This window comes from Pristis pectinata, chromosome 12 (assembly GCF_009764475.1).
Source record: "Pristis pectinata isolate sPriPec2 chromosome 12, sPriPec2.1.pri, whole genome shotgun sequence".
In the NCBI taxonomy this organism is placed as follows: Eukaryota; Metazoa; Chordata; class Chondrichthyes; order Rhinopristiformes; family Pristidae; genus Pristis; species Pristis pectinata.
The window spans coordinates 54,876,072-54,948,160 of record NC_067416.1 but is presented as its reverse complement, the minus strand read 5'-3'; the positions used below and the strand labels follow the sequence as shown (position 1 = coordinate 54,948,160).

At 44.1% G+C, this 72,089-nt stretch overlaps 2 protein-coding genes across 2 annotated transcripts; both read left to right on the top strand.

Moving 5' to 3' along the window:
• The first annotated feature begins 35,295 nt into the window (after positions 1–35,295).
• Positions 35,296–46,724, top strand: LOC127576474 (T cell receptor alpha chain MC.7.G5-like). Its single transcript, XM_052026961.1, has 4 exons — positions 35,296–35,326; positions 43,852–44,146; positions 44,955–45,001; positions 46,414–46,724. Exons 1-4 carry the CDS (start codon positions 35,296–35,298, stop codon positions 46,722–46,724), a joined length of 684 nt encoding a protein of 227 aa, XP_051882921.1.
• Positions 46,725–52,598: 5,874 nt separating this feature from the next.
• Positions 52,599–58,526, top strand: LOC127576473 (immunoglobulin kappa light chain-like). Its single transcript, XM_052026960.1, has 5 exons — positions 52,599–52,608; positions 55,646–55,928; positions 56,557–56,572; positions 56,751–56,802; positions 58,216–58,526. Exons 1-5 carry the CDS (start codon positions 52,599–52,601, stop codon positions 58,524–58,526), a joined length of 672 nt encoding a protein of 223 aa, XP_051882920.1.
• Positions 58,527–72,089: the final 13,563 nt, after the last annotated feature.

The following is a 72,089-nucleotide window of genomic DNA, read 5'->3' as shown; positions in this document are numbered from 1 at the left end:
ATATTTACAGTTAGTTGTATTAACGTATGCTGTTTGTTTTAATTCTATGTTTCATGATGCTACATTCCCATATTTCTTTCGTTACTTTTAATTACGTTGATTTTTTCACTCCATTAATATTAGGCTCCTCTCGCATATAACAACGTAATGAAAAGAAAACGTGTGTGAAAAGACGAGCTGATCCTTGTTTTCTGAGGATGACTCTGCTTCACCGCAATGGCATGGTGCAGACACTTACAGAGCTAGTACTTGGATTGGATTTGCAGAACATGAAATATGGTACCAAGTATCATTTCAGGATCCGGGGCTGTTCAGTTGCACAGAGAAGTGCAAAGCTCTGGCCGTTCGCTGAGCCGGAGTGACAGAAATTGACACTTATTTCTATGCCGGTGAAGGCACAGTGCAACAAATCTCAGACCAGAACATGGAGAAAATACTTGACAGAAGGCTGGGAGCTGACAGACTCTCCTCTTTTTGTGGGAAATGCCTTTCAATTTTTCACTAAGGACCTTTCCCTGCGTTCCGTTCATTACCAAAGCGGAAACCATCATCAGTCCTTCTTCTTCGAATCAGAAATCATCGTCAAATATTACACTTGATCGATAATAGATATCATTTTATCACTGATGATGTTCTTTATCGGCTGTGTGACTGGTGTCCGCGGATCAATTGTCGGATGTACGTTCTCACAGGAGTCTGAAATGACTGGTCCCGGTAAATCGGCGATCACGTCATCTCTCCGATCATATTCACAGTGAGCTGAAGCCAGTTTTCCTCTGGACCCAAACGGAGATGAATCAGTCATACGGTTTTTAAGAAAGATTGGATTTCATCGATTGCTTTCTGATGGACTTATGGTTATCAGAACGCTTCAGCGTGATAGCTCAGTTTCTGAAATACATCAATTCTGTTACTTGTTATGGGGCTGCCATTATTACATGTTTTTCATTCATCCTCTGCAGGATGTGACATCAAGATAGCATCAGCAGTTCCTTCCAGTTCTGCCTGACGTAACAGGTTTCTGAGATGCGCAGAGTTCTTGCAGACAGGGACATTGAACATGCGAGTCCCTGTGCACGCTGCAGCATGGGCGACATTCATTATCCGTAAGAAGATTAATTGTTCGAAATAGTTGCATTTTCAATGAGATGGAATTGTTATCAAAAATAGAATGGTTCAATTGAAATTATGCAGCTTATTTATTGCACCAGACTTGCATTCTCTATGAAGAAAAGGAAATATTATTTTTAATTTAGTGTGAACAGACTATTCCAAGAAAATGACTGAGTTTTTTATTCCTAGGGAAGGGAAGCCTGAAAGGCCCATGCCTAACAGAAACTATTTTCTAGAATTAACACCGAAAGCGTTTACAGCTGCGTGGCATCAAAAAAATCTTGTTATAAATGTTGTAATTGATCCCAGATAAAATCGTTCCGAAAATTTAAAAAAAAAGGTTTTATTCAGAGGACACGCAACAATTAGTCGCACGAAAAACTATTATGAAGACAATACAACACCTTGCAGAACAGAACACCAGAGAGAGGGGAATATGGCATTTTTCGATGAACCGAGATGTAAAAAAGGATGTGGATATGTGGCTAAATGTGGAAGCTTGAGAGGGATATGCAGACTGACAATGTCCATTTGCTCCAAAGGGCTGGTTCTCTGCCGTAACTTGAAGTTAACTTTGTGAAGTATTCGGTCCGTTCTGTCACAGTCAGTTTGCTTCAGCGTGAACATTAAAATCGATTCAGCGATCTCCTTAACGTTTTCCAGTTCTGGACTACGCAGTTTGTGGTACCCAGGAGGATTCCTCGCTCACACCGTAAGAGGGAGAAGCCGTCACTTTGATCTGCATGTACACCAATCATGATTATTAATTATTCTGGCACCGTCAGTACCCCGCCGGATAGCCCCAGTTCGTAGTCGAGATATACGCTAATAGCCCACTGATCATAAGGCGGAATTTGCACGAAACCGGTTTTCTGACGCCGTCCTGCAATGGGAGAAGCAATATCGATTGCCCGTTTCAGGTATGCGGCTCTCTGACACAGCGGTGTACCACTCTGCTGTGAGACTTAAGTGCTGGGAGGGGTGTAGAAACTCGTACAACAGCTGTATGTTTTTCCTGGGGCAGAGCTGCTGTCTGTTCAGGGACGTAGATCACTCTGCCTCAGGCAACGGCACCGGAAATCACTCACCGTACGTGAAGAGCACGAGTGAACGGAACATGTTTCACGTGGTATCATGAATCCTTCTGTTACCGGCAGCATCTGCCTTGTTCGGTAGTATGTTCATTTGAAATAAATTGACCCACAAACTGCTGATTTACAGAAGAGTGCCTGCTTATGAAACACCTCACGCATAATGAAATGATGAAGATCAGTTTAAATGTCAAGCTGCAAGACAGCAGAGCGAGAGCTGGTGGTGAAACGCCGTGCTGAATATACTTGGAGCAATTTCTGTTCAACATGTTAATTGCTTTGCTATCAAATTGAGCAATTGTTCGACCACCACGGCTTGATCTTGTCAAGGTGCATTCGTTGATCCACGCACATGACGGTTTTCAAAACCATAATCAGGCCAGAGCAGAAAAGCGGCAAATATTTATTCTTCAAATGAAATCATATAAGCCAAATGGCTGTTTATAATAATCTGCATTTGTCTCATTATGTTTCTTCAATTTATGCTTTTACTTCGTTGTTATTTAATTATTTTGCTAATTTCCCACTAAACAGGGTGGGGCTCTGCACTCATCTTTGTAATTTTAGTTCAAATTTCCAAATTATTATTGCAGTAATATTGTGACAGCGATATAAAAACAGGGAAATATTATTTTGCTCAATATTAAACAAAAATACACATTAAAGTCATAAAAGAGTAACTGAAGCAGTCCTGAGGGTGATATTCGAGATTCGACAAGGAACTGACGAAGGAAGATTAACAGATCATGTCAGGAATGCAAAGTGTGTTCCGGCATCGGACTAGATGCTCCACAGTAAGGCACTATCCGAAAGTACATCAGCGGAGTTGCAAGCAGATGAAGAAATGTCGGGGAAAAGACCATGGTAAATGGGATGGTTCACATTCGAAAAGGTGCCGCCCGGAAAAGACTATTATTTAATCGAAAGGGTGATCGAATTGGTTGACTGAAGGTAAATTGTGTACTTTCTCTGCGTACTTTGTCCTGGACTAAATAATTGTTTTTAAGACAACTCAGGTGGAACACACACAATATCAGGACAGTACATTACCTCGTACTGCAGGAAATACAGACGTAAAGTGTCAATGGTGTTCCCAATTCAAATGGCTATTTTCAGTTCAAAATTTATTTCCTGAGCTGTTGAGGTATGCGCTATCTGTCGTGCTGAGAGCTCTAAGTGTAGCATTGAAAATATATATTTCAGTACTCCAATCGTTCTGACATGATATTCATCTAAATATCTAAAGCAACAGCTTCGAAATATCACTCTCCTGGATTTAACCTGCAATGTGACGGCGGGGATGTTCCAAGTTTCCTCCGCTAGTTGGCACCAAAACCCCAGGAATAACTCCTATCCACCCACCAAGGTCATTCAGCCAAGATCTAAATGTTACCTCAAGCAGGTCTGGTAATCTTACGCCAGGCATTTTAAAGCTCATCCATCTACTCCCCATGCAGAGTTCGACAGATGTTGGCGAGACAAACAAACATTTGCAGATGTCGTAAATTCTAAATGAAGAATATATGAAATACATAGTCGGCCGTTCTCCCTGCCACCCCGCGCACTTTGCGATCTCACCGGCGTTCCACTCTCTTTGCGCATCCCATAGATGTTTGCGAAGGTTAATTATCTGTTGTAAAATGTACCAAAGGGATCTTGATGAACACGTGAACAGATATACATTGTAAGGGTACAGAGGAAAAGGGAAAGGATGTTGTAGGATTGTTCCGCTTGGAGCTGGCATGGACTTTACTTTATCTATTACTTCACTTTTCTATTACTTATTTCCTCGCACTCCGTTTTTCTCTTTCTCTATTCCCTCCGTCTCTCTCCCTTCCTATTTCACCACATGAGAAGCAAAAAGAAAGCAACATAAATTCTCCTGAATGTTACATCTTATTCTTTCTGATAAAGCAAGGGAAAAGTTTACGCAGTGCTAATTGTCGATCAAAAAGTGATTCCACAACGGTGTCCTCCCTAATTACTCCCTCTCCAGTGATACCTTTTGAATGACAGAGTGAGGGCGCAAAAAGAGACAGCTTCCGGCGTGTCATTACTCCTGTTAAACAGATGCCTCCCAGTCACTGTAACTGATGATCTTACCAGGCAGTAAATTTCAAGACATACTGTCCCAGCGTTGGTTCTACGCAAACTTTTACGTTATCTTACTCGACCTCGTACTGCGGATTACTGCCGGCAACAGAGCTGGCATTGCTGCGGGTGGCTGGTGAGAAGCACGAAGCTGCAAACCATTGTGTCGTTCGGTACAACCGCAAGTGGGCTAAAATGCAATAAAATAAGTGCACGTGCATCAGATGTGTTGAAGTCCGTTCGACTTGAGGATCTGTTATTTCGATCTTTCCTCCTTCAGCTCTGCTGACATGCATTGTGGGTAGATGTGCCAATATATTTGAGAGTCCAAAATATAAAGAAATACACATGCTGGAAATCTGAAATAATACAAAGTGCACCCACAGGTCAGAAAGCTTCCTAACTACTCCGGACTCGTTTCTGTGTAAAGATATATCATGTATATCGCCGAGCCCTCGAAGCCCCGCCCGTTGCTGTGCCTGTTCCCATTTCCTACTTTTCTATGAAACCCACATCCGTTCATTTCCTACCTCTGAACTGCACTGTTGCGAAGTTGCCCTGTCCTACGGCAAGCTGAATTCTTCCGAAATGCTTCCCGAGTACGATTCATCCACCATCCCAGGTGACCAATGTTGGCTCCTGTGTGAGCGATGCATCACTTGAAACGAAACAGTCTCCTTTCTTTACAAAGTTATCTCTGCGATTTCCCTCTTTAGACCGCTGATATCTCTCCGCTCCTGTAATCCAGGCATCTCCAGAACACCCGAATTGAATATCTTTCGTATTCTCACTCCATTCCGTTGCAACCATAGAACATAGAAGCACAGTACAGGGCCTTCCGCCCATGATATTGTGCTAACATTTCATCCTGCTCTAATATTTATCTAACTATTCCCTCCCACTTAGCCCTACGTTTCTCTATCATTCATGTGACTACCCAAGAGTCTTTGATGTGTCTGCCCCTTAATGTATCTGCTCCGACAAACTCTGCCGGCAGGACATTCTAAGCACCCATCACTCTAAATTGAGAAAAATAACTCTGACATGTCCCTTACGCATTCCTCCAATCACTTTAAAATAGTGCGCCCTCATTTTCGCCCTGGGACAAAAGTCTGTGATTGTCCACTCCATCTATGCCTCATATCATGCCTCTGTGTTCCTCCCCTCTGCAAGCTGCTCCAACTCTGCAACCTCCGAAATCTCTGCTCCTCTGCAGTCCTGGAGCCGTGTTTCTCCCGGTTGATTTTCATTCCGCATTTTCGAATCCTGCTAACGATGTTCTACAATAGATTTCACAAGCATTCATCCAAGTATTGCTGTTTCATATCAGTTGAATGAAAAATCGACCTCAGATATTCGTTTTTATTTTTCTTCATCTGCGAACTGTTCCCAAAAGTTTCGTACTGAAATAAAACAAAAGTCAAATAAAATTTGCCACAGTTGGTTTGTATTTCATTTGTATAATTAAATGAATTTATTGGTCACAGTTCTCTCTGTCACTCACGCACGAACACAAAATATCCCAACTACCGCACCCAGACACACACACAAAAACACACATACAATCTCTTATTTTCTTTCCTGTTATATATTTAAGTGGGACGGAAGAATTCGTCTGGCTATCTCCAGACCGCTAATACTGCCATCCACCCTGCGTAGGGCAAACCGTCTGTTGTTACCGCTTTCAATAGTCTGGTCTGTTCCTGTCACAGACAGTATTTGTTCAATGAATTAATTCACCAGCATGGAATCTGCTCATTAAAGCAAAATCATAAACGCGCACTGCCCTGAAATCCATTTCTTTTCACTAAACATTACTCTGCGATGAACCACAGGACATTTATTTTTCAAATTAGAATGATCCCTCTTTCTTGCCCTGAAAGAGAGACGCTGCATTGTGGCTAAGAAAATGAGAAAACAGACACGGACATTGCACAAGATCTTGCTGATCAGATTTTGGCTTCAGAACCCCCATCTTGCCCTATCTCCCTCGACACGTGACGTTCATTTAGTCGAAACATACAGCTACATTAATCGATCATCCGATGACTTGGTCTCTATGAAATTCTGGTGTGGTCCTTCGCTTGTCTTGGAGGCAGTAGAAATTTGCGCCGCTCTGCCTTATTCCAACAACTGTACTCTAAATGAGTGAGCTCTTCTGCCTCAACCTCCAGCGCACCTTCTTTGTCTAATCCATCATCCAAGGCAGAAATCGCAATTAATTATTGAAATTTGCATCTAATCAGCTCCATTTCGTTGAAGAAATATCCTATCTCGAAGAAAGCGATAGGTTGTTAGTAGGAAATGGATGATCTCCTCCTCAAAGTGCCGACTGCTGCCAGGTTCCCTGGACAAGAAGCTGAACCCCGCAGATTACCGCAAAACGTGGCAAATTTCCGTGCTCAAATATCCAACAAACAAAAAGAGTTCCACCCGCCATTTAAAAGCTGGTGTTTTCGGATATGCGGAACTGATTGGAATGACTGCTGTTTGCGTCTGGACCGTTTCTGAAAATCAGCTGCCACCTGGTGGATACTATCAGACTTTCTCCACCATGGTGTCAACTTCAATGAAGTGCAGCGATTTCCTCCATTAAAAAAGTGGAACGTTCGGAGACAGACGCAGCTACCCTGAGAAACAAGCACAGGAATTTTTTTAACGAGTGCACTGTACTGTTTTAAGGTTTCGGGATTCATTTTTGGGAGTGTACTGAGTGTTATTACTCCTGACAATGCACAATAATTTGAACTTATTCTCACTTTTTCTGTTCTCAGTTGTTTGCGCTGTTTGATCAATGATTTCTATTCATCACCCATCTCGCTTTTCCTTCTGCATAGATTTGGTGCTGATTGGCTAATCAGTTCAATAGGAACGCAGTCAGTGTTAACCTGTCACGTGATCGGCTTTTAATGCTTTAGTTGGAGAGATTCTGCTCGCTCATCCCCAACTGACTTGGAAAGAATGTGGCGACGTTGGACATTTTTGTGCTCCTGCAGAGGTCACGTTAGGGGAAAAAGTTCAGTGGAATGTGGCCAGGTGAAAACTGTACACTTAAATCTCGCATTGGCTACTGAAACATGACCTCCTAAAATTGCGACCCCTTCCACTGAGAGGGACAAGTGCGGAAGACGCAGGATCCTCCTCTAAGTTGCAAACCATCTTGACCCGGAAATAACTCGCGGGCTGTTTAGTGACTATATCTAAATCCGGAGACTCCGTCGCCAACGGTACTACGGGAGAAATAAACGTGGCAGTTGAACTGAGCGGCTTATGTCCACCCGTTGAAACCTAATAAGGCATGGTCAGTAAATGTCACGACACACACATCTGAGACAATGTATCAGGAAACCGAAGCCTTGCGCTGTTATAGTTTCAAATATGGGTTTCAAAAGAAGGTCGGCTTTCTGTCGGTCCCACCGCATGGAGTAAATCTCTGGTTCACTGGACACGGACATGTGAGTTTGAGTACCGCTGGCCGGGTGAGCCACGACACGCAACTGCATTCCTCACGTCACAGAGGTACAAACGAACTTGAACAGCCAATCCAAAAGGAGTGTCAAGAGACATCCGCGGCGCTTCCGTTCACCGACTGTCCAGTTCCTTCACTGAGAAAGTTTCCTCTGAAGCGCACAGTGCTCAGTCTTCTCCTGATTGTTAATTGCCAGCATGATTTCTATGTTGCAGCTGATTGTATGTCCCCTCTGCCTGGCGTTGCTGATATGTAAATTCAGAAGTGTAGGAAAGTCTGCTTAAAACCCACGATCGTTTCATTTGTTCCCGTCGGTTCAATGTCACCTCATCAAACATTTTCGTTTTCCTTTCAGACAGATGTCCCTCGGACTGCGTACTGCAGTTTCCATCGGTCGTAACTGCTCAGAGTGGGGAATATGTGCAGATAAACTGCACCTATTACTCTTCCAGCATTAACTCCATGCAGTGGTACAGACAGAAAGCCGAGCTGGGCCTGGAGTGGGAAACAACGCGAGCAGTGTCTGGAGAGAGGACAAAGTTTGTTTTTAACTAGATCTGTCCATTCCGGATAGACACGTCTACTGTATCATCAACAGCTCTGAAGGCGAGGATACGCGATGTATTACTTAGTGACACAGCCTCACACTCATGGGGAACACCTCAATCCCCGCACAAACATCTCAGTCCTGCTCACAGCTGCAGCCGGTTTTGACAGCGCAGAGTTTTTGTACAATATCGGCCCCGCTCCGTGTCTCTGTGGGTCTCAGGGCGCAGTAATACATGGCCGAGTCTCCCAGTTGGGTATCAGACACGGTCAGCGGGACTACTTGCATGTTGTGATCGAGTGTGGCTGAGAATCGGTCTCCCGGATTTATCTTTTGGTTGCCGCCAAATTTGCTTCTGTGCAGCAGAAACTTCATGGATCCCCGTGAATACTGACGGTACCAGAATAGGTTGTGATTGTTTACGCTTGTAGCTGTATAATTACAGTGCAAGTGCACATCGTCCCCTTCGTTCACTGTGACTGCTGCCGGTGTCTGTGAAACGGAATATCCTCGAGTATGTCCTGCAAGAACCGAGGGAGATTAAATCAAATAATTTTATATAATAGTGTCCATCCATTAGAATCTGCCTGTCACATTCCAATGGTCCATAAACTGACCGATGAACTATAACGTTTGATGCAATTGTGAAGAGCCTTGTTGTGCACCTGGTGAACTCACCGGTTAAGAGACCTACCGCGGTGAGTAAGGAATAAAGAGCTAGCATGTTCGAATAGAGCTGATGGCGAATTTCAAGAGAACTGTCTGGGCACTATGTCGACTTCGGCAGGATGTTGTTTGACACCCGGCCTCTCTGCAGATTGAATTTTCTCCGACACAGTGAACAGGAGACATCGAATCATATGACTGGTCCTTTGTTCTCCAATGTGCCCAATCATCTCACAACTCCTTTGTTACAAGATTAATGACGTCAGAATGGGGACGGGCCGAGTTGACTTGTTCCAGTTGCAAACAGGAACATTGCATTAAAACGAAATATATCTGATTCGAAATGGCAATTACCTTTAAGCAAATTCGGCGCCGGGCACGCCAAAACACGTGAAATGAAAGATAGGCACAAGCTGCTGCCGACCCTGTTTCCTATCTCTCCCAGAACCCTCAACAAGGCAACTGCCGAAAAGTCTGCAAGTTATCACAGTGTCGCCAGCAGTGAAATTAAGCTTTTGCGCACCCAAAATATTCCACCAATTAGGATTGACTAAAACCCCAATACTGTTGTGTAATATGTAGCGAAGTTATCAATGCAATATCCAAAGTTGCTGCAAATATTTGAATTGCCCTTGCAGCAGAGTCCAGGATAAAAGGCTCTGCCACAATCGTTCGAATCGATATTGATAGTATCGAAGGCAGCAGATCATATCCAGCGGACTTTACTGTTCCACGGATTTTCACTTATGACATCGTGTGTCTGTAACCAGCTGAGGTTTCTCGTTGAATTTCAATTACTCTAATGCTGAAAGAAAGTAATATTGCGTGTGTGGAAACATAAATCAGCAGAGGAGGCAGGATCTGTGGAAAGAGAAACTATTAAATTTTCAGGTCTGAAACCTTCATCAGAAGCAATGAAGAGAGGGGCGAGTTCGTCTTGGTCGCAGAGAAGGTTAGGACAAAGGGAATTTCCTTGAAAGGGTGAATTTCTGTGTTCGTTTATAGGCAGTTCAGCTCCTTTGTATGATGCACTACGAAGGATGTAACGTCATTCCAATATTTAACCGCTAAACAACACCTCATCTTCCGACTGGGCATATTGCATCCTGCAGGACTCAACAGTGAATTATCCAACTTTTGGTAACACCCCCCACACTTCATTCTCTCTGTATTAGAACTGTCGACCTGTATTTTTTTAAATCATTTATACTGTGGATGTGTGAGTTTAATCTTCAGAGCTTATCTGTGTGTGTGTGTGTGTGTGTGTGTGTGTGTGTGTGTGTGTGTGTGTGTGTGTGTTGTGTGTGTGTGTGTGTGTGTCTGTCTGTCTGTCTGTGTGCGCGTGTATGTGTGTGCGATCGCGCGTGCACTCCGGCGCGCGTTTGTATTTCGCGTCTCTTCTCCAGACACAAGCAGGAGTGGGGAAATTGTCGTGCCGACAGATGCTTGGTATTTGCTGCCATCTGGAGGATTTTATCGGAATTTCTCCACAGAAATTTGACCTGCAATGCTTCAATTCAGTGATGCTTCCCGGATCATGGTTCAGACCTTCGGAAGGAAACGATGCAAAAACGACTGGAGTAATACAAAATGGTTTTATTCAATGTAGATGACTGATAACGTCATCAGCCAGGTTCTTGGATGTTATTAACCCAATGATTCGGGCCTGTTTGGACAGAGGTTGATATCGTGTTCATGAAATTGCCGCTTCCGACAGTTTTCAGCAGTTTACACTGTAGCTGTGAAGAGTCTCAACAACATCTTACGAGACAGACCGATTCTCGGCTCCAAATGTTTGCCAGAAAGAGAAAAATTGTGCTGTCAGAACAAGGTTCCATCATCCATCAGTTCATGAAAGAGCAGTGCAGGCACAGCGAGTGAAATAGGCACCGCCGCAAGTCTCTCTTACGATATCAGAACAAGCCAGCACTTGCTGGAACTTCTTTCATTATTAATGCGCCACGTGTTAATATATATTAAAATTGCACTGTTAAAATTGTGACTGAGTGAGTCTGACCGGTTATCCGATTTTGTATCGTATGCTTCCATTGATACTTCCTCACCACCACCAACAGTGCAACCTTCTGAGGCCTTCGCTATTGACTAGTTGCATACTGCTCGTCGGCTAACTGTCCGTATCGCCAAACAGGGGACATGCTCATGACTTTATATGCGATGAAGCCATTCATCTTTTCACACCAAACACGAATCTTATTCAGAGTATTGCGGGCAACAAGTCGGTCATAATAAGGATTTGCAAATTCATCCCTGATATTCAATCTCCCATTTACTCACTTACTGTATCGCAGCATGTGTATTCACATGCGGATGGGTGGACTCACAGACAGACACAGAGACAAGACAAGAAATGAGGTTGTGCCATGCATATAGACAGTGAGCACAGCTCACATCATTGTTTCGCTCATGCAAATTTTGTGAGACCGATCGTAACACCAGGATCGCCTTCAATCAGCTGAAAATGTGAACCCTTCTTCTTAATCAACTTACTTTTTTAAATACCCGGAAAGGAAGTTTGAACATATTTTAGACATATCACTGTACTTCTTCTCACTCTAAGCAGACAACATGTGCTCCCCTTGTTCTTTACTGCTAATAATATCTATACATCACGGTGTGTCGATATTCAGCTGGACTGCATGTGTCCCCAGGATTATTATCACGCTCAAACTGTTCACAAGTTCCACGGTTTTGTTTTGCAGGAAAAACGGTTGGAGTGGAATTGTAGCAGCATCAGCCTGAATTACCGGCTCCCAAGGATAAATACGCTGCCCAAATCTCTTCTGGTACATCAAGTAACCCATGGAAGCTCCCAGATTTTTTCAGAAGAGAATTAGTAAGGACGGGGGCTGTCGGTCCCCAGATTTTCCTCCCCGTTTCTTTGCTAATTTAGATCAATAAAAGACGATGGTGCATCCAATAGTTTCAGTGGCTCTTCTCTGCGACCTGCCGTGTATCATTGTGGTCTGCGTCCTACATCGCGACAGGTCCGTAGTGAGTCCAGACAAAACCTGCAAATGGCTCTCAACATCTTCCATTGAATTCTATCTGGTAAATTGATTGGGATCACAGAGCGGGAACTAAATATTAATGGAGAATTTGGGCGAATAGACAGTTTCAGTGTTTCAACCACTGTGATATTGTGGCTGCTACATCCATTTTATCCCGCATTAGGACAGTCATGTTCAATGCACTGCCAGTGTCTCATGGCACAACCGTTGATGTCTTCTTTGAACAACTCAATTATGGCGATCCTGAACACTCCGGGCTCGAAAATTCCAAAGATTTAATACCTCTGTGTGAAGAAATGTCTCCTATTCTCAGCCCTGGATGTCCTGCCCCTTATTCTGAGACTGCACCCCTTAGCCCCACGGACCTCAGCCAGGAGAAGCAAGTTGCTGCATTCACACTGTTGAGCCCTTCAATAATTTTCAGGTATCATTGAGATCTCCTATCCTTCTCCTAAAATGAATCCGAGGTCTATTCATGTTTCCTTCAATCAGCAAGGTCACAACCCGTTGAACCAACAAAGCGAACCTCAAGTTCTAATCTTTTGTTGCTGCAGCAAGACTTTACTTCTGCAATCTAATACTCCTGCAATAAAGGCCAACATGACATTTTCCTTCCTACTTTTGCGCCTGTATTTGGCGGTTAGACATGTCGTTCCGAGAAACGTCCATGTTTCATCTTCATGAGTCACAAAGCACAAAAAGCTTCAGATATTTGAATTAATACGGAAACAAACAAGACGGGATCTGATTGTAGAAACCAACAACAATTGAGCTGACACTTGTTTGGAAGAAATGGAGGACATGAGAGCAGTGAACTGAAGAGAGACGATTTTCTCTGCCGGCAGTGAGATCGGATATTACGCAACGTCCTCTCTGCCTTTGACAAAACCAATCACGATGTCTACTACCCATTCTCCTGAAACCACCGAGCGCTTTCTGAAAACATTTTGGAGATTCGTGTTTGGTCTCTGAACCAGTAAATTGCTGAGTGATACAGACAGACCTGCAATTGACACCATCTTCTTTATTTCTAGTACATTCTCTCGTTCTGCAGAATCATATTGAGGTTACCAGCTACAAGGAAATGATGATGAAACACCTTTTTATGTCTTATGAAATTCTTTACATGTTAGTAAATGCAGACGCGGCCACTCAGGAGCTCTTACAGCAATATTGGCTCAGTCGGCACGAATTGAGCTCCACGAGCTCCTGCCGAAAGGACTGTGGTGTTACGTAAGGGTTAAAACTCCTACATTCTTTATTTCCCTCCTCTCCTGCCAAGATAATATTTGATCAATACTTGCGTGGAAAACGCATTGCCGCTTCCGGCAGTACTGGATAGAAATGCGGAGAATTTTGCACTCGGCGATCTCTCGGCGCGGAGTTTCACTTTGTGTCGGGTTACTTGTCTGGTACACTGATTCTGCCAGAGCATAGTTGAAGCAAGAAAGATTGCTTCGAACATCTACGTTAAGGTGGCGTTAATTTCGTTTTTAACTGAGGTGTCAAGGAGAATCTGCTTTCAGAGAAAAATGCAGGGGAATGCATGTTCAGTAAACAATGACCAGTCCAGAATAGCGTAAAATTAATATAGTAAAGGTAATTGCAAAAACTCTTTTGCAACCGGAGAGTTATAAATATGCAGAGGGACGGTTTGGCTGAGAATGCATTCTTTGGTAAAGTCAAAATTTAAGGATAACTGATGCGAGGTTCAAACAATTATGGCGGAAAAAATTAGGAAGGGTGAATAAGTACGGCCTGCTTCTATTAACAAAGACTGAGGTCATGAGACGACATACATTCGTATTAAAGGTTGCAAGCAACGGGGGAGGGGGATGTTTTCCATCAACAGACTGACGAACCTATGGCAAGTCTGATGCATGTGACGGAGATTTGATGGATTTTGGCAAGCGTTTTGAAGATCCTACTCATCTGGCGTATCAAAATAGGGAGTGAATAGCAAGTATGAATTGTAATCGAGGTCGTCACAGTGGATGGAACAAATATGTAAAGGTTTGTGTGTATTATTTATAATGGAACGCATTGAATAGTGGGCTCCGCAGGGATGAGTATATTTGGTGCATCAATCCTACTGTACTAATCACCAAGAAAATAGCAAATCAATCCGTGGCTTCAACTCTTACGTCAGGTAATACGTGCGCTAGGAGAAATATAATAAAACTTTAGATGGACCATCCGACTTGAGAAACAGCTGAACAGTCGAATGAATTAATGTGTGCACATTTCAGGTGTTTCAAAGGTTTCAAACGAAGAGGGTCAAACATGAGCCGAGAGCTCCCTCTTGTGTCGCTTGGCGGCTGGAAGTCGAACGACAGAGACCCACACAGAGTGACACAAACACGGACACTCAGATTCTGGCCTCACAGAAAGACATACGCGCAGCCAGTTAGAGAGAACTACATAAACATACGCAAAAAAGACAGGTGCCATTAAGCACAGATAGACAATTAAACAGATACAGACATAAATATTGACTGGAACACAGACAAAGAAAGGACATAAATTATTCAAACACAATAAATCACCACTCCCACTGATAATTAAGTTATTCAGATGAAAACAGTATTTTTGCACGGCGAGCTATCATGCAACTGTGGAGGTTTGGTGGTTTCTGCATTTATACAATTTTTGTGCCTCTAGTGCCCGCCAGAAATCCAATTCAAATATGAGTAAAGACTTCTAATGACTATGTTGTTGGACGAACACTCCAGTTTGTGCCCACTCTCTCTGCTCGCAGTCACCTGCTCAGTGAGGAAGGTCAGTTTCTTCAGACGCCTCTTCGATAACCACTAGTTTCGATGACAGCTGAGGGTCGGCGCACTTTTCTCGCCCTTTCGCACACTCCAAGCAGTTTGTAGTAGTTCCGTCCACATCCCATCTTGCCTGCTCTCGCTCTGAGCGCTTAATATGCCCTGTTTTACTGCAGAGATGTTACAGCGGGGCGTTAATTCTGATTGGTTGGGTCAACAAGGCTCTGGAAGGGTGACGTCTCTATTTCTGCTCTGAGAGAAGGTTTCCCAGACTGCAAAGTTATAGATTCATGGAGAATCATGAAAAGCCGTTCCGTGCAGCTCCTCATCATTACGTATCTTCTTGGTAAGGATCTATCTCCCAGTAAAATTCCAAATTTCTCTTATTCTCAGTAACCCTGATGTCACTGTTTCTGGATGTTGATGATGATTGGGTTGATTGAAGTAAAAATGATAACTGGTCTGTTATTTTCTTTACAAATAGAGCCAGCAAGACTCAGTAGACGGAAGAGGAAAAAATATCACACTAAGCTGCTGTTTAAAAACCACAGGGTAAATCCGGAATGTTTTCTACTGGAACAGGTAGCACCCCGAGCATCCTCCACAGTATCTCTTTCGGATTATCGGAGCGATACTAAGTAGGGATAGGGATCTCACTGATCGATTCTATTCTGTGCTCAATAAAACCAGGAAGATTACAGAACTAACAATTCGCGAGGCCGTGATCTCCGACGCCGTCGTGTATCTCTGTGCCATGGACCCTACACTGCAGCAGAAATACAGCGGACCTGAACAAATACTCGTGTTTAGTTATCTTGCGAGCGCTCGACAGAGGGAGAACTCGGCCAACGGAACAGAAATAATTCACAAATGGAAAGGAAATTAAGACATTTCTCCGCTTAAGTACAAACCAATCGAAGTTCCGATTCAGAGAAATACTTCCAAGTCACGTTCAACCACAAAGAACTCTTCAGTCGCCAACTGCAAACAACGGCGACTTGTGAACAACTGCTGGCAAGTACTACTTATCTTGATTGAATGCATCGTACAAAATGGACTCGAATAGTATATACAATACATGTTGATGAAACCCATGCAGCTTTGGGAGTGTACCGGGCTTGAACTGTCAGAAAGAAGTGCTCTGTGGTCTGTTTATTGTAATTTTTAAAGCCAGAGTCCACAAGGGGCTGCCTGATCGTGACATCACTCAGCTTGGATCGGAATTGGATGATATGTTTTACCACGTTTTTCTAATGTCAGTCACTGATCTCGAAGCACTCTACTTGTATATTATGGAAAATGTCTTTGACATTTTTGTCATCTAAGCGCACGGAGTATAATTTAAAACAGGTGCGTCAGAAACTTTCTCTGAGAAGTCGACAGTGAAGCTAATTCCACTTGCTCTTTCTTTTCATGTGCTTGGGCGAGAAAGTAAGGCTGATTTTTTTAAAGTTTCTGGTTGGACACCATCGATGTTATTTTGACCAAGTGCACACAGAAGGTTTTATTTTAAATGCCCCAAGCTGTCAGGGATGCACTAGACGGAATCTTCAGAACGGCGACAGATGCGAGGTGCTTCAACTGTGTGACGAAGCCTGGAAAAGTGATCTGCCTGCCCCTACAGCAAAGAATACAGACAACGTGAATGGTATCGTGAATGCCCTTGAGATTGATTACAGCGAATCTCTGCGGACCAAAAGAATAGGATCCAGAGGACGAATAATGTCAACGCCAGACAGAAAATAGACAGCAGATGGTAATTTTATTTCAAAGAGGTTTACAATTGAAAACGCATTTCTGGATATGGATATCGTGTTAGATTCTGTCATAATAGTGTGACCAGGCACTAATTTACAAAATTAAAGTCTCATTGGTTGATGAGGAAGGACGCCGTGGTCTGGGTGCCAGCCAACAGACGCTGCCCAATGAACATGCGCACTAAGTTACATTTGTTTGCTGAGCTTCCTGGGTACTTCACTTCGAACCCAGTCGTTTGCACAATTAACGGGAGCAATTTTCCCACAATAAAACACTCCACCAATTTTCATACTTTCCCACTCCCGCAGCACCGTGTAAACCTGTCAACCTGAACGACCTGAAACACCTCCCCCATTTCCCACTGTATCAGCCATCTCTGATACGCTGACAGTTTTTGTACAGGCTCAGGCCCGCTTTGTGTGCCTGTGGGTCTCATGGCGCAGTAATACACCGCCGAGTCTCCCAGCTTGGTGTCAGAAAAAGACAGCGGGACGGTACCCTTCGATACGTCGAGAGTGGCTGAGAATCGCTTATCTTCTTTGCTCCCCTCCTTCTCGCTGTATTTGCTTTTATGGACCAGAAATTCCAGGGCCCCGCTGAGATATTGACGGTACCAGAACAGGTATGGATCGGCAGTGCTTGTAGCTGTAAAATTACAGTGCAACTGAACATCATCTTCTTCGCTCGCTGTGGCTGCAGACGGTATCTGTGAAACAGAGTCTCCCCGAGAGTGTCCTGAAAAAGCCGGAATGATAAAATAAAAAGAATCTCACATGACAGTGTCTACACCCTACAATTGGCTCTTCGCCCATTGTTCTTCCAATACTCGGTGAGCTATCAGCTAAAATATAACGCCTGATATGATTGCGAACCGGAATGTTTTGCAACTGGTGAACTCACCGATTAAGAAAGTTACTGCTGTGAGGAATAAATAAACAATGAACATGTTTGTACAAAGTAGATGGCGGGTTTTAACAGAACTCTCCCGGATCGAAATCGATTTCGGTCTGATACTGAGTGACGGGTAGCCTCTCTGCTATTGGTTCCTGAGGGACTGAGCAGGTGGCGTCTGATCAGCTGATTGGTTCGTTCTTCCCAATTCGTCCAATAAGATCGCATATCCTTTTTCCTTTTGGTTCCAGTCATCTCGCCACACGGCCAATCAAGTTTCAGCTGGTTTTATCAAAGATGAATGACATAGTAATGGGGTTGGGATCCCCGATGACCTCTTTCAACAAGTAAAAGGAGAGAAATTAAACCTGAAAGCGAAATCCTGTCGATGGCAGACCTCTGAAAAGGGATCACGCAATGATTCGAGTCCACGTCTTGAAAATCAAATTAAAATGTCTCATTCGATATGGGATTTTGATAGTGAGCGAAAAATAAGAACGGTTAATTTAGATCTTGTCTCGATATTCAGGCCTGCAGGAGAAGGTAACGATCTCCAGTATCCGGAACCACTAACAACCGATAAAGGGGAGGGTAATTCATGCGATTGCAGGACCAGCCAATGAAGATGAATTCAGGAGGCGAACGATGTGTTGTTTTATGACTTGAAAATTTGAGAATTCGTGTTCACACGGCAGTTGTGCGGAAAATTAATGATATCAGGTCAGGGTTATTACATGTATGACTGATCTCCCTCCCTCAGGAAGGGTAGGCGTGTGGTGTAGAAAGACGAAATATCATCAGGTTAATTCCTGGATGTATATTTTGTCATTTGAGGAAAGATACGGCGAATAAACCCACACTCCCTGAGAAAATGCGAGATGATGCCACATAAAAGTAAGGATTCTGCAAGGTCTTGTCTTGGAGAGGTCGAGTTGTTATAACGCCATCCCGCCACAGTGGTACCTCGGCCCAAGAGTCAAAGTATAAAAATATGGTTGAGTGAGCTGGGGCTTTTATCTTTGGAGAGAAGGACGATGACAGTTCACTTGACAGAGGTGTACAAAATGAGAAGAGGCAAAGATCGACTGGATAGTCAGAGACGTTTTCCCAGGGCCACAATACTAACGTGAGGGGAGATAGTTTTAAGGTGATTGGAGGAGGATAGACGGGGGATATCAGGGGTATGTTGTTTACACAGAGTGTTTGGTGCGTGGAATACACTCCTCGCAAAGGTTGTGATACATTAGGGACATTTAAGAGACTCTTATACATACAAACGAATGATAGAGAAATGGGGGGGGGGGCTATTTGGGAGGGAAAAGTTGGATAGAGCTTAGAGCACGATAAAATGTCGGCACAACATTGTGGGCCGAAGGGACTGTACTGTGTTGTAGTGTTCAATGTTCAATGGGATCGGCTCTTTCAGACTAAGTTGAGGACGAAATATTTCAGCGAGAGGGAGGTGAATGTTTGCAATTCACAGCCCCCAAGGCCGTGGAGGCTCAGTCTTTGGGGATATTCAAGACCGTCATCAATGGATGTAAAACACTCAGGATATGGGGTTAATGCCATAAAGTAGGGCTAAGCTAAATGATCATCATGTGTTCTTACATTCTTATGTGTTTGCATTTCAACGCAATGTTTGACATCCTCCATCGGTGTTTCATTAAGTCTCTCTAATGTGATCACAAACTCAGCCTCAGATCCGATCCAGTGAGCAGAGCGAAGAGCTCTGCACCGGTTTTTCTACAGACTGACTGCACACCTGGCACTGTGTGGGGCTCAGGCCGCAGGGATACACGGCAGAAGCAGAGACGTGGGTCCCGGAAACTGTCAGAGGAACCGTTTTCTTATCCAAATCCAAATCGGCAGAGAATTGGGGAGGGAAATCTGGAGACTGCTCCTTGCCATCTTGCCGAATCTCTTGAGTAAATACGTCGAAGCTTTCTCGGGATGCTGGATGTACCATAAAAGGGTTGGACAGTTACGTTATGTGGAGTTAATGCGGTTCAGTAACATGACCTTTTCCTTTCAGAACCTTCGTTCAGGTGGATACTGGGAAACCGTGCCTTCACCATTCGCTCCAGCAACAAAACTTTGAGAGTTCAAACAGTGCAGGAGTGAATGTGACACAAGGAACACCCACTGATCTTTTAAACATAGACACACCGGGCAGCAGGGCCATTGAGATCAGGAGTGAACAAGAGGAATCCATGGTTCCTGGTGGAGAGTCGACCCGGAATTAGAATGTTTTCAGTATGTTCACCCCACGGAGTGAAATATTAAAGAGGATAATTATATCAAGCAGATGCAGATGCAGTTCAATCCAGATAAGTGTGACGTGATTCATTTTGGTAGGTCAAATATGTTGGCGGAATATAGTCTTAATGGTAGGACTCTTAAAAGTGTGGAGGATCAGAGGGATCTTGGGGTCTGAGTCCATAGGACGCTCAAAGTGGTGGCGCAGGTTGACTCTGTGGTTAAGAAGGCATATGGTGTATTGTCCTTCATCAATCTTGGAATTGAATTTAGGAGCCGTGAGGTATTGTTGCAGCTATATAGGTACCTGGTCAGACCCCACTTGGAGTATTGTACTCAGTGCTGGTCGGCTCACTGCAGGAAAGATGTGGAAGCCATAGAGAGCGTACAGAGGAGATTTACAAGGTTGTTGCCTGGAATGCGGAGCATGCCTTATGAAAGCAGATTGAGAGAACTCCGCCTTTTCTCCTTCGAGCGACGGAGGATGGGGGGGGGGACCTGATTGATGTGTATAAGGTGTGAGAGGTATTGATAGGGTAGATAGTCAGAGGCTTTTCCCCAGGGCTGAATTGGTTGCCACAAGAGGACATAGGTTTAAGGTGCTGGGGAATAGATATAGAGGAGATGTCAGGGGTAAGTTTTTTACTCAGAGCGTGGTGAGTGCGTGGAATGGGCTGCCGGAAACGGTGGTGGAGGCTGAGTATATCGGTATATGGAGCTGAGTAAAATAGAGGGCTATGGGTACACCTGGTAATTTCTAAGGTAGGGACATGTTCGGCACAGCTTTGTGGGACGAAGGGCCTGAATTGTGCTGTAATTGTTCCATGTTCTATGTTCTATGTCAGGGCGGGCTTCATTGATTGCAAGAACCGCGGGAGTTGGTCAAGCGCAGGACTGGCTCATGGCCTTCAAATGCAACCAACTGCGAACCAATCAGCGGAAGCTATTTTGCACTTGCTGCCGACTCCCTTCAAACAATGCGTGCTGACTCTTCTGTGGACAGTGGATTCGCGAAGAAAGATGTCGGACTCTTTGACAAGTGTTCTAGGGTGAACAGAGGCATCAAGGTGCGATGCGTTGGAAACACTTGGAAACGGAGCCACAGTGGAATGTAGAGAAAGCAACATAAATATTAAAATGGGGGGAAAATAACTCATCAGCTCAGGAAGCATTACGGCAACGACAAACATAGTGATGGACTTTGATAGAAGATCCTCTGTCAGAAACAATTGGACAGACGCCACATTATTATACACCCATATCTCAAACGATTTAAACATGTAGCGCCTCAAACGTGCCCCGCGAGCGCCCTCTTGCGTTACTTGCTGTCTGGATGCAGAACTGCGGAGAACCGCACAGACCGAACACAAACAAGGACACTCAAATTTATGTCTCACAGAAACAAACAGACACAGTGCAAGTTACAGAGAAATGTGCAAACACAACCAGGAAAAACGAGCACCGTTAAACACAGACAAAGATTTAAGCAGATACATACATAGGGATTCTCAGGTCACACAAGGATTGGCGTTAAATATATTTGGAGTCAACAGTTGCTGATGATGAATCCAGGGGGATATTTCTTCAGCGACAAGATACCCCAATGAACAACAATTCCATCGCCAATCGTTTCAACGTATACCTGTGATGTACGTTGGTGCCAAGAGTCGTCGATAACACTCCAGCGAAAGTCCGCGGAATCTAGAAAGGAAGAACGTCATACACAATAGAAGGAATCATACACAACCCTGCTTCGGTGGTGGCTTGGGTATTGTGTATAGTTCCGCTCACAACGTAACCTGCCTATCAGATTAGATTGGAAAAGGCGCAGGGGAAATCCACAGGGATGTTGATCAATAGGGAACATTCAGGAAATAAGAAAGACTGTACAGGTGGGCCGGGTGGTCCTTCAAGCAGTGTATGCTGATAATAAAGTTATGGGAAACGGTGCCCGTTCCGACAGCCTCAGATGAAGTAAATAAGAACGATCCATTTCCCTAATCTCTGGGATTAAATGAATCCAGGGGAAAGATCAGAGGAAAGATCGGGGAAATGTACATGACCAACTACCCCTCTCTCTGGATCACTGTCTCTGTTACCATTCGGGGTTATCTGTGGTGTCAGAGGGGGCAGCGGAGATCCACACGGCGGCCATAGTTTCTAGGCGAGGGTTTCATCGGTTTTCATCAAGATGAGTCTCGGGGTGCAGAACTAGTATGCAGAGCCGCTCAGCTACATCCCAAATACAGGAAAACTGTGAACTTATATCAGCTGTCGAGTGCTGACGAAACAATATTTTTGCAATGGATTGAAGACAAAACTCTCGTGCAAAGATTCCACGAGAGGGCAGCAAAGCATCAGGAGTTGCCCGGTTTCCCCGCTCTGGGAACTCCACAGCTCAGGGAAAATTTCGACAGCTTTCATCAGACAGGAAAGTAAGCTCTTTCAGCTGTATCCCTGAAGGGCTAGTGGTCATGATTCGGCGCTTGCACGGCTGCGGCCCGGGATTGCTTCCCATTCAAGGAAACTGAGAACGTATTCCTTTTGTGGAACCAAAACTCATGTCCCGGACTGAGGTGCGCCCACCGATGAAACATCAACGCACCGCCCCGCATGCACCGTCACCAACGATCAATTCTTAAACTGATGTCGATATGCAAACACGTGGAATTAAAAACAGTGCACATTGACGATAGCTGGTAGTTCTGTTTCCCTTTCTATTAATGCTGCCTCACCTGTTGAGAGTCTTCGGTATTTTCTCCTTTTATTTCGTATTTCCTTCATCTGCAGTTTTGTTTTGCTTTCTTTTGGATATTCTTGTTCATATACTGGCATCAGACCATTTTCAGGACACATTTCACAGTTCTTTCACACAGATTACAAAAGTAAATCGGAAAAAAAACAATCCAACTCAATGAGGGACGATCAACTCTCCTGAAAAAACAAAATGGACAAAGAGGGCAGCCGGGCATCTCTTGAAATATCGGACAACGCCTGAAACCTTCCTTGCCCGAGAGCAAGAAAGTACGTTTGTTCCGCATAGCAAGGAATGGCTCACCGAAGAGAACATGGAGTTTTCTGTTTACAAATGTTATCTGGATTAAAGGACTGTATGTATGATAAAATAATGGACAGAGACAATAATTATGAATGAAAACCTGCGTATGTTTCCAGAAGGCATTCACAATGGTCAATTCGGAGGTCTTGTTCACTGTTCTCAAAATATAATTTGTTTTTTCTCCAGCCAGTTGATTTTTACATTGCCATTGACCCATTGGTAATTACGATTTAGCGGCTACCTAAACTCCACGGTTTTGAGTCCGTACATCCTGGATCAGCCCAACGCACTGAATGCCGCTACGCTTTGATCCACAGAATGCATCTAATGTCAGAACAAAATGCTAGCAGCAGCTAAGAAGTTCTCAAACTGGAGGCCAAATAATCATTGCCGCTTGGCAACGCAACATGCGTGCTGTAGAATTGGCTTCCGCTGGGTCCACGTGTCAACGCTGTTAACCAGGGTAGGCAGAAACCCTGAGCTGAACAAAGACACACACATCACACGCGCACACACACACACACACACACACACACACACACACACACACACACACACACACACACACACACACACACATGATCAATTTACAATGTTGACCTGGTTAATCATCCTGCAGGCATATTTCCGTCATGATAAAATGATGGGATGGTTTCATTCTTTTTTGTCTTTGCATTGTACCATCCACTCACATATAACACTAACACAATGTGACATAAATCCGGAATATCAGTGGAGTTGTCCTGGGCTATTAACCGGCGGAATCATCGTCTTCCACTCAAACACAATGCGCCAGGAAATATCTCCTACTGTCCACACGTTGGTCAATTGCATCAATTAATCAAGAGGCATGACAGTGCACCAGCGACACATACTAGTTGCAGTGGGGATCTCCCTGAGTTCAGTCATGGTGAGATGTCATCCATGGCATGTACCAGGGCATGAATTACACAGAAAGAGGCCAGGGTGATATCAACAGGGACAAGGAGGAGTGTAAATAGACTGAGAATAGGCTGCTGCAGAAAGAGGCGAGACAAACGTTCAGTTAGGAGAAACCATGGCTGGTGATATCACAGCCAGACAGTATAGAATATATAGAAAGTAGAGGCTATACATTTGTTATTCATAGTCTGCTCTGTGCTTCAGATGGCTGCTGATCTCCTTAAGATGGCTGCTGGCCTTCCTTCTTCTTCAGCTCGAGCGCGGGAAACTGTTAGTGCGGGAAACATATAGCTAATTAAAGAAATGGTTAGCCCAATCCTAGGGAGACACTTTTGATTTATTGTAGCTCATTAAACAGATGGCTATCCCATTCCGAGGAAGACACTATTGATCTATTGTGTAGCTAATGGTCGTTATGGCTAGTGCGACTAATGATTTTCTAGCAGTTCTGTAGCTGATAGTTTTCATAACTGATAAGCCAGGTGCAAGCGATTCTTGAACTCATAAGTAATAGAGACACATTGTAATGTTTCATAAACGTTAGCCTTGTAGTGAATAAGCCTAGTATTGTTTTATAACTGATAATTCTGTAGCCTAGTACCAGAACTCCCAATGCCCATAAATAATTGGGGCTCCCTGCGATTGAGTCAGTAAATGACTGTGGCGAAAGACAAATGGTTGTGAGCCAGGAGACAACTGTGAAAGGAGGCAAATGGTGAAGGATGAAACTGTGAAGATAAGAGAGAACATGATGGGTTGTAACAATGTAATTGAGCTAAGAAAAAATATATTAAAAATGCCGTCGAGCTTTGCTTGGGGGCAGTCAGAGAGGGCAGTAGTCAGAGGGCGGCTAGTAACTGACTGTCTGACTGTAACAACATTTCTTTGCAAATAAAACTTTAAATTCTTGAGTACTCTTCTGCTTCTCCTGGTCATCTATTTATTGCGGGTGACCACGACAACAGGTACCTAAATACATCTACAAACTAATACGGAAGGGCGATGGGAAGAAATACAGAAAGAGAGAGGCAAGCAAGGCAGAGAACAAAGCAAAACCTAGAAAAGAGATTTAAGAGTGGATACCGAAAGGTCAAATGGAAAGAACACTAAGGGAACAAGATTCTGAAAGCCCAATGAGTGTCAGGACGCAGTATTCGAAACACGGTTAATTAACCTGTGGCATAAAGCAGTATAAAGGGATAGGATTTAATGGCTATTGCAGAAACGTGGTTGCAGCGTGGAGATGATTCAGAATGAAATATCCAAAGGTAACAAGTAACACAGAAGGCCAGGCAAGAAGGTAAGGAAAGTGTGGTAGCGCTCTTAATTCAAGATGAGATCATGGTGATAAAGAGAAAAGATATACGATTTAAGGAGCAGGATCGGACTAAAGTCACGCTGCCGTTTCTGTTCCCGAAACTGTTTCCATAACCTCCTGCCTCCAGTGCAATCCTTCCCCAAAACCCGTCAAGTCCATGGCGCCTCTTGTTGCCCGCTAGCGGTGACTAACGGAACTACATACCCTAGTCCTCTTTGATCTAATTACAGATCCATAGGGAGTGATCGAAGCCATATGGTCCGTCTCGTGAGGGATCCCACATCAATATCATAATGGCTAGAAACTGTTCCTGGAGTGAGAGCACCGGATCGTATACCTCTGCTCTCTCGCAAATATCATTTCACACGCTGAACAATCTGATGATCTTCTTTGTGATTTCGCTGTATTTTATGGAAACTCCGCTGCAGTGGTTTCATCAAATATCGGGACCCTGCAGCTCCCATCCCTCCGAGAGCGTTGTGCCGCTACCCACCTCATCAAATAATCGTCGTGATGTAGAGTCGCAACAACTGGGAGACGTGCATGCGACAATTAGATGACATTGATACGGCAACGTTGAAATGATGTTTGGGCGAGCCATTGACTTTTGGAATTACATTACGCCATTTTGAGTGACGTACCCCGCTCCTAGGCCCCTTTGGTCATCGACTGCCCTTTCCGTGCCTGCTTGCAAGATGAAGCCACTTTTTATGCATGAAAATTGGAAAGATGAGAAAACATGCTGGACGTAATATCCTGAGAGGGAGGGGCGGTAGTGGTAGTGAAGGAGGCACCGATGATGTGGAGGACAAAGGTAATACACCTGATACGTCCGGTCATGTTTGTTCGGGCGACACGCATTTAACGAACCCGTTTAATTGGTGGATTAATAACGGAAAGTTTGAATGAGAGAGAAAACGAGTTTTGCTCCTGAACCTACGAAGACTTTGGCTGACAGACTAATAAGTAGAAACGTGAAACACATAGTCTGCTGAAATAAAAACTCCAGCACCCACTAAAAGTCTGTGGAATATGGGAGGGTCCTTCACATCGGGCGCAGAGACCATAAACTGTCCCTCTTCAAATTTGTAGATTCGTCGCAAGGCACACCCCCCAGTGATTCAGGAAACGTGCGGTCCTGCAGTCTCCGAGACACTGCCTCGTTAAAAACAACCAATGGCTCTGAGACACAGTCTGCCGGAGCTGTCCGGGACCGCGGGCTCCAGCTTCCCGTCAGATAAACAATCAGCACTCCGAGACTGAGGGAGGGGAATTCTCCAGATATTCATTCTGTGCATCTACTTACGCCATGAGTGCAGTTCACACACTCTGACACGGTGCGGGTTCAAATAAACCGGCCGGACCCATTCCGATTTTCAAACTGTGTCCAAATTTCAGACCCGTTGTCTTGTTTGCCTCTGCTGCTCATTCACCATTCCATTCGTTTAAATGTCCAGGCTCCTTCAGTCAGTGGTGAAGCAGACCCAGGAGAGAGTGTCAGTCTCTCATCATCAGCTGCCGTTTCCAGACTGGATCCTGGAATGATTTCCAAACTGGACTTTTCTTCAAACAGACACTGCGGGGAGGAGAACGGGATCGGATGCCCAGCTGGGTACGGTTTGTTTCCTCGACTAATGAAGCGCACAAGATCTTTACGCTGGAAATTAGGGATCTAAGAGTAGAGGGCAGCGCCACCTATTGCTGTCAAGCCGAATACTTCCATGATCGACACATTAATGGGCCTTGTCTTCCTCCGTATTAAAACCCGAAATGCAGATTGCCTCATCGAAACGTGAAGCAACGCAGTGATTCCGCCGTTGAAGCACTGGCCACCACTTTATCCCACCTGCTCAAGGTCTGGTTTACGAGAGGGTTGGATTGTCACAAGTCACACTGTGTTTGTTTCACGGCCGAGTAAGGATGGATCCTGGCGCTTATTCCCATATTGTTATCAATGACCGCCGATTGGGAATGACGTATCCTTGTTCCCGCTGCTTAAGGACAGATGTGACATTTGTCCCACAGCTGTGGCGATAAACCACTGACTTTCTCCATTGTTTTTACTTTGAGTATCTCACCTGTAGCTGTGGGGTTTTATACTGACATAAGTTACTGTATGGGATATTGGAACACAGTGTTAGATATCCGAGCAAAAACCATAGCATAAATAAAGCATAATTTTCGGATTTTAGTACCCTTAATTTCCCAATTCCTTCTGTTTACTTCACGCGTGCGCTCGCGGGCCTTCCTTTGTGTCTGTTCACCTAAAGCTCTGTGTGTTACAATGGAAAGTTTGATCCGACCAGGACTCTGAAATAGCGAATATTGTTCATTATTTTAAAATCACTGGAATGTTTGAGAATACACAGTCTCTCTGGTGAGATTTGCCCGCCATGTTGATTTAAACGCGGTTCTTTTATGGGTTAGACTGACACAGAGATCATGGTGTGCACCAGATATGTGTCGGTAAGTCACTCCATACTCAGCTGTGTCACAATATCCCCTGACTCAAGTTGACTGCCCGCTTCTTATTGCGAACTTAATTACTGGTGTTAAATTCAAAACGGGGCGCTTGCCATGGTTGTCCTAGCGTGAAGATCGGGACTTGACTCGGAATTAGTGGCACAATTTGGCGAGTCTCTTCCCTGGTTTAGATAGTCCGAATCTGAGCTCAGTTAATCGATGGGCTCCAGGAGAATCAAATCACCTGGCTCTCGTTCAAGTTATCACGTTTTCAGGAATAAAGAACTGAATCGAATGGCGGAGCCGGCTCCAGTGATTTTGTGTCCTACCTCTGCTTCCGTAGCTAATTGAAATTCGTTCCAAATGTGGGATTCACTGGATGGCAGGACCACACTTGGGCTCCAGGCCTGCTTGCAGCTAACAGTCCTCGCTTGCAAAATAATTCTAACAACAATTTCTCTCCTCGCACCGCCGCACCGACACACACCAATTTGGAAATAAGGATCAGCTGGGTCTCTCTGTCTGGAAAGGGAAGGCAGCGAGTGGACAGAGGTTATTGAAATTGTGATGTTTCACGACGCGGTAAATATGGGGAGATTGTTTTCCATTGGCTGTGAGTCAAGAGCAATGGGTGGTCGATAAACGATAGTTAGCAACAGAACAACACGTTTCTTACAGAGGTTATGGACTAATGTACTTTAGAACATGAACATGCCTGCCAACTGGAGTGGATGGAACAGAGCCCAAAAGGTCGTGGAAAGGTTTGGGTAGGGCAGGTCCCTGGTAGAGCCAGAAAGGAGCGGAGGCCGCTGCTGGGGGATGGAGCACTAGGCTACAATGAAAACAGAGTCGAATAGATTGGAAACACCAGCAGGGAACAGTTGCACTCTTCCTGATTTGCAGATTCTCAAAATTGTGAAGCTCAGTGGAATTACACCCGTGGAATACGAAGGAGAATCGAACAATGAGCTGAAATCACGGGCATTGTCAGGACGTCGGAGGAGCGATTCCCAGTGAGGAGCAGTTAAATCAATGAAGACACCGCGCAGTCTGGTGCCAACCGTCAAGTGCGGAATTTTGGGAAAGTTTCTCTCTCTGGTTAAGGAAAACAACGGTCATCAGCACAAAATAAAGCACAGATAATGTAACGAGTGAGTTCTCTTTCAAACTGAAGTGAAGTGGAGCAAATGGGCCCCCGGGAACATGAAGATATAGCTGGAAAATTAGAGGGTGTCCAAAGTTAGGATTGTATTGATCACAGATATTCAAAGATAGTTTGCCGAAGTTAAACAGTCCGTGGGATTCTGACTGCGTTGCTTACACCTTCCACAGGGCATCGGTAAAAGGTCTCATTGCTGACTGTTGGATCTTCCGGTGTTCAGTAAGATCAACCTCAGCCACCACTACATCATTCAAATGAGATAGGGCAATGACTGTCGCAGTGAGGGAGAGAATGCGGGTTTTTCAAAATTCTCTCCGCTTTTGACTTTGACGCCAAAATGATCAAGGAGTAAACGGATAGGTCAGAGCCGAATTTTGAATATCCTTCTAATATGGAACAATATTGCTGTAAAAGGCAACATCCTTTCCGCTTTTCAAACGCCCCACTATGCAATGCAATTAAGCAAATTCTGTTCTCCTTTATTTCCCCACAGATCCGCCAGCGAGTTTTTCTGTCTCCCGGGGTTCACCACCAGAATACCCTGTAGTCAGTAATACAACTGCTTTTAACTGCAAATATTCTGAGTTCTGTTCGTACACAGTGAACTGGTGCCATTAGTTCCCAGGGCAGTCTCTAGAATACCTGCCCCAGAGACAGTAGTATTGAGAGTAGAATAAGGAAACCGGTGAATTTCCTGTAACATTGGATGTGTTTCTCCATCTTCATTTGCAGCCCGACCTGTTTCTGGGGTGTCTCCACATATTTTAGTTTCATTACCGATTTTCATTCTTTTTGTAATTGTTCTCTTCCATTTATATCAAACTGCACCAGAAGCCTTTTACGGGCGTCCAATCAGCACGGGATGTTTCCCGCAAACAACTTCAAATCCCTTCAGTGGCTGTTGAGTTTTGTTGCCATTTAAGAAGACGTTGAATGACGTTTGCGTTCTTTGCCCTTCCGGAGCGGGAACGTTAATAGTTTGCAAACTGTTATTGAGACTACTTTTTTTTCCCAATTAAACTCACTGCGTTTTAAATGGGACAAGCGTGACTTCGCTTGCTTGACTGCCTCGCCTATCATCGGATGGCAGAGGGCGTCAGCACTCCATTACCACATTGACATGATCTTCCCTTCATCGATAATGATCATTCATCTTTTGTTTTGTGTGAAAGCAACATGCAGGAAGTGCGTTTATTCACCTTTAAAACTGTATGTTTATATCGTTTCCCCTCCAACCAGGGACGACTGCATTGTCAATGGACTCGATAGTTATTTAAACAATGCTGCCGCCCAAGCGGCTTCCAACGTAGGGGTGGAAAGATGCCTCTGCGGATCAGAGCGGCCGAGTAGTAAAGAGATTGGGTTTAAGATACAATGAATGAATGTTCACATGGGTTTGAACCACACTGATGGTTTTACAGAAGAGGTAGTGAGTGCTTCACTTCTTCATTCTGTTCAACACACGTGACTGTTTACATTTGTCTGAATTTGGCTTTCCTTACTAAAGCAGCAGGTCATTGACGGCATGTGAAGTATTTTTGCGAGTTATAGTGATAAAGATAACGATGTTGATAGAAGACAGACTACAGGAACACAAGGAGGGATCCTTTAATTGAGAATGTCCAACAAATTTGTTGTAGCTGATCACCTTAAATTTATTCTTAGATTTATATTAAATGGTTTGCTCACCTCAATGTTACATACAATCCTGTCTTTAAATTGTTAAAGTCTCTCCTTCATCGACACTCTGATACTTCCCGGAATTTCCTTCCGTACAGCAGTATGGGAGGACATTCACCATCAGAACCACAGGTGCTGAAGAAGGCAGCAAACCCGCCATCTTCTCAAGGGCAAGGAGGAATGGATGTTTAGTGCCGGCTCCTCTTGCATCGTGCAGATTATGGGGGGGGGGGGGATTAGCAGTTGTAAATAATTGCTGAGAAACTGCGACGAATTAAAAGAAGACCATCAACAAACTGTTGGAATGCCAAACAAAGGGACCATAAGCTTGAGCTAGGTCATTACGTGTGTATGCACGCAGGAAGAATACGCAACTGGAGAGTGTCTTCACGGTTCGACTGTGTGTTGACCAGACGCAGCAAAACAACTTTCTTTAAAAGGAGTAGGACAGGTCAGGACAGTCAGCTGGGGAAGAAAGCCTAGCGCTGAAAGGAATGACCAGAACAAACACTCTTTCAGGTGAACTCAGTGAGTCTGTCGGATTGAAGAAATTGTCGAAGTGTTGGGTCGACATCTCCCATTAGGGATTATCAAGCCTCGGCTGCATATGTGTGAATTCACTGCAACCTAGGCTTGTCTCCAGTCCTTCTAGACCTCTTTTTTGGGCCAAGACCTCGCTCTGTGAAATCTACATGCAAGCTGACGTAGCTCAAAAGGCCCGTGTGAAGCTAAATCACGAAAGTATACGTTCCCCTCCCGAGGAGTGAAAGCAAATTATTCTTGAACACTGGAAACTACTTGAGAAGGAGCTGTTAAACAAAATATTTTTCCTGACACTGCGGAGCAAAATAAGCAAACAATTGCTGAACAAAAGAATACAAAAGAAGTAGCAAATATTGACAGGGTAATTCGAACCTCAAGCATATTTATAGTAAAATGACCGGTAAATTATTTGCTATTCAGATTGTACTTATAATCATGAAATAGGGGAGTTTGTTCACACAGTATAATAATCCCTGATAGATGCCTACAAAACTATTATGGTTGGTGATGGTAAAAAAAAACTTCGCCGAGCCTTCCCCTAAGACACTATGATTTTGGCCAGAAATAAGAGGGTTCGAGGGGACGTGAGAAGAAGGGTTTTCGCGCGAAAATGATGGTTGGAATCTGGCGAGTACTGCCTGAGCAATGCTGGAAGCAGGTATTGCCACATTTCGAAAGGAGATCGGTGGGAACTTGAATCGTCAATGAAAATGAGACTACGGACCAAGTACTGGTATATGGATTAACTTCGATAGATGTGTTACGGTCGGAAAATATACGATGGAATTTAGGGCCTGTTCCTGAGCTTTATGACTCAATAAAACGAAACTACGTTGGAACCTTTACTTCCCTCGTGCTTGTTATGAAGTTTCAATGGACTCGCTCGTTATCAGGAGCCTGCGCCCTCCCATTGGGCTTGAATTTGAGCTGCCGCAGCAAAGCCCTCTGGAGAAGAGTCAAAACCTGCCGCTCTGTGTTGAAGGAATTAACTGGACGACGTTGTAACATTCCCGATAGATTGATAAGTCAGATGCGGGTCAATGCCTCAGATGGTCTTGGCTAATGTTATAACTGGTTTAGGGAGAAGTCACAGTCCCATCGGCCGGTAGGATGCCGCTGTTTCCTGGTATCCGCCTGATTCATCTGCAAAGCAGCCAACATAATCAGAGATCCCGCTAACTCTGAACATTGTCTCTTCTTCCGCTCCCATTGGGCAGAATTATGCAAAAGCCTGAAAGCACGTACAACCGGGTTCAAGGAGAGTTTCTGTCTCGCTGTAATTAGACAATTGAATGGTTTCATTGCACATTTTGATGGACTCCTGACCTAACAATCTACTTCGTTGTGACCTTGCAACCTACTGTCAACCTGAAGTGTAATTTATCCACACTGTAACACATTATTATGCACTTTGTTATTACTTTAACCTTATACTAATTCAAATCGCTGTTGTAATGAATTGATCTGTATGGACGGCATGGAATATAATTTTTCACTGCACCACGGCAAAGTGACGATCATGAACCAATCAACCAATTTCCCAATTAAACAGCTTCTCCTCAAGAGCTACGCTGAAGAGTGTGTCAGCTCATTTTTAACATGAACATATGAAACAATGAAGTATAAAGATATATTAAAGGGGATAAGAAACACCTACTCGTTCTATCCAGAGACAGAAATGCAGGGAAATTACCCTTTATCGCTGAGGATTTATTTTTTCTGATATTTATTCACGACACATCTGCTGAACAATTCGAAATTACTATGCAACTGCTCAGGGACTTCAGGCAGCTTGAACATCCAAAAATGATTGCTTGACCGACAATAAATATAGTTAAATTTCCATACCTCTGTCATCTGTTTATCAATCCAAATGGGAGATAGTAAATGCAACAGTCATTTATGTATGGTTCAGTGGTGGTATCCCTGAGATGCGCCCGGTGTAAAACCATATAATATATGGACTAACGCAAGGTTTATTAAGGAAGACCCTGGTGGAAAATGATCTTAGAGAGTTCTTGTGCTGTAAATACGAAGACAGTGACTGCTGCTGTGTTAATTGCAATGGCCTGGTCAGGTCGAGCCTAAGAAACATTGTCTGCTGAAGCAAGAACACGCTTGCCAGATTTACCCTCCAGGCACCCTTATCCATTCTGACCTAAGGTGCTGTCCGTGTGGTCTTCGCATGTTCTCCTCATGATCGTCTGGGTTCCACACAGTGATCTGGTTTCATCTCAATACCCAAATATATGTGGAGCGTTTGTTTATTTGCTGTAAAATTCCTTCTTATTGAAGTGAAGTACGAAAACAATCATTGGGGAGGTGATAGGCAGGTGAGAGAGGGAAGGGCTGCAAGGTTCTCCAGCAAATAAGGAGATCGGGAATGGGTCTGATGTAATTTTTCTGCTTGCAGCTGGGCATGGTCTTAATGAGCTGAAACCCCCCCCCCCCCCCCCCCTTTCTCCTGCAGTGAGCAATCTAACTATCGACTTATTTTGAAGTGGGCGTGATGGGGCAGGGCTGACCGTCAAGTGAAGTGTGGAACGTTCCTCTTTAAAACCGTAGAAAATGCACTTCCATGCGGCTGCGCCAACTAGGAATAGGAGCAGTGTTATTTAAACAGTTACCAACCCCAGCGTCATGCAGCAGAGCGACTGCGTTGATGTGGTATTGTCAGAGACAGAAACTAATGCAAAATATAATGAGGCAGGGCAGTGCGTTCATTAATCACTGACAGAGCCAAACTGCAAAGGATAAATAAGGCGGCTTGCGCCAAGCAAATAAATTTCCGTTTCACCGTCAACCAGCGAGGGTTTAGAGTAGCATAAACTGAGGCTAGGTTTCGTTGGATCGGCTGGAAATGATGGATCATTACAAAAACAGTCTGTTACAATTCAGCAGCAAATAATGACATCAGTATTTCTGAAACTAACAGAGAAGACTAAAGGATCTTCATAACATGGGGGAAAGTGGTCAATTCTAACAGGAGAGGTTGTCCGTGTCAGTTGATATATACAAACATTGGATCGGCTGAAGGATCAACAAGGATAATCTGAGCGTTGTGTAGTAGGGATGGGATCAGGAATTGCAGTCGGGTCAAGTGTTTTTCAAACGGATGTAAAGTATGTTAATTGGGCTCGTGTTTGCCTTGATATGCCAACATGAGATTCGATGCATACATGGGTGCGGCGGTCTCTTGATTGTCGTTAGATAACACTAGGATTCTCACTCGATTTAAGACCAATAAACGGCGGACAACACATGATTTCATGACAAGTGACATTTACATCCTTTTAAAAAAAATCACACGGGAAAGATAACTGGTTGATATAATTTTATTCAATAATTTTCAGTGACGTCATAACTCTTGTTTTCCAAGCCAATAGTGTAACCATGTTTCTTCAGTACCCATCCTTCACAACCAGCTCACATTTACGACACAGTTGGCAGTAAACTAGAAATAGAACATAGTTCCAATGGAAATTCACCTCATTAGTTTTTAAAGTGTTTTGAAGCTGAGTAGGAAAATTTAACTCATACTCAATGTTTTAACCTATGTCTTATTAGTTCTATAGGGTATTTAACCACATTCTTCAACTGCTCCCTGTATTTAGTCTGTGTCCCCGCATAGATGACCGTGTTGGTGCAGGAGCTGAGAAGCTCCATCATATATCCACCTTCTTGCAGAATAAACCTTGGGTCAGTGGAATTGGAATTGCCGGCATAATTGTAGCTTGAAAATTGCACAAGTACAAAATTCACAACAGTCGCCAAACGCAAGAGCAGAAAACTGCCAGAGATAGCGAATAGTATAACGATGGACTTCCTCCGGCTCTCCATTTCTGGGTCACTCTGTTTGTCTCCATTGCTCTGGGCTCGGAGCCTCCTGCGTGCAGCACTGGCCGCAAGAATGTTTCTGACGGTCATAACGTTGAACAGCAAAATCAACACGAAGGGGACACATGGGTTTACCATATAGATCAGCCAGTCATATACTATCCATGCAATTGAAGTGTAATAGCTTTCCTTTATGCTACAATACCATGGTACATTATCTACGATATACAAAGGTTCATATGTAAACAAGAATGGTATATTTTTTATGCAACAAATTACACAAACTATTCCGATAACTACAGCCGCTGTTTTCTCCGTGCAGTATCTGAGTTTTAACTGTTGACAGCAAATGGCGATGAACCGATCGAATGTGAAAGCGACCGTTAGCCAGACGGAAGTGTCTTTGGAAAGACAGCTAGATGCAATAACAAGACTGCAGCCGCGAGTGGTGGACAAGTAACTGACAGGGAAATAAATAGCACGAAGCCGGCTTAATATCACAGCCGTGATAATGACCATGAAATCCATCAGCGCCATGGACACCAGGTAGTGAGTGATACATTTGGAGAGGCCGCACCTTCCCCGGGACAGAATCACAATCGTCACCATGTTCGCTGCAGCAGAAAGGGAGATACACGGTAATTAGTGATCAGGCAACCTATTACCTCAGCGTTTATTGGGTGGCCTAGATAAATTTTGTTTCTGTGTTAGATGATTCAGCGATTGAAAGCGATGGTTTTGCCAGTGGATACTTGTTTACCGATAAGATGGTCAACTGGCATACGTGTCATTAACTCAATGTAAAACAAAATATGCCTTGTTTTGCATCGGTCATTTTACATTTCACAACAAACCGAATGATCATATCAAATAGAAAAAACCATTACTGAGTGAAACAAGAAATACGTGAAGAAATAACGACGAACTTAAATCAGATAAATCACAAAATAACAAAACGAAAAAGAACAACGACTCCAATGGAATTAACTTTGAAGCAACTGGACAATCGAGATTGAAAAGGCAAAGCGGTGCATTTGGCATCGATACGGTGCATTATGCCAGCAAGGGAAACAGGTCAAAAGGGATCAGAAACATAACTGTTGTGATTCCTGGAGAGGCGATGTGACCGGGCTTTGAGGGTATCAGTGGATGTTAATGACAGGGATACCTCACAAATGGAAAATAACATAGCAAACATTCACAGATATTTTGTAGGTGTTTCATGGAGGGATTGTGGTCTTGATGCGAGGACTGCTACCACTGAACATGTAATGAATTCATGGGATCCTTAATCGGTTAAACATCTCACTGGTAGAAAGACGGATCAGACATAATCACACCAAGAACAGACACTCATAACTGTGCCAGTAAGATGAACAGAATAGTCAGTTCACTTCCTCAGAGAGAAATCAAACACATGAACACCTGAAACGTGGCGGCGATTTCCAAAGTGGTTTCACGAAACAAACAAACAAAAAATCTGTGCAAAAGACAATGACGTTCCACTGCCGAAAATCGCACAAAACCTGACATTATAGATGCCTAAATTTATTTTTTTAGCAACGGCTTCTAAGCTTAATTTTCAAATATGCGAGATGCAGGTTTACACCGGTTTTATGGGCGTTCATTGACGAAGGCATCGCCATTCATCTCGTTTATGACAGCCAGATGATGCAGTAGACACAAATGTAAAGCAAGGTATAAATATCTGTGTACGATAGATAATTAGTTTTGGAATTACGGCCCCGAGAGCTCAGAAAACATAAAATATAGACAGAAAAAACTAACACAGAAAATAATAAAACGCCTCCTCGCACAGAGCTCGTTGAAGTGACAGTATTGCAGCTATTCCATCATTACAAACAATTAATTCTGTGATATTAGCCAGTAACTAGATCAACAGGTATTGAACGAGCGAAGAGACAGTAAGGCAAATAGCTAAATCAAGGAACATTTTGGACGCGGCATGAAACAGAAGAGTTGCGTCTGAATAAACAAAGCTTGAGAAAGTACGATTTTTATGTGGATCCCCTGTGTTGTGAAATGCGGCTAGATTTGTTTTTATTAAATGATCACAACGAACAAACGGCGAGGAATTGATGCGATCTGTCCAGTGTAACGAACGGCTGCTGAAAAGGAAGATCCATGCTTAGAACATGCAGCTAAATACACAAGTACAGCAGTAAGCATTGTCCACTTATTCACTTGCTGTGAAGCGTTACCTGGAACACCTAAAACCGCAAGCATAGTATAATAAACAGCAAATATCGGCCCCTTTCCAGGCGCATGCATTTTTCGCAGCGCAGAATGTTATCACGTGATGTCAACTGTGTCCACGCGGTGTTCCGATGTAGCCTCTGAGTTCCGCGCCGTCACTTATATTAGATGTCAACCTCTGGAGCCGCAATTAGCTTGCATCATACTGGCTGTTAATTAAATTGTTTCTGAAAAACAACCATGAAACCCACTTTCATGCCTAATTAATTAATCTAAGCGAATGCACTCAAAGTAATAACGATCTGGTTCCAGATCGGATATGTCACTCACAGTCAAAAATGGAACGAATGAAAGTTATAGATCAAAGCAGCAATGGACAAGTGAATGAAATACATGATATATGTCTCTCTATGCACTGTCTGTAAATGTATCTGTCTAAATTCCTCTTAAAGGTTGCCGTGGTTTTTGTTTGCACCATCTCTCCGGTAGTGCGTTCCTGGAGCCTACCTCTCTCGGTGGAAAATCTTGCCTCGCCAATCTCCTTTAATTAATCCCCACTCATCTTAACCCTATGCCTTCTGGAGTTTGTAATTTCCACCATAGGGGAGGACACTCTGAATAGCAACCTCTCCATGCCTCTGATCATTTTATAAATTTGTATCAGGTCGCTCCTCATCCTCCGACTCTCTGGAGAAAACAACCCAACTTTGTTCAACCATTGCTTACAGATAATGCTCTGTAATCCAGCCAAACTCCTCTTGAATATTGTCTGCTCCACACCATATGACGCGGCGACTATAACTGTACACAATATTGCATAAATGGGCCAATCAAGCTTTTATACAGATACAACATGACTTCCTGACTCCGACACTCAGTTTCCCGACCGATTAATGCAATCATGCCGGACCCCTTTTTAACCGCTCTCTCTACTTCTTTTGACACATTCAGGGAGCTGTAGACTTCTACCCCTAATGCCTCTATGTATGAATTTTCCTCGGGCCCTGCCCTTTACTCTACATTTTCCTCCTACTTTTGACCTCCCGCTGTGTGACACATAAAATCTGTCGGTTTCAAACTCTCTCTGTCATTTTACCGTCCATATTTCCAACTGAAAACTAATCCTCTGTATTCTTCAACAACTTCACTATCCTCAAATCTGCCAAATTTTGTGTCACATGCAAACGCATAATCAGCTCACCCTTGGAATACAATTGAGCAATTCAACGTGGATACTATGTGCCTTCATTTTTTGGATCAGCCTGCCATGAGGAGCATAGTCGAATGCTTTACCAATGTGTACAATATCTGCTGCCCTGCTCTCACCAATCCTCTTCATTACTTCCTCAAAACACCGAACAACTGTATCAGACATGTCCTCCCTTGCGGACTATCCATCATAAGTCAAATATTTTCAAATCGCTTGTACATATAATACTTAAAAGTCATCTTTAATAATTTCCTACCCCTGTTGGAAGGGTCTACAGTTTCGTGGTTGTTGTTTTTGTCCTGAAACAAAGGGAAAATATGGCTACACAACAGTCCTCTGGGACCTCGGCACAAGCTAAAAAGTGCAAAAGGAGCTCTGTCAAGTTCTTCAGGAAATGTTATGTCTTCTCTTTTTTAATTTCAATATTCCCTTGAATATGAACATACCCCTCAATCCCAGTGGCTGAGAGAGAGAGAGAGAAAGAGAGAGAGAGAGAAAGAGGGAGAGAGAATGCAACATTTGAAATTTACACTGCATATCGCAAATTATGGATTTCCATTGAACTGCAAGGAGAATGGTAACAGAGTTCGAGGAAGTATTGACAGTCTGATCGAATGGAGAGATGGTGGTAGATGGGAAATGAAGCTGAGAAATGGCGCGTATTGTATTCCTCTGGAATGATGGAGGTGAACCAATATGAACTGTAGATGATTAATTTAAGATGGATGCAATAATCAGAGCAAGGTTTATGTGTGTAGTTCTTTGAATGGGGAAGGACAATTAAAACCTTGTTGAAAGGATGCAAAGTTGTGACCTTTATAGACAGAGATACGGAGTGTAAGAATAGGGAAGTCAAGACACCGTTTCTTCCATAACTGAATATTATCTCATTTTTGCGCGAAAACAGGCAGCACCAACGTTGCAAAACCACCAGTTCGAAAAAAAAGATCTGTGGAATATATCACTGAGAGAATCTTTGATTTATATTTGCTGCCCAGTCACCTCAAGTGGCAGATTATTTCGAAGTAAACTGCGATTTAATTGGGCAAAGCTGACTTCAGCACCCAGCAATTTACCGTTACTGTCAATAAACGTGTAAACCCATAGAATGACATTCCCTGGATTTTCAAACCCAGTAACTCACATCTCATGGTAAATTGATGCCGTAACACAAGACGGAGGGACACACTTCGCTTTTAGCATTTGAAGGTTAACAGAACAGGACGATGATTAACCAATCGCTTCCATAACTTGATGACAAAATACATCTTTTGAAATCATGAAGGCAAATTGGAAAATTCACAATCAGCCGACATCTCTCCTTCAAATTCTGTGGTGGAGTCTAATATTTCACTCTCAGCTCACAGTTTAACTGAAAGGAAGCACCTGTGCGTCCTGTGCACATAGATTAATGAGTGGTTTCCAGCCCATTGTTCATAAAGAGAAAGGTATCTTTGATGAATAGGATCGAACAAGATTCAAATTTGCCCAGCAACGTATCTCTCCTACTGCCAGCAAACGTTCCAATTGGTGTCATGGTGCATTATTCCAATTGAATTGCAAGTTGTACTAATTGTGAGCGAATGGGAACTGAGCCGTTGGGACTGATTGGGATACTGTCAAGGCGACAATGGGTATCCCAGACACAGATGCTCTACAGATTCCGAGTTTGGACATGATTTCACAAAACGCCAGAAGGGAGCTCAGTTGCTGAGAAGGATTGGGAGTCAGATACCACGCAGTAAGTGCCTCTTTCCAATATAGAAGTCCTAAAATGTCCACAGTCGGTCGCCACGCGTATATTGACCCTCAGTAAAGAGAACCCCGATGTGTGAAGGTCGCTGGCTGAATTCAAGCCGACAAGTGCGAAGATATGAAACATAGCTGGAACGAACAGTTTGGTCTGGAGTGCATATTCGTCAGCCAGAGAACACAGATATTTTACTATCCGAGCAATGGAGGTTGAGAGTGTCCCCAGTGTGACCTCCTGGATCGTTCATCAGTCAACTATTCCTGACTATTAAGATTGACAGGAATGCTCCCTTCGTCCACACTCTGCCTTGAGCGCGTGCGTCCAACCAATCAATGTGAAAGATTTAATTCCATCCCACAAATAAAAATTATATTGTATGTTCAGTGTCCGGTTGGTCGCTTGTTTGGTCTTGTTGTTGGTATTGGTTTATTTTTAGCACTTCTACCGAGGGACATTGAAAAAGTTGTCATGAATGTCGTTCGTACAGATCAATACATTGCACAGTGAATTGAGGCAGTGGAAGGCAAAAACAATAACAGAATAGAAATTAATCTGTCACGGTTACAGGGAAGTGCATTGCAAGCAGATAATAAGGTGCAAGATAAACACAAGGTAGATTGTGAGGTCAAGAGTCCATCTCATCGTATAAGTGAACAGTTCAATAGTCTTATCACAGATTCTCTGACATTGCGAAATGCAATCACTTTGATTGCTGACAATAAAATTTCTTGGAAACAAAATAAGCGTATCATCCAGACTGCGCTTTCTCAGCATTTCCACTCCAGTCACTCCAAATGTATTGACAACCCGAGTGAGATGCACACTGTGTTCCTTCAAATACTCCCGGCGCAATAGAACCATTGGTTATATACAGAGCAAACGTCCTATCACTGTATTCCATTAAGTACTTTTAGGGAAAGGTCAGATTTCATCGGATGCACCGTAATCCATTGATGTTTTCCCATGAAATGGGCACCAGTAGCGCCTGTTCCCTCAACACTCTCCATTAAATACTTCAGGGTCAGAGGCATACACATTCTGTTCAGAGTGAGGTTCCTACACGTGTCCGATAAAATATCCACAAAAGATGACGTGGGATTAATACTTACAAGTGTGTCTTTCACAATATCTCATCAAACATTCACGTGAATGACATACAGAAAAATAAACTCATTCTTCTGTGCCGGAAAAAAAAACATACTGTCTAGGCAAAGAAGCGGTGCATCAAGAAGGGAGAAAAACTTCATCTATACCTTCTCAGCAAACACACTCAGGGCAATTCGAACATGGGTCATATTGAGGGTATTGTTTTCGTTTCATCATTGAATACATCGTTCATGAATATGTGCAAAACGTTTGCAGTATACACCTGTCCATTCTGCACAAGGCCTGAGATTCTGGCCGAGAGATCTTCCCCTCAGACATTAGCATCTGGCATTGGGGTAAAGATATTGTTGAGCCGCATGGCTGGTTGGCAGATAAATGGGGGATATAGAGAGTGCGGGGCTAACAGGACATCTTCAAGCACGTTCATACAGTGTGTTAGCATTTCCCGTGATTATTGGGAATTCTATGCAATTTGTACTGCATGTAATCCCCAGTATATTTTCCAACGTTTACAGACGGAAACTTGAAACACTGAGCATTGCTGCTGGATTGGTTAAATGTTTGCATCTCACTCTCTATGATTCTCTTCTAGTTGGTGGGGACAATTTTATTACTATTCTGTCGTTTTGTGTTATAATCTGTGGTTTCGTTTTCTGAGATTATTCACATCAAAGGCTCCGTCGCGTCCAGATGTGTTGTTGACAGAAGCAAATACATCAATGAAGTTCCTGTTGATTTGCCTCAAATGTCCAGAGGGGTTGTTTTAAAATTGTTACCTGTTAGTGCAAAATAGCCTGAGATTTCTTGTACAGAACAGCAGATTTCATTTTGAGCAAAAGGACAAGTTGTGATTTACCTCCATTGGGATGACAGGAGATATTGAAAGGTCGGTTCTGTGAATTCCCCAACCGAAATCAGTCGGACGGTTATCAGTAGGATGCTTTGTACTGGATGCCCATTTACAGAAACTGTTACACATTTGAACTCGGTAACTTCAATCCTCTCCCGAGGAGAATCATCCAGACGAATAAAGTCTTGTCTTTTAATCATCAAAGATTTTATTACAAAATGTTAACATTTGGAAAGAAGCCCCCGAATTCGATAAACACCCGATATCCTGATGCATCATGCAGCCACTGCGGTATTTTTTTTGAAACGTGTCCGTAACGAGAATGTCGTGAAAAGCTAGGCAGTGTGTTCAAGCTTCCATAAACAATACCATATTTGCAACGGGGACAACTGTCGTATAAATATTAGTGAGGACAAGGAACGACTGACGTAAGTGTACATGTGAGAATGACGAATGTTTAGTTCAGTGTAAACAGCGGAACAGTCTAATCCAGGGCCCGGTCTCACTCTTACCGCACAGGTGCTTGTCACGGTTTTATTTAAAATAGGCTAATCTTCATACAGCATGGCAACAGCACAGATTGATTGCCTTTGGCTGTACCTGTCCCTGGCGATGTGACTACGAGATCTTGTCATTGAGTACATGAAATCTGGCCTTCGCTGAGTTATCACTGAATTAGTATCTGTGCTGTTTCTCATCACACTTCACCTTGTCCGTGTCATTACGGTGGTTGCCATGATAATAGAGTTTTGAAACGAAACAATGCCCAGCGACTCTTTATATGCAACCAGACCTTAACAAAATTATCACTGCATGAACCACAGTTTGCAGATAGCGTTTAATTACTCTAGTTGCTCTCCCTATTTAGATTTTGTTTGCAAAATTGTCTCTGTATTAATTTGTTTTAACCATGACGCAATTAATTTAAGCTACAAAGATCCTCTGTTTGTTCAACCTCACTGGACACTAACCTCTGCGAATATTGTATTGTCTCTATGTATCTTTACACTGATATTACTTTTAATCATCTGTTTTATTATGTTGGTAGGTTTGTAAACGGATAGTGCAATTTAAGCAGGGAATGTGTCCAGTATAATTTAAACTAACAATTTATTCTAGTATAATTAACGTCATAATGAGCATTTTAAAACTCAAGACTGATATTTATCCTTCCATTAGAATAATATATGTCGATGAACTGCCGAATTTCGCACCATGCCCTTTCTTTACTTCAGTTTCAATGAGCTCTTCATTCCACAATGTTTGATTTCCGTCCGGTATTTATTCGCCACGTACATCGAAACTGACAGTGAAATACATCTTTTTGCGTTACTGAGAATGTGTGGGACAAGCCCCCAAGTGTCGCACTCCTCAGCCGCCAACAGTCGTCAACATACCAAGCCCACATCTCCTAACCTGTACATCACTGGAATATGGGAGGAAATCAGAGCAACCGGAGGAAACCTACGCAGACACTCGGGGAGAACGTACAACTTCATTGCGTACAGCGGCTGCAATTCATCCCGGGTCGCTTGTGCATGTAGTAGCGTTACGCTAACCGCTACAGGAAAGGCCCTTGGGCTTATTGCTGTGAAGGAGAGCCGCAGCCTTCGCTGACAGGGCAACTACGCCCACACAGTCCACGTCAGAGAAAGTGGGAGGGTTTTTCACATCGGAATCAAAGACCCGACACAGAACCAGAACCATCAACTTTCCCTCCACAAACCTGTCGGTGATGTGTCCCAGCTCAACTTTGAGGGACAATCTGCGGAGCGGTTTCGACTGTGGGTTCCATCTTTCCTTAATGTAAACCATTTGCTCCCGGAGACAAAGCAATGGAAATCTTTCTGTTTTTCACCATATGCATCTGCTTACGGAGTGAGTACCGTTCACACTCTCCCACACTGTGCGGAATTAAAAGACATCTTCACGAACCATATCGAATTTCATACACTGTCCGCGTTTTAGCAGCGTTGCGTGGTTCGACCCTGACGCCCATTTACCTTTCCCTGTGTTTAATTTGCAGGCTCCTTCAGTCAAACGGTGACCCAGACACTGACAACCATTAACGGGATGGAGTGTCAGTCTGTCACCATCACCTGCCGTTTCCATCCTGGTATCACTGGTACATACCGTTTTCAAACTGGACGGTTCTTCAGGGTGACCCAGCCCGGATCAGAGCGCCAGCAGATCACCAGCAGAGGACGGTTTGTTGTGAGGAGCAACAGAAACGAGATGACTTTCTCGTTGGAAATTCGTGATCTGAGAGTTGAAGACAGCGCCACCTATTACTGTCAAGCTGAGTATAGGTGGAACACACAGTGATGGACCTGGGATTCTTGCGGTACAAAAAACATTTACTGCAGATTATCCCAACAACAGACGAAGGGGCAAAGTTAATCTGCCTGTGAAGCCTCATCCCGTTAGCCTCACATTCTGGATTATGGGACGATTGAATTGGTGAAATTCACACGCTGTGTTTTCTCACTGCAGAGTGTGCGCGGATGGCTCAGCGTTTCCTGAGACTCATGTTAATATACGGTGACAGGGAATGAATGAATCCCTTTTCTTATTCCCAACTCCAGCAAAAATCATGTTTGAACAGACGTATCAAGAAACTGCAATCGTTGATAGCCTACCTCTTGCCAGCCCATCTCACCCAGTCCCCAAGGATTTGAAACTGACATTTCACACTGTGTTCGATGGGAACACACACCGTGGAAGAGATCTGAACAAAATGATCCCTGCAGTTAAAATATATCTGCCTAGGGTCCAGAACCGGGTTTAAATGTTTGGCGATATACACTTTCTCTTCTGGTTAATTTCATTGTGATTTCCCGCTTTCAGTTGTTTTCTGTTTGGCAAAAAGCGTGGTTCTTGATCTGTTTTCTGTTTTTTTTCCGGAATCCAGCTCCGGCTCGGTCTCCAGCGCCATTATACAAAGAGTTTGCTTTCTCACCAGGAAAAGCTGCATTAGACGGGAATTGTAGAGCACTGTATCTTATGTGTTGTATTGAAGTCCCTGGAATCATTGGGAAGAGATTGGTGATATTTGCTGGAGAGACTAAGGTGAGGGTGGTTCTTGTACCGCGGAGAGTGAGAGCAACATCACTGTGCCTTTTATTGGAGTACTTATAAACAGGACGGAACAGGGACGACGGTGACCGTCACAGCTGGTAAGTATCCATAAACATCGGCTTATCTCCTTCTGCTTCCGGGATTATCAGTTCCATTTAATATTTGGATCGATTGACAACAATTTCCTTCAAAGTGAAACAAGCCCAATTGCTAAACGGGTTTCTGCAAAGTGGTCCAGAAGAGACATAGGCAAAGGGAGCCGCGACTGGGTGGTGTCTGGACAGAGGAGGTGTGGAACTCTCTGAGAGAACCATACTGGGGCTGCTCCTGAGCAATAAATGCTGGTGTTCCAGCGATGACCACATCCTTTAAAGTCTGTCAATATGCAAACGTAAACAGGAGTAACTGACCGAACGGTGTCATACTGAATAAGAGTCACGGGTCAATTCACAGATATTGAAGGTGCATTTCAAGTACCCACCTAGTTGGTTATGGGCGGAAAGGCAGAGGTACAGATGTCAGGTTATTTACAGCGCTGCCAGATTGACCGGAGGTCTGTGGGGGTGTATAGTGGGGTTGAATTAGTTTAATTCTGTGAAATGGGTCAATATGTTACCGGGGTATTCGAAATATGAGTAGGTATCTCTTTATTATTTAAAAGCTGCAGAGGGAGATTGACGTGGGTGATGCTCAGTTGTGAGTGAGTCTGATACACCCTTTGGAAACTGTACACACTTAACCCAACGTTTAAGTGACAGACCGTGGGAAAGGTTCTCTGCAGAACAAAGTATAAACCGCAGGCATCAACAAGCTAGCGAAGAGATTCGGAAAAATAATGATACTAACTTTATCCAATGCAAACGAAACTTAAATGGAGCACGTCGTGCCCTACTGATGATAATGTTTAAGGGCAGAGAGCGAGGTTTTCCAACGGGTTGTGATCAAATACTTTAAAAGGACAAGCGTTGCAGCACAGGTCTTCATTATCCGCTTGGCTCAGTCTGCGCTGTTCGATCACATTGCTTTGTTTAGCATCTTTCCATGCACTGGGCTGCCGCAAAAAAAAAAAGATGTCTGGAAAGATCTTCCATCACTGAGAAGAAAACACGTTGTTAACAATCTTTCTTCCTCTGTGTCCTTCGTCATGAGACACAATAACATCCGCTGAAAAATAAATGACAGAAATTTACAGAACAAAGAAAGTTAATTCAACCCATAGTCAGGTGGTGGCTCTCTGAATCTGCTCCACCAATTTTCTTTGTTTCTTTCCCATAGATTCAAAGCTTCCTCCAAATTCTCGTCAATAATCGCAGTTTGTCCCCGTTGGCCATGCTTCTGTGATTTGCCCACAGCAGCAAGTCGATAGGGTCATTGACAAGGGCGACAAATGCAGTTTGCAAACTTTTCAATTGAATCGAAACAGCGTAAAAATGAAATCCATTCTTCCGTGCTACGCTTTTCTAACAATCATCTGTAAATCATCAAAACTCTTCCCTGTTAATTCATGCAGATTCCATTTCCCCGGGGTCTCAGATTCCTGTTCAACCATCTACTGCTGGCGAAACCGTCACTTTAAACTGCGAATATTCCGGGTTCTGTCCTTACACTCTACACTGGTATCGGCAGTTCCCAGGGCAGGCACCGATTTTCATGCTTCAGAGACACACTTCAGGAGAGCAGGATACGGAAAATGCAGCGGGAGGACGAATGTCTGCGTCTCTTGACCCTGGAAAGAAAATCAGTCAGTTAACGATCTCCAAAGTGAATCAGAGCGACGCGGCTCAGTATTACTGTGCACTGACTTCGCGCACAGCACACTGATACCAACCATGGAGAAAGCTCTTCAATAACCCTAATGTGGTTTCCAAAAGACACACGGTGCTACAGAGCAGAGGGAGAGCTGTACAAAAACTCATATGTTGGATCATAAACATACGGGACTACGGAGCACGGAGCCCTCTGTAAAGAAAAACCTAAGTGCGTTGAGGATCTTTGTGTAGCGTGAATGTAGAAGAAGTAAAAATAGGTGACAACATTAAACCATACTGGGTCTTAAAGTCACATTTTGAAAAGAAACAGGAAATGGGAAGACACATATTCCACACCAATCAATTCCACGAGCAGTAATGAACATTTACCTTCATCAAATTTCGCGTTTTACAGTACACCCGCGCGCCCGGGTTCTCCATAGTGTCGAGCTTCCGATCCGGAGTGGCCCTGGTGTCGGTCCCCGGTATCGGGCGTCTCCGCAGGTCGGGCATCGCTTCGGGTAGGGCCTCCGGACTCTGCATCCGCTTGTCGGGCCTTGCCTCTGGTCGGGACTTTCGTCTCGGTTGACACGAATGGAAGAGGCTCCGGATAGATCGGGAAAGAGGGGTCGGCATAGGGCGCTCCTGTTAGTCTGGTCTTCAGTCCGTGTCCTCGCGTCTCAGCTTCAGATACGTTAGTCGGGTCGGGTCACGGTGGTGGGGGCTTCGTGAGGTCGGCTGTTCACCCTTCGCAGGCTTCCACCTGGATGGGCCCGTCCTGGACCTCGCTGGTCGTTTCCACTTGAGTCTAGGAGTCATTCCTGGAGGTCGGAAGTTCGTCAGCTCTGTAAAAGATTTAAAAGAACGTTATTTGCAATTTTTTGAGACATCGAATTTCAATTTAGTAGAACGATTTCTGCAGAAGTATTGAGCAGATCTGCAGATAGAAGATTGCAACGATTCGCCTTGATCTGACCCCATCTTGTTGAGTCCGCAGTGTGTGTTGCTTTTAAACCTACGGATTTACACAGCTGAGACACTGCAAACCTAGATGTGCTGGTGGTGGTTCACCTGGCAGTCGTAGCGCTGCAATTCCAGAGGTTTAACCGGGCTCAGTCTCTGACGCAAACTTTGGTTCCACAAAAGGCATTAAATCCGTTTCTCACTGAGTAGCTATCGGACCCGTGCCACAAAGGTGAATGCGCCAAATCCTGATCACTGAATCTTCAGTGAAAATTATGACCAGATTTTTTGGTGAAACCGGTCGAATGGGATGTCCCGACTTCCCAGACGGAGCAGGCCGGGCGGACCCTGTACTTCTGCTTCCCCCAGGTGGAAGGTCTGAGCCAGATTTCTCTTGCCAATTCGATGCCAAAATGATTCCCAGTTTATTGATATTGGAAAGGAATTCAGATTCCTGAGGCACGGAGAAAGTGGAAGATGTAGTTTGAATCACTGAGGGAACATAAGATTATCTGTCACAATGCCTGCGCGAGATATTCTCCAATTCAATGCAGTACCCACAAATTATGAATGTATATTTTCAACAAAACCTTTTTTGTTGACCAGATTGACTGGATCGGGGCTACAGCTGAGCTAGTCCGCAGATTATTTCTGCGTTCTCAGGCTCATGAGACTCTGCGCACTGAGACTCATTTAAACCTCTCCCAGAAACTTCGGTCGCCCGGTGGTTCTCCGATCCCTGCCCGCCCCCCCCCCCGCCACCGCATGAAACCCGAATTTTTCCCCATCCTGAGATCGAGTCCCACTGTCACTCTGTTCCCCGTGAGATGGGTTACTGTCACTGATATCCTTAATATCCTGGGATACAACATGCAGCTGTGTGAATAACCTGTTCGTATTAGACTTTTACCTGGTGGTAACAAGTAAAATACAGTGACGCAGAGAAAGGACTAACTGAGAAATTCACTCAGAGAGAGGGGTGATAGGGAGTTTGACCCAGAGACAGTGTTGGCAGGAACAAGTGATCATACCAGATTTTGAGATTGTCGACGCGGACAGATGTGCAGCAAATGTGCGATTCAATGTCTCCGCGCTAATATTGCGTCAAACAACTAGATTCAGACAATCGTGGATACAGTCCCAGCAATTGAACGTGGCCGTGTTAGTGAAAGCAGGAAAGAAAGAACCAATAACTTCACCCCTCCCAGTGCTGAGAGCGGAGCCCAGCAGTTTACGGCTCCCTGAGCAGCAACCACATACTCTTCAAATCTGTTGTGGAATCGCACACCACTCCAGTTCACTGCTGATCTCAGTAGTTCTACTGCCCATTGAGGCTCAGTGTAAATGATCAGTATGTGTCCCGTGGGTCACATCCACTCCCAGACTGATTGAGATCAGTGCTTTTCTGCAGCAGCGTGTGGCGAAGATCCGATTTCCCAGGGTTGTTCTCAACTTTTGTTTCAGGAAGGACAGACCAGAATACAGATCAGAATACCAATGTACTTACTCTACATCGGAGAACATTCCTGCCATCTGCTGGAACATCCAGAATCCCGGGATATTTCAGAGATATTTACTGAAGAGTTTCGGCAAGGGCGGGAGGGATCGGTCTCGAGATGTCCCTGCCCGCTTCTCTGGGGGCATGGATGCGGACAAGAAACCGTTTTCTCTGACAGCCTCAGCGGCCCTTTTCTCTGAATGTGCAATGTATCACTGCGCTGTGAGATAAGATTTCATCGGATGCACCGTAATCCATTAATTTTATCCCATGAAATGGGCACCAGTAGCGCCTGTTCCCTCAACAGTCTCCATTAAATACTGAATGGTAGTGTCAAACACATTGTGTTCAGAGAGAGGCTCCTACACGTGTCCTACAAAATATCCACAGAAGATGATGTGCGATTAATACTTCCAACTGTGTCTTTCACAACAGCTCATCAAATATTCACATGAATGACATGCAGAATAAAAAAAACGTAATTCTTCTGTGCCCCGAAAAAATCATACTGCACAGTCAGTGAAGAAGTGCATCAAGTAGGGAGAACAACTACATATTTCCCGTCTCAGCAAAAACTCCCAGGGCAATTCTAACATGGGTCATATTGAGGATATTTTTTCCGTTTGATCATTGAATACATCGTTCAGAAATTTGTGCAAAACGTTTGCAGTATGCACCTATACATCTTGCACAAGTCCTGAGATTCTGGCCGAGAAATCTTTCCCTCAGACATTAGCATCTGGCATTTGGGTAGAGACATTGCTGAGGCACATGGCTAGTTGGCCGATAAATGGGGGATATAGAGAGAGCGGGGCAAACAAGACATCTCCAAGCACGTTCTTTCAGTGTGTTGACATTTCCCATGATTACTGGGAAATCTATCCAATTTGAACTTCATGTAATCCACAGTATATTTTCCTAAATTTAAGAAGAACATTTGGAACACTGATCATTGCTGCTGGCTCGGTGAAAGATCTGCATGCCACTCTCTATGATTGTCTTCTGCGTTGGTGGGGACAATTTTAATACTTTTATGTCGTTTTGTATTCTAATCTGGGGTTTCGAGTTCTGAGATTATTCACATAAAAGTCTCCGTCGCGTCCAGCTCTGTTCTCGGCAGAAGCAAATACATCAATGAAGTTCCTGTTGATTTGCCTCAACTGTCCAGAGGGGTGATTTTAAAATTATTACCTGCTCGTGCAAAGTGTCCTGAAATTTCTTGTACAGAACATCAGATTTCATTTTGAGCAAAAGGACAAGCTGTGATTTACCTCCATTGGGATAAAGGGGGATATTGAAAGGTCGGTTCTGGGAATTCCTCAACCGAAATCAGTCCGACGGTTATCAATAGGATGCTGTGAACTGGATGCCCATTTACAAAAACTGTTACACATTTCAAATCGGCAAATTCAATCTTCGCCCGAGGAGAATCGTCCAGACGAAGAAAGTCTTGCCTTTTAATCATCAAAGATTTTATTACAACATGTTAACATTTGGAAAGAAGCCCCCGAATTCGATAAACACCCGATATCCTGATGCATTATGCAGCCACTGCGGTGTTTTTTGAAACGTGTCCGTAACGAGAAAGTCGTGAAAAACTAGGCAGTGTGTTCAAGCTTCCACAAACAATACCATATTTGAAACGGGGACAACTGCCGTATAAATATTACCGAGGACAAGGAACGACTGACGTAAGTGTACATGTGAAAATGACGATTGTTTAGTTCAGTGTTAAAAGCGTAACAGTCTAATCCAGGGCTGTTTCTCACTATTACGACACGGGTTCATGTCAAGGTTTAATTTAAAATAGGTTAAGTTTCATACAGCATGGCAACAGCACGGATGAGGGCCTTTGGGGTGAACGTGGCCCTGAAAATGTGACTACGAGATCTTGTCATTGACTACATGAAATCTGGACTTCGCTGAGTTATCACTGAATTAGCATATGTGCTGTTTCTTATCACACCTCACGTTGTCGCGTCATTACGGTAGTTGCCATACCTGTTTGTGATAAATAGAGTTTTGAAACGAAAGAGGCCCAGCGACTGTTTATATTAAACCAGACCTTAACAGAATTTTCACTGCATTACCAACAGTTTACAGATATCGTTTTATTACTCTAGTTGCTGTCCCGATTTACATTGTGTTTGCAAAATTGTCTCTGTATTAATTTGTATTAACCAAGGCACAACATATTTAACTTACAAAGATCCTCTGTTTGTTCAACCTCACTGGACACTAGCCTCTGCGAATATTGTATTGTCTCCTGTAACCTTTACACTGATATTACGATTTATTAATCTGTTCTATTTTATTGATAAGTTTTTAAATGGACGGTGCAATTTCAGCAGGGAATGTGTTCGTGTAATTTAAACTAACAGTTTATTCTAGTATAATTAACGTCATAATGAACATTTAAAGATTCCAGACTGATAATTATCTTTCCATCAGATAAATATATGTCGATGAACTGCCGAATTTCGCACCATGCCCTTTCTTTACTTAGGTTTCAATAAGCTGTTCGTTCAAGAATGTACGATTTCCATCCGGCAAAATGTTGTATTGACTCCTGCCACCCAATTAAATGTCGATATTTCTTTATTTGTTTTGCGATTAATAGTTGACTGGCGCGGTGCTCGCAGGACCACAACAGAAGCGCGCATGACCGTGTTATCTCGCTGTTGCACTCAACGTTTAACTCGACCTGCCATCACTGTAAGTAAGGAAGGTGGTTATTCTGATGTTAATTATTTACGTACAGAGTGGCATCTGAACTGCAAATCTCGTGTTCATTTTTCGTCTCCTGCTTATCTCTGATCCACAAAGGCTAAATCTGATTTTAACTGGAGTTCTTTCAGAATCCCACTCCCTGGCGCCATGTTTGAGAAAGTATTCCTAATGTGTCACTTTTAACCCGATCTCATCAATTATTGACGGAGAGCCGACTGTAACTCCATACCTAAACTACGTTTTAGTTTGATATTCTCAAATCAAATACCTTTCCTTTCAAAGAACATCCCAAGGAGGCTGACGTTACAAAATCACGAAGGTATAAAAGCTTCACTCCACATAGTTGCTCGCTCACTGCTGACCATTTCCAGTTTTCTCTTTTTTGCATTGCACGTTTCCAGCATCCACATTTCCTTTTGTTTCCAGACGGTATTGGCCCTGTCCTTTCTGGTATTACATGTAGTTTTCTTTAATGTTTGTCCATTATTGCGATCGACGCACGGTTGGCAAGTGAGCAAGGTTGAGCACGTTTTATACCAGAGTGTGGTACGTTTTTGGAATGACTTTCAAAATGAAACGGTTGCGGCAGATACAATGACAACGTTTAAAAGACAGTTGGACAGGTACATGAATAAGAGAGTTTTGGAAGGATATGTGACAAAGCACGAAAATCAGATTACCTCGGATGGACAAATTGGCCGACATGGACCAGTTGGGCTGAAGGGCTGTTTCCGTGCTGTATGACTCTACGACACAATGGCTCCCCGTAAGACGGTACAGGAGTCAGAGTGCAGTTGAAGATGAAATCGAACATGGGAGTCATCAGCACCGTTTTTCAAAGTTATGACCATTCGTGGGGAAGGTATCAAGGGCATCATAAGCTTTGGCAGGAAGAAGTGCAAGAGCGCTTCTTGGGCACGGAGAGCGAACAAGCCCCCTGTTGGCGATGTGTAAGTTGCTGTGATCCCCACAGAGCTGCAGTGCAGAATGATGCAGAAAAATTCCAAGGCAAATGTGGTGGATTATCAAATGATCTCGTGCAACTTGAAGGCCTTTCAGCTTTATTTCCTGCCAGTTTATATACTCCTTTCATCGTTGTCTATTTGTAGCGTAAACTTCCTTCTTGAAATATATACTCTCATCACTTACTTTCTACTAATAAAGCCTCGACAATATGTTTACGTTTGTTCTGGCGATACCTGCCTTTTGAGATAAAGTTAGAGGTTTGTGCACTCGATAAACCCGTCGCTCAACGGTAAACATTTTGCTCTGATAACTTAATTCCGTGGAATAGTTTATCTGTGGTTATGCAAACAATTCCGTTGATTTATTTAAAAATATCCGCCAAGTCATGCTGAACATTTATATTCCAGAAACAAAACTGGACAAGCATATCTGCCTGCAGACTATCAACTAATACTCCATTACGTGCCTTCAGAGGGCGGCACGGTAGCGTAGCGGTTATTGCGACGCTATTACAGCGCCAGAGATCAGGGTTAGATACCCGTCGCTGTCTGTGAGGAGTTGGTACGTTAGCCCCGTGTCTGCGTGGAAATTCCGCCGGGTGATCCGGTATCCTCCCACATACTAAAGAAGTACGGGTAGGTTAGTTTGGTGTTTAAAATGGGCGGCGCGTACTCTTTGGGCCGGAAGGGACTGCTACCACGCTGTAAATAAAATTTAAAAAATTAAAAGAAATTAAAAGTGTTCACAAACATATTTTCACCTTGCATTTCGAAGTCCATAACAGCCTTACTTATTTTTGTTTGCTGTTCTCTCAATTTCAGGGAAAATTGATCACGTCAATTAACCTCAAAGTGGTGATTCTATCTCATTATCTGTGTCTCCAAACTGAATCAGAACTTGCAGGGAATTGCTTGACAGAAAGCACAGATGACAAGCAATATTCTAGCTCTCAACAAAAAAACTACAGAATTTTCTGTAAATCATATAAAATGACACACATTGAGACTGATACTATTTAATGTGGCAACTGCTCCGTTCCACACTGAAGAAGGACATTTGTTCAAAATAAAAGGTAATAACTTGCGACCTGCGTGTTTTCATATTGTTGTTTTACAAGGGTGGAATATTTACTCAGTTGTCAATGCCAAGAAATGTATTAGTTGTTTCTATTCTCGGTATTGCTTGAGCCATAAGCATTGTTATGGATTGGAAGAAAACTCTCCCGGTCATCTGCACTTTCTGCGTGGAATCCATGCAACAAAAAGGGCAGTTGGCTCACATTATTCAAAATTATCCGTTGCATCCCAGATGCAACAGGACTGAAAATGTGCAGACCTCTCCATGCGAGATGTCCAAAGGCCCCTAGGGAATGGCAGAAAGGCACAGTTACTCCTGTAATCAAATCCTCTGACGATGAAAGCCATCAGAGTATTTACCTTCCGAATAGCTTGCCGCACCTGCACGTTGGGCATGAAATACTGATAGTCATTTCTCTTTGAGCACGAACAAAACTCAATATCGTACAATTTAACTAAATGTTCTGCTGCGTTATTTTTGCACCGCAGCACACATTTTTACATTTCCAACATTGTATTACATTTGCTACAGTCTTGCGCAATTGTTCAACTTCCCTTTGTTTCCCTGTGGCCTGCCTCTGCCATCTTCCCTTTTGACAGTCCATCCTTCATATTTATCAGTGACAGACTTGGAGTTTAGACATTTGCTCGACCAGCCGCATGATTTATTAAAATTCTGAACAGCGATGGACAAACGCAGATCCCTCATGATACCCCATTCGTCACAGTCGGACAACCTGAACGTGTCGTCGCACTCTTTGTTCTGTCCCTTTCTGCTTTCTGTGGAAAAAAGGTGCCCGAGATTCAATGGTTCAAACAATGGGAGAAAATACAGACACCCACCTCCTCGGATGAGGGACAAATTGTAATCTCCTCTCGAGTACCTGCCTGCACGATCATGGGAGGGGTCTGGTTTCTGTCGTCTCTGTACTAAGAACCTAGTGATTCTCCGCAAGCGATCCAACCACCTCCCAACATCGACATATATCAAACAATCACATATTAGATAATTATTTCTTCGTCATAAGTACATCGGAACTGACAGTGAAATGCAACTTTTTACGTTACTGAGAATGTGCTGGGATCAGCCCGCAAGTGTCGCCACTCTTCAGCCGCCAACAGACGTCAACATACCATGCTCACATCTCCTAACCTGTACATCTCTGCAATGTGGGAGGAAACCAGAGCACCCGGAGGAAACCCACGCAGACACTCGGGGAGAACGTATAGCTTTCTTGCGGACAGCGACTGCAATTAAGCTCGGGTCGCTTGCGCTGTAATAGCGTTACGCTAACCGCTACACAGAAGTCCCTTGGGCTTATTGCTGTGAAGAAGAGTGGCAGCCTACGCTGACAGGGCAACTACGCCCACACAGTCCACGTCAGAGAAAGTGGGAGGGTCTTTCACATAGGACTCAAAGACCCGACACATGCCAGAACCATCAACTATACCTCCTCAATAGTGTCGGTGAAGTGTCCCAGACCAACTCTGAGGGACAATCTGCGGAGTGGTCTCGACTGTGGGTTTCATCTTCCCCTAATGTAAAACATTTGAACCCGCAGACAAAGCGATGGAAATCTTTATGTTTTTCACCATATGCATCTGCTTACGACGTGAGTACCGTTCACACACTCCCACACTGTACGGAGTTTAATAGACATCTTCACGAACCATATCGAATTTCAAACACTGCCCGCGTTTTAGCAACGTTGCGTATTTCGACTCTGACGTCCATTAACCTTTCCCTGTTTTAATTTGCAGCCGCCTTCTGTCAATCCGTGACCCAAAGCCCGACAGCCATTAACGGGATGGTGTGTCAGTCTGTCACCATCACTTGCCGTTTCCATCCTGGTATCACTGGTACATACCGTTTTCAAACTGGACGGTTCTTCAGGGTGACCCAGCCCGGGTCAGAGCGCCAGCAGATCACCAGCAGAGGACGGTTTGTTGTGAGGAGCAACAGAAACGAGATGACTTTCTCGTTGGAAATTCGTGATCTGAGAGTTGAAGACAGCGCCACCTATTACTGTCAAACTGAGTACAGGTGGAAAACACAGTGATGGACCTGGGCTTCCTGCGGTACAAAAACTCTTACTGCAGATTATCCCAACAACAGATGAAGGTGCGAAGTGAATCTGGCGGTAAACCCCACGGTACCGCCTCATCCCGCCAGCCTCACAGTCTGGATTATGAGAAGATTGGATTGGTGGATTTCACACACTGTGTTTTCTCACTGCAGAGTGTGCGCGAATGGCGCAGCCTTTCCTGAGACTCATGTTAATGTACGGCGACAAGGAATGAATGAACCCCTTTTCTGATAAACAACTCCAGATGAAATCATGTTTCAACAGACGTGACAGGAAACTACAATCGTTGAGAGGTTACCTCCTGCCCGCTCGTCTCACCCAGTACCCAGGGATTTGAAACTAACATGTCATACTGTGTTCGATTGGAATACACACAGTGGAAGAGATCTGAACAAAATAACCCCGACAGTTAAAATATATCTGCTCCCGGTCCAGAACTGGAATTAAATGTTTGGCGATATTCACTTTCTCGTCTGGTGAATTACATTGCAATTTCCTGCTTTCAGTTGCTTTTTGTTTGGAAAAAAGGATGGTTTGATCTGTTTTATTTTTCTTTCTGGAACCGAGCTCCGTCACACGCTCCAGCGTCATTATACGAAGTGTTTGCTTTCTCACAAGGAACAGCTCAATTAGCCAGGAATGCAGAGAACTGTATTTTAGGTATTGTACTCAAGCCCCTGGAATCATTGGGAAGAGCTTGGTGATGGTTGATGGACAGATTAAGGTGAGGGTGCTTATTGTACCGCGGAGACTGGGAGCAGGGTCACTGTGCCTCTGAGTGGAATACTTATAATAAGGACGGAACAGGGACGACAGTGACCGTCACAGCTGGTAAGTAACAATAAACATCGTCTTATCTCCTGCTGCTCCGTGATTTTCAGTTCCATTTAATATTTGGATCGATTGGCAACAATTTCTTTCAAAGTGAAACAAACCTAATTTCTAAATGAATTTCTGCAAAGTGGGCCGGAGGAGACAGAGGCAAAGGGAACCGCGTCTCGGTGTGTGTCTGGACAGAGGAGGTGTGGAACTCTCCGGGAGAAGGATACTGGGGCTGCTCCTGAGCAATAAATGCTGGAGTTCCAGCGATGACCACATCCCTTAAAATTTATCAATATTCAAATGTAAACAGGAGTACCTGACCGAACAGTTTCATACTGATAAGAGTCACGGGTCAATTCACAGAAAGTCTAGGTGGTTTTGAAGTACTTGCGTAGTTGGTTTTGGGTGGAAACGCAGAAGTACCGATGCCGGAGTTGTTCACAGCGCAGCCATACTGACTGGAGGTTTGTTGGGGTGTACCGTAGGGTTGGATTAGTTTAATTCTTTGAAATGGGTCATTATTTTAACGGGGTATTAGAACTCTGACTCGGTATCTCTTTATTGTTTAAATGCCGCAGACAGAGATTGACGTGTGTGATGCTCAGTTGTGAGTCTGATACACGCTTTGGAAAGTGCACACTCTGAACCCAACGTATAAGTGACAGACTGTGGGAAAAGTTTTCTGCAAAGCAAAGTATAAACCGCAGGCATCAACAAGCCAGCGACGACATTCATAAAAACAATGATACTAACTCTATCGAATTGAAGCTAAACTAAAATGGAAAAACGTCGTGTCCCACTGATGATAATGTTTAAAGGCAGAGAGCAGAGGTTTTCCAACGGGTTGTGATAAAATGCTTTTGAAGGTCAAGCGTTGAAGCAAAGGTTTTACTCTCCGCTTGGCTGAGTTGGCGCTGTTCAATCACATTGTTTTGTTTAGGATCTTGCCATGCACTGGGCTGCTGTTGCAAAAAAAATTAAGATGTCTGGAAAGATCTTCCATCACTGAGAAGGAAACACATTGTTAACAATCTTTCTTCATTTGAGTCCTTCGTCATGAGAAACAATATACTCCGCTGAAAAATAAATGACAGAAATTTACAGAAAAAAGAAGGTTAATTCAACCCATAGTCAGGTGGTGGCTCTCTGAATCTACTCCACCAATTTTCTTTGTTTCTTTCCCATAGATTCAAAACTTGTCATAAACTGTCGTCAATAATCGCAGCTTGTCCCCATTGGACCTGCATCAGAGATTTTCCCACCGCAGCAAGTCGATATAGTCATTGACAAGAGCGACAAATGCAGTTTGCAAACTTTTCAATTGAATCGAACTGGCGTAAAAATGAAATCGATTCTTCCGTGCTACGCATTTTTAACAATCATCTGTAAATCATCAAAACTCTTCCCTGTTATTCGCTGCAGATTCCATTTCCCCGGGGTCTCAGAGTCCTGTTCAACCATCTACTGCTGACGAAACCGTCACTTTAAGCTGCGAATATACCGGGTTCTGTCCTTACACTCTACACTGGTATCGGCAGTTCCCAGGAGAAGCACCGATTTTCCTACTTCAGAGACACACTTCAGGAGAGCAGGATACGGAAAATGCAGCGGTAGGACGAATTTCCGCGTCTCTGGATGCTGGAAAGAAAATCAGCCAGTTAACGATCTCCGAAGTGAAGCAGAGCGACGCGGCTGTGTATTACTGTGTACTGACTTCGCGCACAGCACACTGATACCAAACCTGGAGAGCGCTGTACAATAACCCTCATGTGCTTTCCGACAGACACACGGTGCTGCAGAGCAGGGGGAGCGCTGTACAAAAACTTATATGTTGGATCATAAACATAAACGACTACGGAGCACGGAGCCCACTGTAAAAAAAAAAATCCTCAGTGCGGTGGGGATCATTGCGCAGCGTGAATGTAGAAGAAGTAAAAAGTGAGAACAACATTAAACCACACTGGGTCTTAAAGTCACATATTGACACGCAACAGCAAAGGGGAAGACATATATTCCACACCAGTCAATTCCCCGAGCAGAAATGCACAATCGCCTTCATTAATTTCGCGTTTTCCAGTACACATGCGCAGCGGGATGCTCAGTAGGGTTAGGATTCCGATCCGGTGTGGCCCTGGTGTCCACCCATGTATCCGGCATTTCTTCGGCTAGGGCCTCTGGACTCGGCCTCTGCTTGTCGGAACTTGCCTCTGGTCATGTCTCGGTTGCGTCGAATGGACGAGTCTCCGGATAGGTCGGGAAACTGTGGAAGGCGTCGGGCACTCCTGTTCGTCTGGTCTTCACTCCGGGTCCTCGCGACTCAGCGTCAGTTGTTCCACTGGGGTACTGGAGTCGGGGCTAGGTGGTGGGGGCTTCGTGAGGTCGACTCTTCACCCTGTGCAGACTTCCACCTGGACGGGCCCGACCTGGACCTCGCTGGTAGTTTCCATCTGAGTCCTGGAGTATTCCTGAAAGTCAGCAGGTCGTCCGCCCTGCATGAAGATTTGAAAGAATGTTATTTGCAATTCTTTGAAACATTTAATTTCAATTTAGAAGAATAGAACGATTTTTGAAGAAATATTGAGCAGATCTGCAGATAGAAGATTGCAATGAGTCGCATTGATCCGGCGCCATCTTGTTGAGTCAGCAGTGTGTGTTGCTTTTAAACCAACGGATTTACACCGCAGAGATACTGTGAACCGAGATGTGCTGCTTGTGGTTCACCTGGCGGTGGTGGCGCTGAAATTCCAGAGGGTAACCCGGGCTCAGTCTCTGACACAAACTCTGTTTCCACAAAAGGCATTAAATCCGTTTCTCACTGAGTGGCTATCGGACCCGTGCCGCAACGGAGAATGCGTCAAATCCTGATCACTGAATCTTCATTGAAAAATATGTCCAGATTGTTTGGTGAAACCGGTCGAAGGAATTGTCCCGACTTCCCAGACAGAGCAGGCCGGGCGTACCCTGTACTTCGGCTGCCCGCTTGTGGAAGGTCTGAGCCAGACGTCTGTTGTCAATTCGATGCCGAAATCATTCCCAGTTTTTCGATATTGGAAAGGAATGCAGAGCCACGAGGCACGGATGTGGTCGAAGATGTAGTTTCTGACCACTGAGGGAACATATGATTATCTGTCACAATGCCTGCGCTAGTTATTCTGCAATTCAATGCAGTACCCACAAATTATGAATGTGTATTTTCAACAAAACCTCTTTTCTTCAGCATTAGTCACTCAGATAAACTCCCCAGATTGACTGCCTCGGGGCTGCAGCTGAGCTACTCCGCGGATTATTCCAGCGGTATCAGACTCATGAGACTCTGCGCACTGAGACTCAGTTAAACCTTTCCCAGAAACTCCCGCCTCGTGTGGATCTCCGCTCCCTGCCTTCCCGACACCAGACGCAAACGTAAGTTGTCCCCATCCTGAGATCCAGTCCTAATGTCCCTCTGTTCCCCGTGAGGTTCACTCCATGCAGGATTCCTTGCGCTTCATCTGTTACTCATTGTGCAACCCCCCTGCGGAATCTCCGTCCTTTACTGCCCTCACCCATCTTTTCAGTGTCGCCGGGGTACCCCACCAGTTGGGATACGGGATATTATCGGGGTCCCATCTCTGCGTTGCTCAGCATATGGTGGACTCACGATTCACGAATTTGTTTCCGAATGTTCTGCGGCCGCTTGGTTCATTTCTTAAATAACCTGGGGTACAACATGCAGCTGTGTGAATACACTGTTCGTATTAAACTTGTACCTAGTGGTAACGAGTAAAGTACAGTGACGCAGAGAATGATGTAGTTGAGACAACGACTCAGGTAGAGGGGAGAGAGGAAGATTGACCCAGAGACAGTATTAGCAGGGACAAGCGATTAAAGCAGATTTTGAGATTGTCGACACGGTCCGACGTGCTGCAAATTTGCAACTCAATGTCTCCGCGGTAATAATGCGTCAAACAACGAGATTCAGGCAATGATCGAGACCGTCCGATGCAATGGAGCGTGGCCGTGTTAGTGAAAGCGGGAAACAAACAACTAATAACTTCAGCCCTCCCAGTGCTAATACCGGAGCCCGGAATTTCAAGGCTCCCTGAGCAATAATCACATAATCTTCAAATCAGGTGTGGGTTTCTGCCTCGACCTCGCTTAGGCAAAAGAGGTCCGGTCCAGTGCGACTTCTTGAATGGAAATCCTGTCTCCAGCAACCCTCCAAACTTCCTGTAGATTACTTTCGAACAACAGTCCATGTTGGTGACCCCAGAGCTAAAGATTATTTATCAATTTAATTTTCTTCACTGGCTTCCTCGAGGGTGCAAACAACTTTGTTCAGTTTCTCCTCAGCATCCTCTGCTGCAAAGAAAACCAATAGAGCATATCCAATCGTAACCCTTCCTGAAATTTCCCTGCCTGAGCACATCATTGTACTTTTATTTGCTGTCTTTCCAGTATAGAGACATCTTCGTTTAATATGGTGAACAGAATTTTACACCATACGCAAGCTGTCACCGAACAAGCGTTGTGTCTAATTTAGACACACATTCTTTGTTCTTCAATTCTATATTCCATTGGCTTTCGGCGGTGTGATAGAGATGACCATTTACACCCAGATACATCACAGGATGCACGGGGGAAGACCAAATGCTGGGTAATGGGAGTGAGATTTATTCCAGAATCTCATCGCCGAAACAGTGTCCCTTAGAATATTCAATATGCAACTATTGATGCCAAATGATGATAATCTTCCATCGGTGACTATGTTCGAGTGCATCACTATCTGATTAATGATGTGCGCTTTTTTTCTCTGCATTTTCGTCCCTTTCTCTCCAACAAGTTTTGTGGCTGTGTGTATCTGTGAGGCGTGGCTTTGTGCGTCCGTGATTGTTTTCGGTAAGTGTTCATAGTTTGCGCCGCCAAGCAACACGAGGGCAACCTTGAGTTACCTCAAACACCCCACTCGTTTGAAGCATCTGAGATGCGGTGCACAATAATAATGCGCGTGCTCAGTTGCTTCTGAGCAAGGATCTTCGATCCAAAGCCATATCGCTGCTTCTCTTTCCACAGACGCTGCACAAGCACATGAGATTTTCGCAGCATTTTCAGGCTGTTTTATCCCGTGAAATGTCTGTAGTCCGTTTCCCAGTACTTCCAACACAACGCTACTTACTGCGGCTGTTCAGCTGAGAGCAATTGTCAAAGAGCACGACATCTAACAGCGGAAATCCCTTGCCCACAGAGAATCAGAGCAGGGAGTTGAAGAGAATCGGTACTGACTGTACCTGAAGTTCATCCTGATTGGTTTAAAGTTGGTTGAAATCCAGGGCCGTGACCCCATCATCTTCTTTGCAGACTCCACAGGACTTCTAATCAATGAAACCCGCCCATGATATGACTTTCCTATTTAATCTTTTACTCGGGGCTGAATATGCTTTAAAAATGTATCCAGTCCGAATCTCCAGCAGGAGTAACACACCCCTCCAGTTCACTGCTGATCTAAGTGGTTCTACTGCCCACTGAATCTCAGTGTAAATGGTCAGTATGTGTCCTGTAGGTCACATCCACTTCCAGACTAATTGAGTTCAGTGATTTTTCGCAGCAGAGTGTGGCGAAGATCCCATTTCCCAGGATTGTATTGAACCTTTATTTCAGGAAGGACAGACCAGAATACCGATGTACTTAGTCTACATCGGAGAACATTCCTGCCATCTACTGGAACATCCAGAATACCGGGGAATCTCCGAGATATTTACTGAAGAGATTCGGCAAGGGCGGGAAGGAGCGGTCTAGAGATATCCCTGCCCGCTTCTCTGGGGGCGTGGATGCGGATAAGAAACCGTTTTCTCTGACAGCCTCAGCAGGTCTTGCCTCTGAATGTGCAATGTATCGGTGCGCTGTGAGATAATCCATTGATGTTATCCCATGAAATGGGCACCAGTAGCTCCTGTTCCCTCAACACTCTCCATTAAATACTCCAGGATCAGGGTCAAACACATTGTGTTCAGAGTGAGGCTCCTACACTAAACAAGGTCCAGCGACTGGTGTTTTAAAACACACCTTAACAGAATTTTCACTGTATTAACCAAAGTTTACAAATATCGTTTTATTACTCTAGTTGCTGTCCTTATTTGCATTGTGTTTGCAAAATTGTCTCTGTATTAATTTGTATTAACCAATGCGCAATTTATTGAAGTTACAACGATGCTCCGTTTGTTAAATCTCACTGGACACTAGCCCCTGCAAATATTGTATTGTCTCCAGTTACCTTTGCACTGATAATACGATTTAATCATCTGTGTTATTATGTTGATATGTTTTCAAAGGGATAGTGCAATTTCAGCAGTGAATGTGTCCAGTGTAATTTAAACTAACAGTTTATTCCAGCATCATTAGTAACATAATGAGCATTTAAAAACTCCAGACTGATATTTATCCTTCCATTAGATAAATATATGTCGATGAACTGCCGAATTTCGCAGCATGCCCTTTCTTTACTTCAGTTTCAATAAGCTATTGATTCAACAATCTGCGATTTCCATCCGGAAAAATGTTGTACTGACCCCAGCCACCCAATTAAATGTCGATACTTATTTATTTGTTTTGCTTTTAATAGTTGACTGGCGCGGTTTTCGCAGGACCAGAACGGAAGCGGGGGATAACGGTGTTGTCGCACTGTTGCACTCGAGGATTTACTCGACCTGCCATCACTTTAGATAAGGAGGGTAGTTATTTGTGGAACAGCAGAGGGAGACAATGCCAATTATTTACGTACAGTGTGGAATCTGAACTGCAAATATAGTGTTCATTCTTTTTCCTCTCATGCTTCTCTTTGATCCAGAAAGGCTAAATCTGATTTTAACAGGAGTTCTACTCCATGGCGCTATGTGTGAGAAGGTTTTCCCAATGTGCCACTGCTAACCCGATCTCAACAATTATTTACGGATAGGGGAATGTAACTCCATACCTAAGCTCCGTTAGCTTGATCTTCTCAAATTAAATACCTTTCCTCTTAAGGAACATCCCAAAGAGGCTGACGGTGCAAAATAGCGAACGTAGACAAGCTTAATTCCACATAATTGCACGCTTCCTGCTGACCATTTCCAGTTTTCACTTTTTTTTCATTGCACATTTCCAGCATCCAAATTTCCCTTTGTTTCCCGATGGTATCTGTCCTGTCCTTTCGGATATTACACTTCCTTTTCTTTAGTGTTTGTCCATTATTGCGATCGGCAAACAGTTGGCAAGTGTGGCAGGTTGAGCACATTTTATACACATAGTGTGGTACGGTTTGGGAATGATGTTCAAAATCAAAGGATTTCGTAAGATACAATAACAACGTTTAAAAGACAGTTGGACAGGTACATGAACAAGAGAGATTTGAAAGTATTAGGCCAACGCACGAAAATGAGATTACCTTGGATGGACAACTTGCATGACATGGACCATTTGGGCTGAAGGGCTGTTTCCGTGCCGTATAACTCTACCACACCATTGTTTCCCGTAAGACTGTACGGCGCCCAGAGTGCTGTTGACGATGAAAACGAACATTGGAGTCATCAGCATCGTTGTTCAAAATTATGACCATTAGTGGGGATGGTATCACGAGCATCATGGGCTTGGGAAGGAAGAAGTGCCAGAGCGCTTCTTGGGCACGGAGAGTGAACGAGCCCATATTGGCAATGTGTCAGTTGCTGTGATCCCCACAGAGCTGCCGTGCCGAATGATGTAGAAAAAATTCAAGGCAAAGGTGGAGGGTTATCAAATAATTTCGTATAAACTGAAGGCCTTTTAACTTTATTTGCTTGCATTTCACATATTCATTGGACTATTGTCTATTTGTAGCGTAACCTTCCTTCTTGAATTATATTCACCCATCACTTCATTTTACTCATAAAACCTCCACAATATGTTTATGTTCGTTCTGTCGATACCTGCCTTTTGAGAAAAAGTTATAGGTTTGTGCACTCGGAAGACCCGTCGCTCAGCAGTAAACGTTATGCTCTGACAACATAATTCAGTGGAATAAGTAACCTGAGGTTATGCAACCAATTCCGTTAATTTATTTTAAAATATCCACCAAGTCATACGGAACATTTAAATTCCGGAAACAGAACTGCACTGGCATAGCTGATTGAAGGCTCTCAACTGATATTCCATGACGTTTTGTCAAACTTTTCACAGTAACACGAGGCAATTTATTCTCCTTCAAATCACATGTTTCTGTTGTCAATTGCAGAGTCCCGTGTTAAAATTTCAGCAATGCACTAAACGATTAGAAGTGGAAAAAACATGTAATTTCAGGTTTTTCTTCTCCATGTGTTCAGTTGTGAACTGAATCACGACTGTTAATGTCATAAGCAGTGAACTGAATCTTCTGTTACTTAAAAATTATTTTGCAGAAAGGGTGACATGTAATTTGAAAGCTAAATAGAAATAATACAACCACTCCATGTGTGTTGCAAGAACGTTCAAAATCTACTTCTTCAATGTCTGAGGTACATTATATATTCCATCCATTCTGGAGTACCTGTCATCTCCTGAGGGAACCTATCGCCTAGAAGATGTGTTTGCAGATTAGCTATTCGTCCACCTTCATCTGTCATGCACTGTCCAGTTAAAAGTGTTCACAAACATGGTTTCACCTTGCATTTCGAAGCCCGTAACTGGCTTACATATTTTTGTTTGCTGCTCTCTCAATTTCAGGGAAATTTATCACGTCAATTAACCTGAAAGTGGTGATTCTCTCTCATTATCTGTGTCTCCAAACTGAATCAGAAATTTCAGGGAATTGCTTGACAGAAAGCACAGATGAAAAGCAATATTCCAGCTCCCACTGGAAAACTACATAATTCTGTGTAAATCGTATAAAATGACACACATTGAGACTGATACTATTTAATGTGGTAACTGAGTCGTTTGACACTGAAGATTGACATTTGTTCAAAATAATAGGAAATAACTTGCGATCTGCAGGTTTTTCATATTGTTGTTTTTCAAGGGTAGAATATTTACTCAGTTGTCATTGCCAAGAAATTTATTAGTTGTTTCTATTCTCGGTATTGTTAAGCCATAAGCATTGCTATGTATTGGAAGAGAACTCCTCCCGTCATCTGCATTTTCTGCGTGGAATCCATGCAACAAAAAGTTGGTTCCACAGTATTCAAAATTATCCGTTGCACCCCAGATGCAACGAAAACTGTGCAGACTGCTCCATACGGAATGTCCAAGGGCTCCAGGGAAATGGCAGAAAACCACAATTACTCCTGTAATGAAAACGTCTCACAATGAAAGCCATCCGAATACTTACTTTCCGATCAGCATGTCGCACCTGCACGTTGGTTATGAAATACTGAATGGTCATTTCTTCTTGAGCACGAACAAACGCCAACTTTCGGACAATTTGATTAAATGTTCTGCTGTGTTATTTTTGCACCGCAGCACACAGCTTCGCATTTCGAACATTGTATTACATTTGCCACAGTCTTGCGCACTTGTTCAACCTCTCTCTGTTTCCCTGTGGCCTCCCTCTGTCCTCTTCCCTTTTGACAGTCCAACCTTCAGCTTGATCAGTGATAAACTTGGTTTAGACATTTCTTCGCCCCAGTCCCATGAGTGATTAAGATTGTGAATTGCGATGGACAAACACGGTTCCCAAATGATGCCCCATTCGTCACAGTCAGAAAACCTGAACGTGTCTTCGCACTCATTGCTCTCTGTCCCTCTCTGATTTCTGTGGAAGAAAGGTGACCGTGATTGAATGGTTGAAACAAAGGTTGAAAATACCGACACCACCTCCTCGGATGAGGGAGAGCTTGTAATCTCCTCTCGAATACCTGCCTGCACGGTAATGGGAGGTGTCTGGTTTCTGTCGCTTCTGGACTAAGAACCTAGTCATTCTCCGCAAGCATTCTAACCACGTCAAAATGTCGACAAACACAAAACAATCACATGTTAGATATGTATTTATTCGTCACATGCGCATCGAAACACTTTGTGAAATGCTTCGTTTTGCGTTACTGAGAATGTGCTGGGGCAAGCCCGCAACTGTCGCCAATCCTTCGGCACCAAAAGGCAGCAACATACCATGCCTACATCTCCTAACCTGTGCATCTCTGGAATGTGGGAGGGAACGAGAACACCCGGAGGAAGACCTCACAGACACTCGGGGAGAACGTACAACTTTGTTGCAGATTTCGACGGGAATTGAGCGCTGGTCGCTGGGGCTGCAAGAGCGTTACGCTAACTGCTGCAGTAAAGGCCGTTGGGCGTATTGCTGTAAAGGAGAGCGGAAGCCTTTCCTGACAGAGTAACTCCGCCCACACAATCCACGTCAGAGGAAAGTGGGAGTGTCTTTCACATCCGACTCAAAGACCCGACAGAGAACCAGAACCATCAACTATCCCTCCTCAAACCTGTCGGTGATCTGTCCCAGCTCAACTCTGAGGGACAATCTGCGGAGCGGTCTCGAATGTGGGTCCCATCTTCCCTTAATGTAAAGCATTTGCAACCGGAGACAAAGCAATGGAAATCTTTCTGTTTTTCACCATATGCATCTGCTTACGGCGTGAGTACCGTTCACACACTCCCACACTGTGCGGGTTTAATAGACATCTTCACGAACCATATCGAATTTCAAGCTCTGTCTGGATTTAGTAGTGTTGCGTTTTTCGGCTCTGACGTCCATTTACCATTCCCTGTGTTTAATTTGCAGGCTCCTTCAGTCAATCTGTGACCCAGAGCCCGACAACCATTAAGGGGATGGAGTGTCAGTCTGTCACCATCACCTGCCGTTTCCATCCCGGTATCACTGGTGCATACCGTTTTCAAACTGGACGGTTCTTCAGGGTGACCCAGTCCGGGTCAGAGCGGCAGAAGATCACCAGCGGAGGGCGGTTTGTTGTGAGAAGCAAAAGAAATGAGATGACTTTCTCGTTGGAAATTCGTGATCTGAGAGTTGAAGACAGCGCCACCTATTACTGTCAAGCTGAGTACAGGTGGAAACACAGTGATTGATCTGGGCTTCTTTCGGTACAAAAACTCTTACTGCAGATTATCCCAAGAACAGATGAAGGTGCGAAGTGAATCTGCCGATAACCGCCCTGGTCCCGCCTCATCCCGCCAGCCTCACAGTCTGGATTATGATTGGATTCGATTGGTGGAGTACACACACTGTGTTTTCTCACTGCAGATTGTGCGCGGATGCTTCAGCGTTTCCTGAGACTCTTGTTAATGTATGGCGACAGGTAATGAATGAAACACTTTTCTTATTCCCAACTCCAGACGAAATCATGTTTCAACAGATGTAACAGGAAACCACAATCGTTGGGAGCTTACGTTCGGCCAGTCCATCTCACCCAGTCCTCAGGGATTTGAATCTGACATGTAATACTGTGTTCGATTGAAATACACACAGTGGAAGAGATCTGATCAAAATAAACCCTACAGTTAAAATATATCTTCTCCCGGTCCAGAACTGGAATTAAATGTTTGGTGATATTCACTTTTTTAATTTCATTGTAATTTCCCGCTTTCAATTGTTTTTTGTTTGGCAAAGAGGATGGTTCTTGATCCGTTTTCTATTTTTTTTTTGCCGTAATCGAGCTCCGACACGCTCTCCAGCGCCATTATACAAAGAGTTTGTTTTCTCACAAGCAACATGTCAATTAGCAAGGAATTGTAGAGCGCTGTGCTTAGGTGGTGTATTGAAGCCCCTGCAATCATTGGGAGAAGTTTGGGGATGTTAGCTGGAGAGATTAATGTGAGGGTGGTTCTTGTAGAGCGGAGGCTGAGAGTGTAGTCAGTGTGCCAATCAGTGGAGTACTGACTATAAGGACGGAGCAGGAACAACAGTGATGGTCACAGCTGGTAAGTATCCATAAACATCGCATGTCCTTCTGCTGCTTCCTGCATTTCATATTCATTTAATATTTGGATCGATTGACAACAATTTCCTTCAAAGTGAAACAGGCCCAATTTCGATAGGGTGCTGCAATGTGTTCCAGAGGAGACATTGGCAATGGGAGCCACTTGTTTGTTGGCGGGGGGTGGTGGTGTCTAGACAGTGGCTGGATGGAGCACTCCGACAGAAGCATACTGGAGCTGCTCCTGAGCAATAAATGTTGGTGTTCCATTGATGACTACATCATTTAAAATTTATAAATATGAAAATGTAATCAGGAGTACGTAACCGAACGGTTTCATTCTGATAAGAGTCACGGGTCAATTCTCAGAAAGTGGAGGTGGTTTTCAAGTACCCGCGTAGTTGGTTTTGCGTGGAAAGGCAGAAGTACCGATGTCAGGGTTGGTCACAACGCAGCCAGATTGACTGGAGGTGCGTCGGGGTGTACAGTGGGTTGAATTGGTTTAGTTATGTGAAATGTGTCAATATTTACCCGGAGTATTCGAACTCTGAATGGGTATCTATTTATTGTTTAAATGCTGCAGATGGAGTTTTGACGTGCGTGATGCTCAGTTGTGAGTGAGTCTGATACACCCTTTGGAAACTGCACACACTAAACCCAACGTACAACTTACAGACTGTGGGAAAAGTTCTCTCCGAGCAAAGTAGAAACCGCAGGCATCAACAAGACAGTGACGAGATTCGGAACAATAATTGTACTAACAGTATCTAATTGAAACGAAACTAAAATGGAGATAATCGTGTCCCACCGATGATCATTTTTAAGTGCAGATAACAGAGGGTTTCCAACGGGTTGTGATGAAATATTTTTCAAGGTGAAGCTTTGCAGCACAGGTCTTCAGTCTCGCCTCGGCTCAGTCCGAGCTATTCAGTCACATTGCTTTGTTTAGGATCTTTCCATGCACTGGGTTGCTGCAAAAAAATAAGGTGCCTTGGAAGATCTTTCATCACTGCGAATAAAACACGTTGTTAACAATCTTTCTTCCTATGTGTCCTTCGTCAGGAGACACAATAACATCCGCTGATAAATACATGGCAGAAATATACAAAACATCGAAAGTTAATTCAACCTATAGTCAGGATGGTGGCTCATGTATCTGCAGCACCAATTTTCTTTTTTTTTCACATAGCTTCAAAATTTCCTCCAAATTCTCGTCAACAATCGCAGCTTGTCCCTATTGGCCATGCTTCAGTGATTTGTCCACCGCAGCAAGTCGATAGAATCATTGACAAGGGCGACAAATGCAGTTTGCAAACTTTTCAATTGATATCGAATGAAATGAAATCCATTATTCGCTACGCTTTTCTAACAATCGTCCGTAAATAATCAAAACTTTCCCTGTTAAATCATGCAGATTCCATTTTCCCGGGGTCTCAGAGTCCTGTTCAACAATCTACTGCTGGCGAAACCGTCACTTTAAACTGTCAATATTCCGGGTTCTGTGCTGACACTCTACACTGGTATCGGCAGGTCCCAGGGCAAGCACCGATTTTCCTGCTTCAGAGACACACTTCAGCAGAGCAGGATTCGGAAAATGCATCGGGAGGACGAATTTCTGCGTCTCTTGACCCTGGCAAGAAAATCAGCCAGTTAACGATCTCCAAAGTGAAACAGAGCGACGCGGCTCAGTATTACTGTGCACTGACTTCGCGCACAGCACACTGATACCAACCATGGAGAAGGCTCTACAATAACACTAATGTGGTTTGCAACAGACACACGGCGGTACAGAGCAGGGGGAGAGCTATACAAAAACTCAAATGTTGGATCATGAACATAGGAGACGACGGAGCACTAAGCCCACTGTAAAAAACAAACCTCAGTGCGGTGGGGATCTTTGCGCAGCGTGAATGTAGAAGTAGTAAAAAAATCGAGTACAACATAAACTACACTGAGTCTTAAAGTCACATATTGACACGAAACAGGAAAAGGTAATACACATTTTCTACACTAATCAATTTTTCGAGCAGAAATGCACAATGGCTTTCATTAATTTCGCGTTTTACTGTACACACTCGCGCCCCGTGTGCTCGATAGTGTAGTGCTTCAGATCAGGAGTGACGCTGGTGTCGGGCCCGCAGCAGCTGGCGTCGCCGCATGTCGGGCATCGCTTCGGGTAGGGCGTCGGACTCCGCCTCCGCTTGTTTGGCCTTGCTTCTGGTCAGGCCTTGGCACTCGGTGGCCCAGAATGGACGAGCCTCCGTATTGATCCGCAAACAGGGGTCGGCGTCGGGCGGTCCTGTTGGTCTGATCGTCACTCCGCGTCCTCGCGACTCAGCGTCACGTGTTCCACTGGGGTACTGGAGTCGGGTCTCGGTGGTGGGCTCTTCGTGATTTCGGCTCTTCACCCCGCGCAGGCTTCCACCTGGGCCTGCCCGTCCTGGACCTCGCTGGTCGTTTCCATTTGGGTCCAGGAGTCGTTCCTGCAGATCGTAAGGTCATCAGCCCTGCAGGAGGACTTAAGAGAACGTTACTTGCAGTTCTTTGAGACATTGAAATTCAATTTAGAAGAGTAGAACGATTTTTGAAGAAGTATTGAGCAGATCGGCAGATAGCAGATTGCAACGAGTCGCTTTGATGTGGCGCCATCTTTTTGAGTCAGCAGTGTATGTTGCTTTTAAACCCACGGATTTACACAGCAGAAACACTATAAACCGAGATGTGCTGGTGGTGATTCACCTGGCGGTGTTGGCGCTGAAAATCCAGAGGCTAACCCGGGCTCAGTCTCTGACGCAAACTTTGGTTCCACAAAAGGCATTAAATTCGTTTCTCGCTGAGTGGCTATCGAACCCGTGCCGCAACGGTGAATGCGGCAAATCCTTATCACTGAATCTTAGATGAAAATTGTGTAAAGATTGTTTGGTGAAACCAGTCGAACGAAATATCCCGACTTCTCAGACTGAGCAGGCCGGGCGGAACCTGTACATCTCCTGCCCTCTTGTGAAAGGTCTGAGCCAGACTTCTGTTGTCAATTCGATGCCAAAATCTTTCCCAGTTTTTCGATATTGGAAAGGAATTCAGATCCCCGAGGCACGGAGGTAGTCAAAGATCCAGTTTGAGATCACTGAGGGAAGCTAAGATTATCTGTCACAAGTCCTGCGCGAGATATTCTGCAAGTCAATGCAGTCCCCACAAATTATGAATGTATATTTACAACAAAACATCTTTCCTTCAGCTTTAGTCTCTCAGATAAACTCCCCAGGTTGACTGTATCGCGGCTGCAGCTGAGCTACTCCGCAGATTATTTCTGCGCTCTCAGACTCATGAGACTCTGCTCACTGAGACTCACTTAAAACTCTCCCAGAAACTCCCGTCGCCGGGTGGATCTCAGCTCCCTGCCTCCCCGACACCGGATGCAATCCAATTGTGTCCCCAACCTGAGATCCAGTCCGA

Bases quoted from the DNA above. Each gene is read 5' to 3' on its own strand.
- LOC127576473 (XM_052026960.1), top strand. The intron at 56,803-58,215 runs GTAAGTAACAAT...TATTCGCTGCAG, and splicing joins GACAGTGACCGTCACAGCTG to ATTCCATTTCCCCGGGGTCT.
- LOC127576474 (XM_052026961.1), top strand. From the start codon at position 35,296: ATGTTCGCTGCAGCAGAAAGGGAGATACACG. The intron at 35,327-43,851 runs GTAATTAGTGAT...TTTAATTTGCAG, and splicing joins AGCAGAAAGGGAGATACACG to GCTCCTTCAGTCAAACGGTG. The intron at 45,002-46,413 runs GTAAGTATCCAT...TAATTCATGCAG, and splicing joins GACGGTGACCGTCACAGCTG to ATTCCATTTCCCCGGGGTCT.